At 45.0% G+C, this 68218-nt stretch overlaps 1 protein-coding gene across 4 annotated transcripts; it reads right to left on the reverse strand.

Annotated features, from left to right (window-relative positions):
- Nucleotides 1-492: 492 nt before the first annotated feature.
- On the reverse strand, nt 493-45455 carry trpc6b (transient receptor potential cation channel, subfamily C, member 6b). Of its 4 annotated transcripts, XM_042295011.1 has the most exons (11): nt 44682-45455; nt 32222-32407; nt 31832-31996; nt 30937-31153; nt 22767-22994; nt 18304-18568; nt 10742-10937; nt 5471-5718; nt 5141-5142; nt 4714-4824; nt 493-821 (listed from the first exon to the last, which is right to left on the reverse strand). In XM_042295011.1, the coding sequence occupies exons 1-11, from the start codon at nt 45453-45455 to the stop codon at nt 670-672; spliced, it is 2544 nt and encodes an 847-aa protein (XP_042150945.1). In that variant the 3' UTR covers nt 493-669. The 4 variants fall into 4 exon arrangements, with proteins under 4 accessions (XP_042150945.1, XP_042150946.1, XP_042150947.1 ...); XM_042295012.1 differs by lacking the exon at nt 5141-5142 and having other exon boundaries at nt 5544-5718; XM_042295013.1 differs by lacking the exon at nt 5141-5142 and having other exon boundaries at nt 4714-4789; nt 5515-5718.
- Nucleotides 45456-68218: the final 22763 nt, after the last annotated feature.

Raw genomic sequence — 68218 nt, forward strand, 5'->3', positions numbered from 1 at the left:
TGGGGATAATATTGTTTCTGGAGTCTACTGGGACATTGGTATACTCAGTGTATAAGATGTATATCCAAACATTAAGAACACCATCCTAATATTGAGGTGAAATCCCCCCCCCTTCTTTGCCCTCAATTAGTGAGGGTATGGACTCTACAAGGTGTGGAAGGTGTTCCACAGGGATGCTGGCCCATGTTGACTCCAATACATCCCACAGTTGTGTCAAGTTGTCTGCATGTCCTTTGGGTGGTGGACCATTCTTGATACACACAGGAAACTGTTGAGTGTGAAAAACCCAGCAGCGTTGCAGTTCTTGACAGAAACCGGTGTTCCTGGCACCTACTACCATAACCTGTTTAAAGGCACTTCAATCTTTTGTCCTGTCCATTCACCCTCTGAACGGCACAGACACAATCCATGTCTCAATTGTCTCAAGGCTTAAAAATCCTTCTTTAATCTGTCATCCTTCTCTTCATCTACGCTGATGGAAGTGGATTTAACAAGTGACATCAATAAGGGATGATAACTTTCACCTGGACTCAGTCTACGTCATGGAAATAGGTATGATGTTTTATATGTTCAGCGTATGTGGCTGGTGTTCGGCAGGTGTCCTCTCTCCCAGTCTCCTCCTGATCAGCTCACTCATCATTGATCCTAGACGATGTAGAATACATATACCTATATCTGACCCTGATGCCTCTGCTGCTCGGCAGGTATCTTCTCTCCCAGTCTCCGGATCAGCTCAGCTAACTCCTCCATATTGTGGTTCTTCTGCTCCAGGAGTTCGTAGCGTAAACTAGAGATGTCATGTTTAATCTCCTTCAGCTCTCCTGGGAGACAGAGATGGGGGAAGAGGTCAAAAATGAGGGGTACAGACTGCATTCATACATTTTTGGGGGGTGATATTGAATTTGTCCCTCATTCAGTCAGCTGACAGATGATCTGCAATGAATTTATAGAATGGGAGAACTCAAACTGCAGCCCTTAGGCCCTCTGTTGCTTTATAAACAGGTCATTTGGATGCTGATGGTCTACATCCAGCCTCGTGCCTAAGAACAGCCCTCTGCCGCGCTATATTGGCCACAACCCCTAAGTCCTAATTGCTTATCCACTTCCCCCTGCTACTGAGCTACGGGACTATTTCATTCACTGTGTTGTTTGCCAATTTGTTTATGTTTGGCTCTCCTACTCTCCTCAGCCAATCAGCAGGTGCCCACTCGCCCCACCCTCTGTGCAATGAGCTGATCATGCAACCTCTGATTGGCTAAAAACATCTAGCTGGTTCTGTGCATGCTCTTCTAGCCAGGCCCAATGTATGCTCTTCCATCACTATGGAAGACGAGTCACTTCAATAATCTTTACCCATTTCATATGTACATGCCTTCGGGAAAGTGTTCAGACCCCTTGACTTTTTCCACATTTTGTTACGTTACAGACTTATTCTAAAATGGATGAAATGAAAATAAATCCTCAGCGATCTACACACGATAGACCATAATTGTTAGGGTTTTCGTTGGTAGAAGGAAGAGTGGACCAAAGTACAGCGTAGAAAGTGTTCATGATACTTTATTCAAAAACACTCAAACAAAAATAACAAACTTGAAAATGAAAGCACACAGTTCTGTCAGGTACAGACACTAAACAGAAAACAAGATCCCACAAAAAATGAAAATGACACCTTATATGTGATCCCCAATCAGAGACAACGATAGACAGCTGCCTCTGATTGGGAACCACACACACACACATACACACGGCCATAGACTTTCCCACCCGAGTCACACCCTGACCTAACCAAACATAGAGAATAATAAGGAACTCTAAGGTCAGGGCGTGACAATAATGATGAAGTGACAGCAGGCTTTTAAGAATTTTAGCAAATGTATTAAATATAAAACTGAAACAGTATTCAGACCCTTTACTATGAGACTCAACATTGAGCTCAGGTGCATCCTGTTTCCACCGATCATCCTTGAGATGTTTCTACAACATGATTGGAGTCCACCTGTGGTAAATTCAATTGATTGGACATGATTTGGAAAGGATGTCACCTGTCTATATAAGATCCCACAGTTGACAGTGCATGTCAGAGCAAAAACCAACCCATGAGGTCGAAGGAATTGTCCAGCTCCGAGACAGGGTTGTGTCGAGGCACAGATCTGGGAAAGGTCACAAAAAAAAATTCTGCAGCATTGAAGGTCCCCAAGAGCACAGTGGCCTCCATCATTCTTAAATGGAAGAAGTTTGGAACCACCAAGACTCTTCCTAGAGCTGGTCGACCGGCCATACTGATCAATCTGGGGAGAAGGGCCTTCGTCAGATGACCAAGAACCAGATCGTCACTCTGACAGAGCTCTAGAGTTCCTCTGTGGAGATGGGAGAACCTTCCAGAAGGACAATCATTCCTGCAGCACTCGAGAAATCAGGCCTTTGCAGTAGAGTAGCCAGACAGAAGCCACACCTCAGTAAAAGGCACACAGCCCGCTTGGTTTGCCAAAAGGCACCAAAAGACTTTCAGACCATGAGAAACAAGATTCTCTGGTCTGATGAAACCAAGATGGAACTCTTTGGCCTGAATGCCAAGCGTCACGTCTGGAGGAAACCATGGCACCATCCCTTCGGTGAAGCATGGTGGTGGCAGCATCATGCTGTGGGGATGTTTTTCAGTGGCAGGGACTGGGAGACTAGTCAGGATCAAGGGAAAGATGAACAGAGCAAAGCACAGAGAGATCCTTGATGAAAACCTACTCCAGAACAGTCAAGACCTTAGACTGGGGCAAAGGTTCACCTTCTAACAGGACAATGACCCTAAGCACACAGCCAAGGCAACGCAGGAGTGGCAAGTCTCTGAATGTCCTTGAGTGGCCCAGCCAGAGCCTGGACTTGAACCCGATCGAACATCTCTGGAGAGACCTGAAAATAGCTGTGCAGCGACGCTCCCCATACAACCTAACAGAGCTTGAGAGGATCTGCAGAGAAGAATGGAAAAACGCCCAAATACAGGTGTGCCAAGCTTGTAGTGTCATACCCAATTAGACTCGAGGCAGTAGTCGCTACCAAAGTTGCTTCAACAAAGTACTGAATAAAGGGTCTGAATACTTATGTAAATGTGACATTTTTGTTTTACATTTTTAATAAATTAGCAAACATTTCTACAAACATTTCTATTCTTTGTCATTATGGCGTATTGTATGTAGATTGATTGTAAGGTTCTGTATATATTTTCTTAGTCAACCTTGTGTTCTGTTTCTTTGTGTTCTGGAACGTAGCCCTGTTTCTTTGTGTTCTGGAACGTAGCCCTGTTTCTTTGTGTTCCTGAACGTAGTCCTGTTTCTTTGTGTTCTGTTTCTTTGTGTTTTGTGTTCTGGAACGTAGCCCTGTTTCTTTGTGTTCTTGAACGTAGTCCTGTTTCTTTGTGTTCTGGAACGTAGCCCTGTTTCTTTGTGTTCCTGAACGTAGCCCTGTTTCTTTGTGTTCTGGAACGTAGCCCTGTTTCTTTGTGTTCTTGAACGTAGTCCTGTTTCTTTGTGTTCTGGAACGTAGCCCTGTTTCTTTGTGTTCCTGAACGTAGCCCTGTTTCTTTGTGTTCCTGAACGTAGCCCTGTGTCTTTGTGTTCTGGAACGTAGCCCTGTTTCTTTGTGTTCTGGAACGTAGCCCTGTTTCTTTGTGTTCCTGAACGTAGCCCTGTTTCTTTGTGTTCCTGAACGTAGCCCTGTTTCTTTGTGTTCTGGAACGTAGCCCTGTTTCTTTGTGTTCTGGAACGTGGCCATGTAGCCCTGTTTCTTTGTGTTCTGGAACGTAGCCCTGTTTCTTTGTGTTCTGGAACGTAGCCCTGTTTCTTTGTGTTCTGGAACGTAGCCCTGTTTCTTTGTGTTCTGGAACGTAGCCCTGTTTCTTTGTGTTCTGGAACGTAGCCCTGTTTCTTTGTGTTCTGGAACGTGGCCCTGTTTCTTTGTGTTCTGGAACGTATCCCTGTTTCTTTGTGTTCTGGAACGTAGCCCTGTTTCTTTGTGTTCTTGAACGTAGCCCTGTCTCTCATTGATTTCACCTGTGTTAGTTACTCACCTGGTCTCATCAGCTCCTTATTAAGTTCAGTTCATTCTGTTTGTACCTTTGTGAGGTATTGTTCGTTTTGACTCTACTAAGCCTTTGCCTGCCAGCGCAGATCAGAGATTAGTCTATTTATCAATCCAATCAAGTGTATCTATCCCTTTTTACATCTGCAGATGTCACAAACTGCTAGAGAGAAACTCAGCCTAAAACCCCCAAACAGCAAGCAATGTCTCCTGCCAGATCAGAGATCAGTCTATGTATCACCGTCTCGACTTTTGCTATTGTAATTACTCTATTTCCTTCCTGTTGCCTTTATTCATGTTCATTTCCCTGTATTTATTAATATTATTAATATGCTTCTACACCTGCATTGCTTGCTGTTTGGGGTTTTAGGCTGGGTTTCTGTACAGCACTTTGAGATATCAGCTGATGTACGAAGGGCTATATAAATAAATTTGATTTGAAATTTGATTATTAATATTATTATTAATATTTACTCATGACTCCTTTTTCTTAAATACAGACCATTTCCATGATCATGACTCCTTGCAACAACAACAAAAAAGCCCTGTGTGTTTTAACTATTTGTGAGATTTGCCTTAAATCTCTCTGACCGGGAAAGGTGTTCAGTGGGTCACAAAACAGTCAAATAGGAGGGGACACAATACCTTCATTCACTTCCTCACTGTCTTTATTGATCTGTGCTTTCATCACATATCTCTTGATGAGGCGTTTCATTATCTTCTGTGAAATAGAGGAAAACATGATAGTTGTATAAGCTTGTATAGAAATGAGTAAAGTATGCAATGCCTTGTGGTGATAAAAACCTATGGAACTAAGAAATGTGACATGAAAATACTATCTATATATATCTATAGGTCTACTTACCTGGTGCCGACCTGGACAAGCCAGACCTCCAACAGTTGAATTCTTATGATGATCCAACTGGAGTTTAAGACACAATCAAACAATACTTCATTAAGTGTAAATTGAACACAAAATAAAAAGTAAAGCTGCACTTTTCCAACAGGACACTAGAGGGCTCAGTGCACACAAAATAGTTTCCAATATTGACAATTATATTTAGTCCAGTACAACTTCTAATACGAGTCTAGGAAACCACCGTATAGAGCCAGGACATACATCTATCATAACATCATCTATAGGCTGGATGATTCTGAAAGTTTATCTAAGGAGAGAACTTCGTCCACAGGCGTAATTGCTATGAGAGAGAGAGAGAGAGAGAGAGAAAGAGAGAGAGAACAAGCGAGAGCGAGAGAGCGAGAGAGAGAGAGCAAGCGAGAGCGAGAGAGCGAGAGAGAGAGAGCAAGAGAAAGGGCTAGGAACAAGGTTATAAGGGATAATCTAAACCATATATCAATAATGGCCAGACTAATTCCCCCCAGTACAGTACTACCTACTTACTGTGTGTGTGTGTGTGAGAGAACGCGCATGATTATGAGGTTCACCTTATTGAGCTCTGTATCCTCATTGTGACAGCTCTTGTGTCTGTTGAGAGCCTTCAGCATGAGGTCTCTTAGCCCCAGGACCAGGGCGATGATTGACTTGGGACTAGGAACCAGGTTAAAGGGGACAGGTAATGTCCCACCTTCCTCAAAGTAGGAGAACCATAGCTTAGCCCGGGCAAATTTCCACTCTACATCAGCGTCATCCTGGGGAGAGGAGAGGGGGAGGTGGGGAGTAGAAGGGAGGGGAGAGGAGTTGGGAAGAAGAAAGAAGGGGAGGAGTGGAGGAAGGGTAGGGAGGGGAGGGAGGAAGGGAGGAAGAGGGGTAGGGAGGAGAAGAGAGGGGAGGAGGGGTAGGGAGGAAAAGGTAGGGGAGAGGAGACGAGGGGAGAGGAGATGAGGAGAAGGGAAGGTAAGGGTTAATGCAGAGAACCTACAGTTATGATTATGGCTACTGAATTAATGAATGAATGACTGAATATTATGGCTTCCCTGAAGGAGGGAAACGAGATACAACACAGCAATGGAGACATATAAATCACACACCAAGCCACAACCTCAGTGAACACAAGATGAAATGGCCCACGGCAGACTACCCAGAGTTCCAACTTGACAGGAAAACCTGCGGTACCTGGTGTTTGCTAGCTGCCTAATGACCCTCTCCTGCCCCAGTCGTAAGCACCCTGCGGGTTAAACTGGGAACAGTGACATCCAGGAGATAAAACCTTACAACAGTGTGTGGGGATGCCCAACTCACCTACCTCTCCGTAAACGAGGCCCAAGAAGCCGCCAGATCTCTGGTGGTGTGTGCACATTACCGTCATTCCTGCCTTCTGCTGTCAGATAAATAGCCTCCACAATCCAGTGGGATAGACACTGCTTACAAAACACCAGCCAGATTAGCAAAACAGACAAAAATTTGGTCACATAAACGGACACCCCTGGTCCGCTCATATTACATGGTCGTACCGGAACACAGGGCCTGTAAACCTCCGCTGCTCCCCAGAAGCAAATGGAGGAGGTGAAAAGGGAAAAATCTGGTAAAAGAGAATGTAGGACATAGTTATGATCTTAGGGGCGAAACGTCACCTTAGAGTCACCAACTTCATGGATAACGTGTAGAGATCCCCAACTCGCTGAGCCGAGGCCAAAGACACAAGCAGGGTGGTCTTGTAGAAGAGGATCTTCAGATTCACAGACTCCATTGGTCCAAAAGGGGACTCACACAGCACATCCAAAACCAAAACCAAAACCAAAACCACAGCTAGGTTTAGAAACCGGCCTGACACGGCACACACCTTTTAAAAACCGCACCTCCAGGAGATGAGCCCCTGGAGTAACACCATCAATTCCCACGACACTCTGAAATAGCTCCCATATACACATTCAGAGAATGAACCCCGCTTGAAAAACACCTTTAGGAACATTAAAATGTCCACCAGAGAAAAGGAACAATTCCTTTATTTTGGCACCAAAGCTTGAACACCTGCCTCTTATACAAGCCTCTCATGGAGGGTGCCCTTGCGGACTGTTTAGAGGTAAACCTCTTGCCATCATATCGGATCTTTCAGGGCCCACTGATTCCAAATCTCCGGCCAAAGTTGCGAGAGTTGCGTTGCCATGGGTCCCTGCCAAAAAAGGCAAATGATCTCCACGAACCAAGGTCGTTTGGGCCAACGGGGAGCCACAAGGATCAATGACAACTCGTCTCTGATGGACCGTCTCCAGCGTGGAATGAATCAAGTCTGAGGCCACTGGTTCACGAGAGCATCCGTTCCCAACAGAGATTACATATGGAGAAAAACAGCCCACAATGCTCATTTTCTCAAGATCTGTCAGACATTTCCTATATCTGGGAAACCCCCCTGGGGTGCAGCCGACTCCTCCCCTGGAGATACGTCACCCGGAGCGAGGAAGTGTGTACTGCTCCACAGCAGTAGGGAGTGAGCCAAGGACAAGAGGAGGTGAGACCATACCCCTCCCAGTCTGTTGATATGGAAGCCATCAACCCCAATCGATCTAGTCACTGGAGAAAAACGCAATCCAGACAAAATTGGGCCAAGCAAAGCCAAGAAACCGAGTCTCCCTCTGTGGGGACAAGAATTCTCGACTGAGTCTAACTTGAGACAGAAACAGAATGCGTTGAGATGGAGTCAAACAGCTACAGACACTGAACACGGGAAACCAGCAGAGAGGTGTGCAACGCCACCAGCTCCCTCAACTCCACTTGCCAATCGTCCAGGGAGTCCAATATCCGCATAGGTGCCAAACCCGGCTCCACAACTTTGGTGAAAGTACGAGGGAAAGCCTGAAAAGGAGGACCAAAAACTCGTTGGCTATAGCCTCGAAACGGAACCTCAGCAACTTCTTGTGAGGGGGATATTTGTTCACATTAAAGTATGCATCCTTCAGGTTGATGGAGGTGAACCAATCACCCGGGTGCACTGACTAACAACAGGCTGTTCATGAGCATTCTGAATTTGTAGATCCTGAGGTGTACAGGGCACACAGGTCTAAAAATGGAATCAAAGTCTTGCCCCTTTTGAGAACTTAGAAATATCAGCTGAACCAGCTGTACTTGGCCTCTCACATAGGAACCAATCTGATCACCTGCTTCTGGATAAGGGCAGAAATCTCCCTCATAACAAGAACAGTCAACCTAATGACGCTGTAAAAACATGGGGGACGCACAAGCAATGCCTGTACCCCAACGTCACTGTGTGCAAAATCCAGAGCGACAAAAACAATGTATCTCAACACCGTGGGGTAGAAACAATGTATCTTAACACCGTGGGGTAGAAACAATGTATCTCAACACTGTGGGGTAGAAACAATGTGATTACGTCTACTCTGATGTAACACTGCCACTTTGGGGTACTGTTGTCACAGCGAATTAATTCATGCCTCAGGTTTATCCCCTGTGGAAGGCGGGGCTTCCAGTGAGGCACAGTGTTCATTGGCCCTGTCAAGCGTGATTCTAATGTTCTTCAGTAGAGGGCGCTAGCACAAACTCCACACAGCTGTGTTGCAGTGAGTTGACCAACTGAAAGGGAACTGAGTATTTAGAAACAATCAACTCTAAAACAACAACAGTCAGTTTTATAACATAATTCCAAGCTTCTGGCTTTCATTAAAAAAAAAATGTTTTCCTTTACATCCATAATAATTGTCCAGAGGTAAATACTAAAAGCATTGAGTGGGAGAGCCATAGCAACCTAATTGATATGGATGGCAGCCGATGTTTTCGTCTCAAATGACACATTCTTCCCTATATAGTACACTACATTTGAGCCGGGCCCATATGGCTCTGGTCTAAAGTAGGACACTTTATAGAGAACAGGGTGCCATTTGGTACACGGGCAATACCAGATCCGAACATCCTAATGCGACCCAACCGCGGAGAAGCTGCGGCCTCTAAACTGGATGAGAGAGGATTTCATTTTCTCTTCCAACCCTGTAAGTAGCTGCAATTACCATCGCAACAGACAATAATTCACTGAATTCATTTTTTACTCAGAAGACAGTATGAAACTAAATCATTCTACAATGACCTTATCTATGTGGCTCAAAGCATTTGTAATTACCCAGAAATACTTGGTGTGCATCCCAAATGCTACCCTATTCCCTATATAGTGCACTACTTTAGACCAGAGCCCAATGAACCCTGGTGAAATGTAGTGCACTATAAAGAGAATAGGTTGCCATTTGGAACGTGGCCTTGTCATGCCTCTTGTTAACCCACAGCCTCCACAGTATCAGACACCTTAAAGTAGATTAAACGGAAGCTGCAGTGCTGCATTGGGGCGCTTACATGTTATCTGATGGGAGATGAATTAACACAGCCAAGCGTACAGATGTAGCCTACAACAATACATCTACAAAATGGTGGCTTCACAAGGGAGCCATATTGATTCATTAAAGGAGCATACAGAAGATGTTAAATAACTGTGTCTATTTGTATACCATAGACGTTAGTACACCCCCTAGACAGGACACTAGTCTATCTCCTGTTTCTATAGTGAGGCAGCTTCAAGTACCAGGACACCCCCTAGACAGGACACTAGTCTATCTCCTGTTTCTATAGTGAGGCAGCTTCAAGTACCAGGAAACCCCCTAGACAGGACACTAGTCTATCTCCTGTTTCTATAGTGAGGCAGCTTCAAGTACCAGGAAACCCCTAGACAGGACACTAGTCTATCTCCTGTTTCTATAGTGAGGCAGCTTCAAGTACCAGGACACCCCTAGACAGGACACTAGTCTATCTCCTGTTTCTATAGTGAGGCAGCTTCAAGTACCAGGACACCGCCTAGACAGGACACTGGTCTATCTCCTGTTTCTATAGTGAGGCAGCTTCAAGTACCAGGACACCCCCTAGACAGGACACTAGTCTATCTCCTGTTTCTATAGTGAGGCAGCTTCAAGTACCAGGAAACCCCCTAGACAGGACACTAGTCTATCTCCTGTTTCTATAGTGAGGCAGCTTCAAGTACCAGGACACCCCCTAGACAGGACACTAGTCTATCTCCTGTTTCTATAGTGAGGCAGCTTGAAGTACCAGGACACCCCCTAGACAGGACACTGGTCTATCTCCTGTTTCTATAGTGAGGCAGCTTGAAGTACCAGGACACCCCCTAGACAGGACACTAGTCTATCTCCTGTTTCTATAGTGAGGCAGCTTCAAGTACCAGGACACCCCCTAGACAGGACACTAGTCTATCTCCTGTTTCTATAGTGAGGCAGCTTGAAGTACCAGGACACCCCTAGACAGGACACTAGTCTATCTCCTGTTTCTATAGTGAGGCAGCTTGAAGTACCAGGACACCGCCTAGAAAGGACACTGGTCTATCTCCTGTTTCTATAGTGAGGCAGCTTCAAGTACCAGGACACCCCCTAGACAGGACACTAGTCTATCTCCTGTTTCTATAGTGAGGCAGCTTGAAGTACCAGGACACCCCCTAGACAGGACACTAGTCTATCTCCTGTTTCTATAGTGAGGCAGCTTGAAGTACCAGGACACCGCCTAGAAAGGACACTGGTCTATCTCCTGTTTCTATAGTGAGGCAGCTTGATCTACAAGTACACCCCCTAGACCAGACGTTAGTCTATCGCAGGGCCTTATAGTAAATGGTATACTAACTATATCCTGTAAATTCCTCATACAAGAGCAGTATAACATGTTAACAAGTATCAAGACCAGAGACAATCAATTATTAATTCATTCATTAGTTACCTCTATTTCCTGGAAGGAGTTATTGATCATGGCAATGAGCATGTTGAGCAGGACGATCACCATGGTGACGTTATAAACCCCATAAAGGATATAGCCGATATTCTCGATAAACTTATGGCCATTGTTGATCTTCACTGACTTGACTTCGGACAGGCCAAATATGGCCCAGAATAATGTCTTGAAACTTTCCTCAATCCTGGAAGGAGTGAAAAGAGAAAGAGATCGGAGATCAATGTATTATACCTGGATCAGAATGGGTTAAACCTGGATCAGAATGCATTATACCTGGATCAGAATGGGTTATACCTGGATCAGAATGGGTTATACCTGGATCAGAATGTAATATAAGCTGGATGCATAAGTGAACTGTTATAAATATGATTATGTATCAAACAAAGCAGAATACTTCCAGACTTGGAATCCATCTGAACACAAATACACAGTATATATTGATTAGATAAGTATTCAATCCCCTGAATCAAAACAAATTAGAACTACTTTTAACAGCTGGGAGTTTCTCTGGGTAGGTCTCCAAGAGATTTCCACTCCTGGATTGTGCAACATTTGCCCATTATTCTTTAAAAAAATATTCAAGTTCTGTCAAATTGGTTGTTGATCATTGATAGACAACCATTTTCAGGTCTTGCCATAGATTTTCACGTAGGTTTAGGTCAAAATTGTAACTAGGCCACTCATGAACATTCACTGTCGACATGGTAGGCAGTGTAGATTTGGCCTTGTGTTTTTGGTTATTGTCCTGCTGAATGGTGAATTAATCTCCAAGTGTCTAGTGGAAAGCAGACTGAACCAGGTTTTCCTCTAGGATTTTTCACCACGATCAAGGGGATATGTAATATCTGCTTTTTATTTACCCATCTATCTGCCCTTTTTAATTCCACTTTGGCATTATGGGGTACTGTGTGTAGGTTAGACAAAAATATAAATGTAATACATTTCAAAGGCTGTTAACATAACAAAATGTGGAAAAAGTCCAGGAGTGTGAATACTTTCTGAAGGCACTGTACAGTATGTATCCCATTTCAGTGCTATATATTTATCCCATTTCAGTGCTATATATTTATCCCATTTCAGTGCTATATATTTATCCCATTTCAGTGCTATATATTTATCCCATTTCAGTGCTATATATTTATCCCATTTCAGTGCTATATATGTATCCCATTTCAGTGCTATATATTATATTTATCCCATTTCAGTGCTATATATTTATCCCATTTCAGTGCTATATATGTATCCCATTTCAGTGCTATATATTTATCCCATTTCAGTGCTATATATGTATCCCATTTCAGTGCTATATATTTATCCCATTTCAGTGCTATATATGTATCCCATTTCAGTGCTATATATGTATCCCATTTCAGTGCTATATATTTATCCCATTTCAGTGCTATATATGTATCCCATTTCAGTGCTATATATTTATCCCATTTCAGTGCTGTATATTTATCCCATTTTAGTGCTATATATGTATCCCATTTCAGTGCTATATATTTATCCCATTTCAGTGCTATATATTTATCCCATTTCAGTGCTATATATGTATCCCATTTCAGTGCTATATATTTATCCCATTTCAGTGCTATATATTTATCCCATTTCAGTGCTATATATGTATCCCATTTCAGTGCTGTATATTTATCCCATTTCAGTGCTATATATTTATCCCATTTCAGTGCTATATATGTATCCCATTTCAGTGCTGTATATGTATCCCATTTCAGTGCTATATATTTATCCCATTTCAGTGCTATATATGTATCCCATTTCAGTGCTATATATTTATCCCATTTCAGTGCTATATATGTATCCCATTTCAGTGCTATATATGTATCCCATTTCAGTGCTATATATTTATCCCATTTCAGTGCTATATATTTATCCCATTTCAGTGCTATATATTTATCCCATTTCAGTGCTGTATATTTATCCCATTTTAGTGCTATATATGTATCCCATTTCAGTGCTATATATTTATCCCATTTCAGTGCTATATATTTATCCCATTTCAGTGCTATATATGTATCCCATTTCAGTGCTATATATTTATCCCATTTCAGTGCTATATATTTATCCCATTTCAGTGCTATATATGTATCCCATTTCAGTGCTGTATATTTATCCCATTTCAGTGCTATATATTTATCCCATTTCAGTGCTATATATGTATCCCATTTCAGTGCTGTATATGTATCCCATTTCAGTGCTGTATATGTATCCCATTTCAGTGCTGTATATTTATCCCATTTCAGTGCTATATATTTATCCCATTTCAGTGCTATATATGTATCCCATTTCAGTGCTATATATTTATCCCATTTCAGTGCTATACATTTATCCCATTTCAGTGCTATATATGTATCCCATTTCAGTGCTGTATATTTATCCCATTTCAGTGCTATATATGTATCCCATTTCAGTGCTGTATATATATCCCATTTCAGTGCTATATATAGTGCATTCAGAAAGTACTCACACCCCATTCATTTTCCACGTTCTTATTTTAGAGCCTTATTCTAAAATGTACAATGTGTTTTTTCATCAATCTACACATAATGACAAAGCAAAAACAGTTTTTTCGAAATGTTTCAAATGTATAAAACAACCTGAAATACCTTATTTCTGATGTATTTCTCATTGTTTTACTCTGTTATGGTTGGTTAGACTGATACTAATAATTTTAGTATGGCCAAATTGCTCAACATCTACATTTTGGATAAGAATCTCGCTTGTACATATTTATTTTTATTTTTAAAGCTGTTTTTAAAGCCCCTTTGCACCCTGAACTGGCGCCGGAGAAGAAGGCAGACGTTTTACGTTTTACCACAACCGACTCTTTTACCTTAGTTTATTTGAGGTGTTTGTGACTTATTTTTTGACTTATTTTGTACATGATGTTGCTGCCACCGTCTCTTATGACCCAAAATAACTTCTGGACATTAGGACTGCGATTACTCATCGAATACTGGCAGAATACTTTTTTCCCTTTCACGAGTCTGATGAGCCCGACGCGAATGATATACTGCTTACTCGGAAACAGGCCCAGATCCCCGTGATTTACTTGAAGAGGAGGCGGAGAAAAAGGGGCCAGAGGGCGGGCTGCCTTCTGAGAATTCGTAGGCTGCCTTCTGAGAATTCGTAGGCTGCCTTCTGAGAATTCGTAGGCTGCCTTCTGAGAATTCGTAGGCTGCCTTCTGAGAATTCGTAGGCTGCCTTCTGAGAATTCGTAGGCTGCCTTCTGAGAATTCGTAGGCTGCCTTCTGAGAATTCGTAGGCTGCCTTCTGAGAATTCGTAGGCTGCCTTCTGAGAATTCGTAGGCGATCGAATAAACCCCCACTTCCTTCCATTCTGCTAGCAAACGTGCAATCTGTGTTGAATAAAATAGATTACCTACCTGCAGGATTAAACTACCAACAGGACATTCAAAACTGTAATATCTTATGTTTCACGGAGTCGTGGCTGAACGACGACGAATATCAACATACAGCTGGCTGGTTATACGCTGTACCAGCAGGATAGAACAGCGGCGTCTGGTAATACAAGGGGTGGAGGTCTATGTATTTTTGTAAACAACAGCTGGTGCACGATATCTAAGGAAGTATCTCATGGTAAGCCGTAGACCACACTACCTACCAAGAAAGTTTTCATCTGTATTTTTCGTAGCTGTTTATACATACCACCACAGTCAGAGGCACTAAGACAGCATTGGATGAGCTGTATTCCGCCATAAGCAAACAAGAAAAGGCTCACCCAGAGGCGGCGCTCCTAGTAGCCGGGGACTTTAATGCAGGGAAACATAAATCCGTTTGGCCTCATTTCTATCAACATGTCATCATATGTCAACATATGTCTGAGCGTTGGAGTGTTACCAGCATCTTAAATGATGTCAGCCAGAGTGTTCCCCTGGCTAAAAAAAATATGGTCTGAGTGTTTACTGGCTATCTGTAAATGATGTCTGAGTGTTAAAGTGTGCCCCTGGCCATCTGTAAATGATGTCTGAGTCCTCCTGATTCCTGGCTATCTGTAAATGATGTCTGAGCGTTGGAGTGTACCCCTGGCTATCTGTAAAATATGGTAGTGTTGGAGTGTACCCCTGGCTATCTGTAAATGATGTCTGAGTGTTGGAGTGTGCCCCTGGCTATCTGTAAATGATGTCTGAGTGTTGGAGTGTTCCCTGGCTATCTGTAAATTATGTCTGAGTGTTGGAGTGTACCCCTGGCTATCTGTAATGATGTCTGAGTGTTGTAGTGTACCCCTGGCTATCTGTAAATGATGTCAGACTGGCTAAAATGATGTCTGAGTGTTGGAGTGTTCCCCTGGCTATCTGTAAATTATGGCTGAGCATTGGAGTGTTCCCCTGGCTATCTGTAAATTATGTCTAGCATTGGAGTGTACCCCTGGCTATCTGTAAATTATGTCTGAGTGTTGGAGTGTACCCCTGGCTATCTGTAAATGATGTCTGAGTGTTGAAGTGTTCCCCTGGCTATCTGTAAATGATGTCTGAGTGTACCCTGGCTATCTGTAAATGATGTCTGAGTGTTGGAGTGTGCCCCTGGCTATCTGACAAATGATGTCTGAGTGTTGGAGTGTACCCCTGGCTATCTGTAAATGATGTCTGAGCATTGGAGTGTTCCCCTGGCTATCTGTAAATGATGTCTGAGTGTTGGAGTGTACCCCTGGCTATCTGTAAATGATGTCTGAGTGTTGGAGTGTGCCCCTGGCTATCTGTAAATGATGTCTGAGTGTTGGAGTGTTCCCCTGGCTATCTGTAAATGATGTCTGAGTGTTGGAGTGTTCCCCTGGCTATCTGTAAATTATGTCTGAGTGTTGGAGTGTTCCCCTGGCTATCTGTAATGATGTCTGAGTGTTGTAGTGTACCCCTGGCTATCTGTAAATGATGTCTGAGTGTTGGAGTGTTCCCCTGGCTATCTGTAAATGATGATGTCTGTAAATTATGGCTGAGCATTGGAGTGTTCCCCTGGCTATCTGTAAATTATGTCTGAGCATTGGAGTGTACACCTGGCTATCTGTAAATTATGTCTGAGTGTTGGAGTGTACCCCTGGCTATCTGTAAATGATGTCTGAGTGTTGAAGTGTTCCCCTGGCTATCTGTAAATGATGTCTGAGTGTGCCCCTGGCTATCTGTAAATGATGTCTGAGTGTTGGAGTGTTCCCCTGGCTATCTGTAATGATGTCTGAGTGTTGGAGTGTACCCCTGGCTATCTGTAATGATGTCTGAGTGTTGGAGTGTACCCCTGGCTATCTGTAATGATGTCTGAGTGTTGGAGTGTTCCCTGGCTATCTGTAATGATGTCTGAGTGTTGGAGTGTGCCCCTGGCTATCTGTAAATTATGTCTGAGTGTTGGAGTGTTCCCCTGGCTATCTGTAAATTATGTCTGAGTGTTGGAGTGTACCCCTGGCTATCTGTAAATGATGTCTGAGTGGTGGAGTGTACCCCTGGCTATCTGTAAATGATGTCTGTGTGTTGGAGTGTTCCCCTGGCTATCTGTAAATGATGTCTGAGTGTGTTCCCCTGGCTATCTGTAAATGATGTCTGAGTGTTCCCCTGGCTATCTGTAAATGATGTCTGAGTGTTGGAGTGTTCCCCTGGCTATCTGTAAATGATGTCTGAGTTTGGAGTGTACCCCTGGCTATCTGTAAATGATGTCTGAGTGTTGGAGTGTACCCCTGGCTATCTGTAATGATGTGTGTTGGAGTGTTCCCCTGGCTATCTGTAAAAAAAAGTGCCCCTAAATCTGTAAATGATGTCTGGGCGTTGGAGTTTCCCCTGGCTATCTGTAAATGATGTCTGAGTGTTGGAGTAAAAACCAGCTATCTGTAAATGATGTCTGGGCATTGGAGTGTTCCCCTGGCTATCTGTAAATGATGTCAGTGTTATAGCCCCTGGCTATCTGTAAATGATGTCATTATAGAGTATCTGTAAATGATGTCAGTGTTGCCTGGCTATCTGTGTGATGTCTAGTGTTAGTGTTCCCTGGCTATATGTAAATGATGTCTGAGTGTTGGAGTGTTCGCCTGGCTATCTGTAAATGATGTCTGAGTGTTGGAGTGTTCGCCTGGCTATCTGTAAATGATGTCTGAGTGTTGGAGTGTTCCCCTGGCTATCTGTAAATGATGTCAGTGTTGGAGTGTTCCCCTGGCTATCTGTAAATTATGTCTGAGCGTTGGAGTGTTCCCCTGGCTATCTGTAAATGATGTCTGAGTGTTGGAGTGTTCCCCTGGCTATCTGTAAATGATGTCTGAGTGTTGGAGTGTTCCCCTGGCTATCTGTAAATGATGTCTGAGTGTTGGAGTGTTCCCCTGGCTGTCAAAAAAAGTAATAAAAATGGAAATTGTGCCGCATGGTTTGCTAAATATAAGAAATGTGAACTAAATGTTCTAAAAACCAGTTTTTGCTTCGTCATTATGAGGTATTGTGATGTCATTATGGGGTATTGTGATGTCATTATGGGGTATTGTGATGTCATTATGGGGTATTGTGATGTCATTATGAGGTATTGTGATGTCATTATGAGGTATGGTGATGTCATTATGGGGTATTGTGATTTCATTATGGGGTATTGTGATGTCATTATAGAGTATTGTGATGTCATTATGGGGTATTGTGATGTCATTATGGGGTATTGTGATGTCATTATAGAGTATTGTGATTTCATTATGGGGTATTGTGATGTCATTATGGGGTATTGTGATTTCATTATGGGGTATTGTGATGTCATTATAGAGTATTGTGATTTCATTATGGGGTATTGTGATGTTATTATGAGGTATTGTGATGTCATTATGGGGTATGGTGATGTCATTATGGGGTATTGTGATTTCATTATGGGGTATGGTGATGTCATTATGGGGTATTGTGATGTCATTATAGAGTATTGTGATGTCATTATGGGGTATTGTGATGTTATTATAGAGTATTGTGATGTCATTATAGAGTATTGTGATTTCATTATGGGGTATTGTGATGTCATTATGGGGTATGGTGATGTCATTATGGGGTATTGCGATGTTTTTATGGGGTATTGTGATGTCATTATGGGGTATTGCGATGTTATTATGGGGTATTGTGATGTCATTATGGGGTATTGTGTTATTATGGGGTATTGTGATGTCATTAAGGGGTATTGTGATGTCATTATGGGGTGTTGTGTTATTATGGGGTATTGTGATGTCAATTATTGGGTATTGTGTTATTATGGGGTATTGTGATGTCATTAAGGGGAATTGTGATGTTATTATGGGGTATTGTGATGTTATTATGGGGTATTGTGATGTTATTATGGGGTATTGTGATGTTATTATGGGGTATTGTGATGTCAGTATGGGGTATTGTGATGTCATTAAGGGGTATTGTGATGTTATTATGGGGTATTGTGTGTAGATTGATGAGGGGAAAAAACTATTTAATCCATTTTAGAATAAGGCTGTAACTTAACAAAATGTGGTAAAAGTCAAGGGGTCTGAATACTTTCCGACGGCACTGTAGGTATCCCATTTCCTCCATAATTACATAACTCACGTGGTGAAGGCGTCGTTCTGCTTGGCTCCCAGGTAGTATGAGTAGAGATTGAACATTCCAAACATGAAGGCCACAAAAACCATGATGAAGATCACCATGAACTTGAAGATATCTTTCACCGTGCGTCCCAGAGATATCTGCAGGGGCCCGAAACTCTCATTGGCTGGGAGGATGTAGGCGATGCGAGAGAAGCTCAGTACCACAGCGATGGAATACAGACCCTCTGAGATGATCTGGGGGTCTGAGGGAACCCAGTTATTACGGGCTAGAGAGAGAGAGAGAGAGAAAGAGAGATACAGAGATTGCTGTATCATTCAGAACTTTTCCATGGAGATGAGAAGTATGGCTCAATCGCATGTTCAGGTAGACTGATCCCACTGTGTCCCTCACAGTGGAGGGAGGGAGGTTCCCACACTGTTGTACTAAAATAGCCCTGTAGCAGAGGAGGATCACAGAGGTCAAAGACAGAACACTGACAATCACAGAGGGGCCATAATACTGTAATCACTCTAACATATGTGACACCAGGAAATAGATATTTAACATACAGTTGAAGTCGGAAGTTTACATACACTTAGGTTAGAGTGATTAAAACTCGTTTATTTAACCATTCCACAAATTTCTTGTTAACAAACTATAGTTTCGGCAAGTCGGTTAGGACATGCACATTGTGCATGACACAAGTCATTTTTCCAACAATTGTTTACAGCCAGATTATTTCACTTATAATTCACTGTATCACAATTCCAGTGGGTCAAAAGTTTACATACACTAAGTTGATTGTGCCTTTAAACAGTTTGGAAAATTCCAGAAAAGGATGTCATGGCTTTAGAAGCTTCTGATAGGTTAATTGACATCATTTGAGTCATTTGGAGGTCTACCTGTGGATGTATTTCAAGGCCTACCTTCAAACTTAGTGCCTCTTTGCTTGACATCATTGGAAGAAAAAAAAAATCAGCCAAGACCTCAGAAAAACATTTGTAGACCTCCACAAGTCTGGTTCATCCTTGGGAGCAATTTCCAAACACCTGAAGGCTACCACGTTCATCTGTACAAACAATAGTACGCAAGTATAAACACCATGGAACCACGCAGCCATTATACCGCTCAGGAAGGAGATGCGTTCTGTCTCTTAGAGATGAACATACTTTGGTGCGAAAAGTGCAAATCAATCCCAGAACAACAGCAAAGGACCTTGTGAAGATGCTGGAGGAAACAGGTACAGAAGTATCTATATCCACAGTAAAACAAGTCCTATATCGACATAACCTGAAAGGGAACTCAGCAAGGAAGAAGCCACTGCTACAAAACCGCCATAAAAAAGCCAGACTACGGTTTGCAAATGCACATGGGGACGAAGATCGTATTTTTTGGAGAAATGTCCTCTGGTCTGATGAAACAAAAATAGAACTGTTTGGCCATAATGACCATCGTTATGTTTGGAGGAAAAAGGGGGAGGCTTGCAAGCCGAAGAACACCATCCCAACCATGAAGCACGAGGGTGGCAACATCATGGTGTGGGGGTGCTTTGCTGCAGGAGGGACTGGTGCACTTCACAAAATAGTTGGCATCATGAGGAGGGAAAATTATGCAGATATACTGAAGCAACATCTCAAGACATCAGTCAGGAAGTTAAAGCTTGGTCGCAAATGGTTCTTCCAAATGGACAATGACCCCAAGCACACGTTCAAAGTTGTGGCAAAATGTGATGAAAGAAATAAAAGCTGAAATAAATCAATCATTCTCTCTACTATTATTCTGACATTTCACATTGTTAAAATAAAGTGGTGATCCTAACTGACCTAATTGTTACCAGGATTAAATGTCAGGAATTGTGAAAAACTGAGTTTAAATTTATTTGGCTAAGGTGTATGTAAATTTCCCAACTTCAACTGTATACACTATGTCTACTTGGATGGGGTCTCGGCAAACGGAGCATGAGCAGTAGTGTGCAGCATTTTCCTTTTCATTGGTCATGAAGTGACAGATAACTCCGGCACCTGATATGTTCTGCAGCTTTTGTCTGGGCAAAGGTGCCTTTTGAATTTATTCTACTGTCATGAATAACATGCACTGTGATATGTTTAGCTTGGGTGCCAGTTTCTTTCTGTTTGGCTTGACAATGAGCAATGGAGTTGGCAAGAGCACAATTTGATCAGGGGCCAGGCTAGCTAACAACAAATGGATCAGGGACCAGGCTAGCTAACAACAAATGGATCAGGGACCAGGCTAGCTAACAACAAATGGATCAGGGGCCAGGCTAGCTAACAACAAATGGATCAGGGACCAGGCTAGCTAACAACAAATGGATCAGGGACCAGGCGAGATGGCAACAAACGGATCAGGGGCCAGGCTAGCTAACAACAAATGGATCAGGGACCAGGCTAGATGGCAACAAATGGATCAGGGACCAGGCTAGCTAACAACAAATGGATCAGGGACCAGGCCAGCTGGCAACAAACGGATCAGGGACCAGGCTAGCTAACAACAAACGGATCAGGGACCAGGCTAGCTAACAACAAATGGATCAGGGACCAGGCTAGCTAACAACAAATGGATCAGGGACCAGGCTAGCTAACAACAAATGGATCAGGGACCAGGCTAGCTAACAACAAATGGATCAGGGACCAGGCTAGATGGCAACAAACGGATCAGGGACCAGGCTAGCTGGCAACAAACGGATCAGGGACCAGGCTAGCTGGCAACAAACAGATCAGGGACCAGGCCAGCTGGCAACAAACGGATCAGGGACCAGGCCAGCTGGCAACAAACAGATCAGGGATCAGGCTATGAAATATTACTAATATAAAGCAACCTTGACCAGCCCCCTAGCAGACCCAGACTGTAGTACTCTGTCTCTGGGGCCAGCTTGAGTACTCTGTCTCTGGGGCCAGCTGGAGAACTCTGTCTCTGGGGCCAGCTGGAGAACTCTGATTCTGGGGCCAACTGGAGTACTCTGTCTCTGGGGCCAGCTGGAGTACTCTGTCTCTGGGGCCAGCTGGAGTACTCTGTCTCTGGGGCCAGCTGGAGTACTCTGTCTCTGGGGCCAGCTGGAGTACTCTGTCTCTGGGGCCAGCTGGAGTACTCTGTCTCTGGGGCCAGCTGGAGTACTCTGTCTCTGGGGCCAGCTGGAGAACTCTGTCTCTGGGACCAGGGTAATGTTGGACAGGTTTCTGTCTGCACTCACCCAGTCTGTAGTACTCTATCTCTGGGACCAGGGTAATGTTGGACAGGTTTCTGTCTGCACTCACCCAGTCTGTAGTACTCTATCTCTGGGACCAGGGTAATGTTGGACAGGTTTCTGTCTGCACTCACCCAGTCTGTAGTACTCTATCTCTGGGACCAGGGTAATGTTGGACAGGGTTCTGTCTGCACTCACCCAGTCTGTAGTACTCTATCTCTGGGACCAGGGTAATGTTGGACAGGGTTCTGTCTGCACTCACCCAGTCTGTAGTACTCTATCTCTGGGACCAGGGTAATGTTGGACAGGTTTCTGTCTGCACTCACCCAGTCTGTAGTACTCTATCTCTGGGACCAGGGTAATGTTGGACAGGTTTCTGTCTGCACTCACCCAGTCTGTAGTACTCTATCTCTGGGACCAGGGTAATGTTGGACAGGTTTCTGTCTGCACTCACCCAGTCTGTAGTACTCTATCTCTGGGACCAGGGTAATGTTGGACAGGTTTCTGTCTGCACTCACCCAGTCTGTAGTACTCTATCTCTGGGACCAGGGTAATGTTGGACAGGTTTCTGTCTGCACTCACCCAGTCTGTAGTACTCTATCTCTGGGACCAGGGTAATGTTGGACAGGTTTCTGTCTGCACTCACCCAGTCTGTAGTACTCTATCTCTGGGACCAGGGTAATGTTGGACAGGTTTCTGTCTGCACTCACCCAGTCTGTAGTACTCTATCTCTGGGACCAGGGTAATGTTGGACAGGTTTCTGTCTGCACTCACCCAGTCTGTAGTACTCTATCTCTGGGACCAGGGAAATGTTGGAGGTTTCTGTCTGCACTCACCCAGTCTGTAGTACTCTATCTCTGGGACCAGGGTAATGTTGGACAGGTTTCTGTCTGCACCCCCAGTCTGTAGTACTCTATCTCTGGGACCAGGGTAATGTTGGACAGGTTTCTGTCTGCACTCACCCAGTCTGTAGTACTCTATCACTGGGACCAGGGTAATGTTGGACAGGTTTCTGTCTGCACTCACCCAGTCTGTAGTACTCTATCTCTGGGACCAGGGTAATGTTGGACAGGGTTCTGTCTGCACTCACCCAGTCTGTAGTACTCTATCTCTGGGACCAGGGTAATGTTGGACAGGTTTCTGTCTGCACTCACCCAGTCTGTAGTACTCTATCTCTGGGACCAGGGTAATGTTGGACAGGTTTCTGTCTGCACTCACCCAGTCTGTAGTACTCTATCTCTGGGACCAGGGTAATGTTGGACAGGTTTCTGTCTGCACTCACCCAGTCTGTAGTACTCTATCTCCGGGACCAGGGTAATGTTGGACAGGTCGGTATAGTGCTTGTTGACGTAGCTCTGTGCAGAATACGCATGCCAGAACGCCATAAATCTAGTGATGAAGGATGTTACGAAAAGGCTCAGCATTCCAAAGTCTAGAAGATTCCATGTCTCCGAAAGATATTCCCGAGCTCCCTGGGACCAAATCTCCTTACACTCAGCCCAGACCATTCCTGGAAGAAGAGAGAAAAAACAACCACATGTCAGAAAGACATAATCTGCCTCACCAATGGCACCCTACGTATAGTGCACTACTTTGGACCAGGCCCCATAGAGCTCTCCCTCTCCCATAGGGATCTGGTCCAAAGTAATGCATTTATGTATGGAAGAGGCTACCATGTGGGAGGAAGATATTGACTGAATTTTTCCTCTAATACGAACAGACTAATGTGGTGCCAGTATATAAGGACAGACTAATGTGGTGCCAGTATAATAGATCAGATTAATGTGGTGCCAGTATATAAAAACAGATTAATGTGGTGCCGGTATATACAATCAGATGAATGTGGTGCCAGTATATATGAACAGACTAATGTGGTGCCAGTATATAAGAACATATTAATGTGGTGCCAGTATATATATGAACAGACTAATGTGGTGCCAGTATATATATGAACAGACTAATGTGGTGCCAGTATATAAAATCAGATTAATGTGGTGCCAGTATATAAGAACAGATTAATGTGGTGCCAGTATATAAGAACAGACTAATGTGGTGCCAGTATATATGAAGAGATGTGGTGCCAGTATATTAGAACAGACTAATGTGGTGCCAGTATATAGGAACAGATGTGGTGCCAGTATATAAGAACAGACTAATGTGGTGCCAGTATATAAGAACAGACTAATGTGGTGCCAGTATATTAGAACAAACTAATGTGGTGCCAGTATATAAGATCAGATTAATGTGGTGCCAGTATATAAGAACAGACTAATGTGGTGCCAGTATATAAGAACAGACTCATGTGGTGCCAGTATATAAAATCAGATTAATGTGGTGCCAGTATGTGTATCCCACATTTGGTATATTATATTCACTCTGCCCACAAATGAAATGTATTAGCTGTCATAAAATGTAAAACACTCAAGATTAGCAGCATGGATTGGAATGAGCTGGAGAGAAGAAGAGAGAACAGCATCATGGGTTGGAAGGAGCTGGAGAGAAGAAGAGAGAACAGCAGCATGGGTTGGAATGAGCTGGAGAGAAGAAGAGAGAACAGCAGCATGGGTTGGAATGAGCTGGAGAGAAGAAGAGAGAACAGCAGCATGGGTTGGAATGAGCTGGAGAGAAGAAGAGAGAACAGCAGCATGGGTTGGAATGAGCTAGAGAGAAGAAGAGAGAACAGCAGCATGGGTTGGAATGAGCTGGAGAGAAGAAGAGAGAACAGCAGCATGGATTGGAATGAGCTGGAGAGAAGAATGAGCTGTTCCTAGGCTGTCATTGAAAATAAGAATTTGTTCTTAACTGACTTGCCTGGTTAAATAAAGGTAAAGTATAAAAATGTAAAAAATTCTAACCCCACATCAAATGTAAATGTCTGTGCTTCTCTGCCATATAATGTCACAGAGATATGGCTTTAAGTTCAATGCTTTGTCTAATTTAAAGTCAAATCTTTGCCAAGAACCCATCCAAGTAGACAAAGCGTATATGTTAAATATCTATTTCCTGGTGTCACATATGTTAGAGTGATTACAGTATTTTGGCCCCTCTGTGATAGTCAGTGTTCTGTCTTTGACCTCTGTGATCCTCCTCTGCTACAGGGCTATTTTAGTACAACTGTGTGGGAACCTCCTTCCCTTCACATAATGGGATGTAGACAAGACACATCAAACTGCTGACGGGAAACAGGTAGGTTATTATAGACTGGTGACAGGCTACAGGCTGGTTATTAAAGACTGGTGACAGGCTACAGGCCGGTTATTAAAGACTGGTGACAGGCTACAGGCTGGTTATTATAGACTGATGACAGGCTACAGGCTGGTTATTATAGACTGGTGACAGGCTACAGGCCGGTTATTAAAGACTGGTGACAGGCTACAGGCTGGTTATTATAGACTGATGACAGGCTACAGGCTGGTTATTATAGACTGATGACAGGCTACAGGCTGGTTATTAAAGACTGGTGACAGGCTACAGGCTGGTTATTATAGACTGGTGACAGGCTACAGGCCGGTTATTAAAGACTGGTGACAGGCTACAGGCTGGTTATTATAGACTGATGACAGGCTACAGGCTGGTTATTATAGACTGATGACAGGGAACAGCCAATATAGAGTATAAATTCCATAGAGTCCCTGGTTCCTGTTTTAATAATCCCCTCTAATCATGGACTGATTCAGACCTCGGACAAAAGGCGAGTGCAATTAATGATCAGGTAAAAGAAAAACCAGCAGTACTCCAGACCTGGTAGGATAAGAGTTTAACGGGAAACCCTTAGTACTCTGAACCTGGTAGGGTAAGAGTTTAACAGGAAACCCTTAGTACTCTGAACCTGGTAGGATAAGAGTTTAACAGGAAACCCTTAGTACTCTGAACCTGGTAGGGTAAGAGTTTAACAGGAAACCAGCAGTACTCCAGACCTGGTAGGATAAGAGTTTAACAGGAAACCAGCAGTACTCCAGACCTGGTAGGATAAGAGTTTAACAGGAAACCAGCAGTACTCCAGACCTGGTAGGGTAAGAGTTTAACAGGAAACCCTTAGTACTCTGAACCTGGTAGGGTAAGAGTTTAACAGGAAACCAGCAGTACTCCAGACCTGGTAGGATAAGAGTTTAACAGGAAACCAGCAGTACTCCAGACCTGGTAGGGTAAGAGTTTAACAGGAAACCCTTAGTACTCTGAACCTGGTAGGATAAGAGTTTAACAGGAAACCATCAGTACTCTGAACCTGGTAGGGTAAGAGTTTAACAGGAAACCCTTAGTACTCTGAATCTGGTAGGATAAGAGTTTAACAGGAAACCAGCAGTACTCCAGACCTGGTAGGGTAAGATTTTAACAGGAAACCCTTAGTACTCTGAACCTGGTAGGATAAGAGTTTAACAGGAAACCAGCAGTACTCCAAACCTGGTAGGGTAAGAGTTTAACAGGAAACCCTTAGTACTCTGAACCTGGTAGGGTAAGAGTTTAACACCCCTGCTATAGATGCTACAGTAAGGGTATTGGGAATAGTGATACTACTTTTATATGGGGCAAATAAGACAAGTTCTTTAGAATGGTCCACCTAATTATTTTTATAAAACGGGTTGCTTTCATCCTAGATGCTGATTTGTTGATATGCAGGAGTTGTGTCTCCTAATTCCACTGCCCAGCAACAAAGGCAGGAATTTCATAAACTTCATCTCCCTCGGAAAAAAGCCTCTACACATTATTTTTCCATGCTATTTAATTTGCAACAGTTGGGGGTTGTACATACCTACTTGTCGGCCTCTACGACCTAGGTACATGCTACTATTTAATTTGCAACAGTTGGGGGTTGTACATACCTACTTGTCGGCCTCTACGACCTAGGTACATGCTACTATTTAATTTGCAACAGTTGGGGGTTGTACATACCTACTTGTCGGCCTCTACGACCTAGGTACATGCCAATGATTTGTTTAGCATTTAGTAACGTTGAATGAATAGAATGATTTGAATTAACGACTGGGTCACAACATGCAGGCCTAGAGGCCAGGTCATCTGATGCAGCACTCCATCACTCTCCTTCTTGGTCAAATAGCCCTTACACAGGGCTATTGGAGGTGTTTTGGGTTATTGTCCTCTTGAAAAACAATAGTTCCACTAAGTGTAAACCAGATGGGATGGTGTATCACTGCAGAATGCTGTTGTAGCTATGCTGGTTAAGTGTGCCTTGAATTCTCAATAAATCACTGACAGTGTCATCAGCAAAGCACCCACACACAATCACACCTCCTCCTCCATGCTTCACGGTGGGAACCAGACATGTATAGATCATCCGTTATCCTACTCTGCGTCTCACACGGCGGTTGGAAGCTGAAACTCAAATTTGGACTCATCAGACCAAAGAACAGATTTCCACCAGTCTAATGTCCATTGCTCGTGTTTCTTGGTCCAAGCAAGTCTCTTCTTCTTATTGGTGTCCTTTAATAGTAATGCAGCAATTCAACTATGAAGGCCTGATTCACACAGTCTCCACTCTGATGGACTTTTGTTTCTCTTTGTTTATTTGAGCTGTTCTTTCCCTAATATGGACTTGGTCTATTACCAAATAGGGCCATCTTCTGTATACCACCCCTACCTTGTCACAACACAACTGATTGGCTGAAACACATTAATAAGGAAAGAAATTCCACAAATTAACTTTTAACAAGGCACACCTGTTAGTTGAAATGCATTCCAGGTGACTACCTCATGAGGCTGGTTGACAGAACAGGGACAAAGTGGAGTCGCAATTCAATGGCTCAGACACAAGACGTATGTGGCAGGGTCTACAGGAAATCACGGACTACAAAAAGAAAACCAGCCCCGTCACGGACACCGACGTCACGCTTCCGGACAAACTAAATACCTTCTTTGTCCGCTTTGAGGACAATACAGGACCACCGACGCAGTCCCCTACCAAGGACTGCGCCCCCCCCTCTCCATGGCAGACGTGAGTAAAACATTTAAACGTGTTAACCCTCGCAAGGCTGCTAGCCCAGACGGCATCCCTAGCCACATTCTCAGAGCATGCACAGACCAGCTGGTTGGGGTGTTTACGGACATATTCAATCTCTCCTTATCCCAGTCTGCTGTCCCCACATGCTTCAAGATGGCCACCATTGTTCCTGTTCCCAAGAAAGCTAAGGTAACTGAACTAAACGACTACCGCCTCGTAGCACTCACTTCTGTCATCATGAAGTGCTTTGAGAGACTAGTCAAGGATCATATCACCTCCACTTTATTGGCCACCCTAGACCCACTTCAGTTTGCATACCGCCCCAATAGGTCCACAGACAATGCAACAACCATCACACTGCACACTGCCCTAACCCATCTGGACAAGAGGAATACCTATAGTGGGGAGAACAAGTATTTGATACACTGTCGATTTTGCATGGAGCCCCAGACCGAGGGTGATTGACCGTCATCTTGAACTTCATCCATTTTCTAATAATTGCGCCAACAGTTGTTGCCTTCTCACCAAGCTGCTTGCCTATTGTCCTGTAGCCCATCCCAGCCTTGTGCAGGTCTACATTTATATTCCTGATGTCCTTACACAGCTCTCTGGTCTTGGCCATTGTGGAGAGGTTGGAGTCTGTTTGATTGAGTGTGTGGACAGGTGTCTTTTATACAGGTAACGAGTTCAAACAGGTGCAGTTAATACAGGTAATAAGTGGAGAACAGGAGGGATTCTTAAAGAAAAACTAACAGGTCTGTGAGAGCCGGAATTCTTACTGGTTGGTAGGTGATCAAATACTTATGTCATGCAATAAAATGCTAATTAATTACTTAAAAATCATACAATGTGATTTTCTGGATTTTTGTTTTAGATTTGTTTTAGATTCGGTCTCTCACAGTTGAAGTGTACCTATGATATAAATTACAGACCTCTACATGCTTTGTAAGTAGGAAAACCTGCAAAATCGGCAGTGTATCAAATACTTGTTCTCCCCACTGTATGTAAGAATGCTGTTCATTGACTACAGCTCAGCATTCAACACCATAGTATTCTCCAAGCTCATCATCAAGCTGGAGGCCCTGGGCCTCAACCGAAACCGCCTTGTGCAATTGGGTCCTGGACTTTCAGACGGGACGCCCCCAGGTGGTGAAGGTAGGAAACAACATCTCCACCTCGCTGACCCTCAACACTGGGGCCACAAAAGGGTGTGTACTCAGCCCACTCTTGTACTCTCTCTTCATCCACGACTGCGTGGCCATGCACGCCTTCATCTCAATCATCAATCTTGCAGACAACACAACAGTAGTGGTCATGATTACCAACAACGACGAGACACTCGGAGTGTGGTGTCAGGAAAACAACCTCTCACTCAATGTCAACAAAACAAAGGAGATGATCGTGGACTTCAGGAAACAGCAGAGGGAGCAGTCCCCTTTCCACATCGACGGGACAGTAGTGGAGAAGGTGGAAAGTTTTAAATTCCTCGGCGTACACATCAACAACAAACTGAAATGGTCCACCCACACAGACAGTGTGGTGAACAAGGCGCAACAGTGCCTCTACAACCTCAGGAGGCTGAAGAAATGTGGCTTGTCACCTAAAACCCTCACTAACTTTTACAGGTGCACAATTGAGAGCATCCTGTCGGGCTGTATCACCATCTGGTACGGCAACTGCACCGCCACAACCGTAAGGCTCTCCAGAGGGTGATGCGGTCTGCATGACGCATCACCGATGGCAAACTACCTGCCCTCCATGACACCTACACTACCCGATGTCACAGGAAAGCAAAAAAGATCATCAAGGACAACAACCACCCGAGCCACTGTCTGTTCACCCCGCTATCATCCGGAAGGCGAGGTCAGTACAGGTGCATCAAAGCTGGGACCGAGAGACTGAAAAACAGCTTCTATCTCAAGGCCATCAGACTGCTAAGCAGCAATGACTGACTCAGAGAGGCTGCTGCCTACATGGAGACCCAATCACTGGACACTTTAATAAATGTATCACTAGTCACTTTAAACAATGCCACTTTAATCATGTTTACATATCCTACATTACTCATCTCATATGTATATACTGTATTTTATACCATCTATTGCATCTTGCCTATGCCGTTCGGCCATCGCTCATGCATATATTTTTATGTACATATTTTAATTCACCCCTTTTAGATTTGTGTCTATTAGGTAGTTGTTGGGGAATTGTTCAATTCCTTGTTAGATATTATTGCACTGTCGGAAACCAGAAACACAAGCATTTCGCTACACTTGCATTAACATCTGCTAACCATGTGTATGTGACAAAAAAAAAAGATTTTGAGAATGCCAAGTGTGCAAAGCTGTCATCAAGGCAAAGGGTGGCTACTTTGAGTAATATAAAATGTAAAATATATTTAGATTTGTTTAACAATTTTTTGGTGTTAGAATGACAATCACAGAGAAAGGGATGGTGCAACAAATCTTACAATTCCAATTCCAAATTTGACCTATGACCCAATTGTAAGGTTTATTGAAGTTGTTGTCTCTCATCATCATTGAATCCCTGCTAACTAGGTCCATGGCAATCATTTGTGAACCATTTGCTTCCTGTTATCGAGGTGAACCATTTGCTTCCTGTTATCGAGGTGAACTATTTGCTTCCTGTTATCGAGGTGAACCATTTGCTTCCTGTTATCGAGGTGAACCATTTGCTTCCTGTTATGGAGGTGAACCATTTGCTTCCTGTTATCGAGGTCAACCATTTGCTTCCTGTTATCGAGGTCAACCATTTGCTTCCTGTTATCGAGGTCAACCATTTGCTTCCTGTTAAATTCAATGTTATTTAAGGGTTAGTGCTAGCACCGCAATCTGATTGGCTACATTTTTGCCCTCAGCACAGCCTCAATTCATCAGGTCATGGACTCTACAACGTCTTTAAAGCGTTCCACAGGGATGCTGACCCATGTTGACTCCAATGCTTCCCACAGTTGTGTCAAGCTGTCTGGATGTCCTTTGCGTGGTGGACCGTTCTTGATACGCACAGGAAACTGTTGAGTGTGAAAAACCCAGCAGCGTTGCAGTTCTTAACACACTCTGGTACACCTGGTACCTACTACCATACCCCGTTCAAAGGCACTTAAATATTTGGTCTTGCCCATTCACCCTCTGAATGCCCACATACACAATCCATGTCTCAATGTTCTCAAAGATTAAAAATCCTTCTTTAACGTGACTCCTCCCCTTCATCTACACTGATTGAAGTGGATTTAACAGGTGACATCAATAAGGGATCATAGCTTTCACCTGGATTCACCTGGTCAGTAATGGAAAGAGTGGTTGTTCCTAATGTTTTGTACACTCAGTGTACGTGCGAGCATGCGTCTGTGTGTGTCCGTGTTTGTGTGTGTGCACGCTCGCTCACATGCGTATGTTATGTATGTACTACAGAAAATACACAATCATATTTATTATAATACATATTTTGAACATAGTATATACAGTTTGCATATGACCTATGACCCAGGATATGATGAGTATCTCCATCCAGGTGAAGGGGGTGGTCGTCATCCTGAACAGCTGAGAGGGGTGGTCCTGTACGGTCATGTTAGGGAGCAGTTTGGTACCCTGGAAGCGATCCGCTGCATTCATCACCAGCAGGCCCAGGAAGATGGTGAAGGAAGCTGCATGGGCCACGAACTTCAGGAAGGGACCACGTATTATCTTCCCCAGCTGAGAAGAAGAAAGAAGATGAATAGTACCCCGATGGAATCACTGGGAACCCCAGAGACCAGGAGGACAGCCTTAAGGTAGATGAATAGTACCCCTATGGAACCCCAGAGACCAGGAGGACAGCCTTACGGTGGATGAATAGTACCCCTATGGAACCCCAGAGACCAGAAGGACAGCCTTAAGGTAGATGAATAGTACCCCTATGGAACCCCAGAGACAAGGAGGACAGCCTTAATGTGGATGAATAGTACCCCGATGGAACCACTGGGAACCCCAGAGACCAGGAGGACAGCCTTAAGGTGGATGAATAGTACCCCGATGGAACCACTGGGAACCCCAGAGACCAGGAGGACAGCCTTAAGGTAGATGAATAGTACCCCTATGGAACCCCAGAGACCAGGAGGACAGCCAGAAGGTAGATGAATAGTACCCCTATGGAACCCCAGAGACCAGGAGGACAGCCTTAAGGTAGATGAATAGTACCCCTATGGAACCCCAGAGACCAGGAGGACAGCCTTAAGGTAGATGAATAGTACCCCTATGGAATCCCAGAGACCAGAAGGACAGCCTTACGCTTTCGAGGGCAACATTGCGGCATACAAGTCTCTAGGGTTTCAGCTCATCACAAAAACATGATTCAAATCACTTCCACTACAGGTATAAGCAGTGTAAGCTGACCTTGCAAGCCGGTGCCACCCAGTAGAGCAGAGCCAGGACAGGCAGTCCAACAGCTACACCCAGAACTACCAGAAACTTGACAACGTTGGTCTGCTGTCTCAGTCCAGACAGGTTCTCATACCAGATAGACATGAGCTGCTGCTGACAGTTTGGATGGGCTATGAACTACAATGGAGGGATGAGAAGAGAAAGATAAGTAGAGATTGTGGAGGGATGAAAGTGTGTGTCTCTCAATAACATTAAAAAGTAAAACCTCATATGACCCCCTCCCCTAACTTGGCAATCATTGCTTTTCTGTGTCCTATTGTGGCAGTGAAAAGCATAATTGCTCATCCAGACATTTGCCACAACAACACCAACCGTATGTCTGCTGATAACAATTACCCTCACCTTCTTCAGTTCATATTTTATTGCGAGCTTTAGTCTTATAAAACTTGGTCTTTCATGTGGCTCATTGTTTTCACTGGCATCAATGTCCCCATTCAAGATGGCCTCCACCTCCTCCGTGTTACGGCACAGGTCCAGCAGTCCGACCACAAAGTCTTCACATTGGACGGACAGTTCCTTGTAATCTTTCTGTAACGGAAGAAAGAAACATTTAATGAAAGAAAGTGGTTAAAGGAGAGAACCTTTTCCACAAACGTCTACTTAAAAGTGTACCGAGCTCCAAGTGCAACCACAACTTATGGATTAGTCTGTACCATACGGTTAGTTCTCAAAAGGTCTGAGGGAAATACAATGACCCTACATGAAATGTACTTTCTCACACTTAGCCTCCAGTCACAGCCTATAGGCTATAGCCCTTCCAATCAGAGAACTATAATCATCAGCAAACACATGAGAATAGAAAAGCTTCAAATCCAACCCTCTGCAGGAGTGATTGGCAGAAAATTCCACATAAACAACTAAAACTAACACGATGGTTAAGAATGCTGTCTTAAAGCATTGTGACATGACAAACAGAACTGTCCTTTCAGCCACCATCTGTTGAAGTATGACAGAAATCAGCTAGTTGATGCTTGTAATGAATGTACATTCGGAAAATATTCAGACCCCTTGATCCCCCCCCAACTAGGCAAGTCAGTTAAGAACAGATTCTTATTTACTATGGACGGCCTACCCCGGCCAAACCCGGGCCAAATGTGCACCACCCTATGGGACTACCAATCACGGCTGGATGTGATACAGCCTGGATTTGAACCAGGGACTGTAGTGACGCTTCTTGAACTGATATGCAGTGCCTTAGACCACTGCACCACTCAGGAGTCCAGCCTTATTCTAAAATGTATTGTATAAATACAAATCCTCACCAATCAACACACAATACCCCATAATGACAAAGTGAAAACAGGTTTGTAGAAATTGTTTCAGATTTATATAAAATAAAATAAAAACAGAAATACCTTATTTACATCAGTTTTCAGACCCTTTGTTATGAGACTCAAAATTGATCTCAGGTGCCTCCTGTTTCCATTGATCATCCTTGAGATGTTTCTACAACTTGATTGGAGTCCACCTGTGTAAATTCAATTGATTGGACATGATTTGGAAAGGCACACACCTGTCTATATAAGGTCCCACAGTTGACAGCGCAGGTCAGAGAAAAACGAAGCCATGATGTTGAAGGAATTGTCAGAAGAGGTCCAAGACAGGATTGTGTCGAGGCACAGATCTGGGGAAGGGTACCAAAACATTTCTGCAGAATTGAAGGTCCCCAAGAACACAGTGGCCTCCATCATTCTTAAATGGAAGAAGTTTGGAACCACCAAGAGCTGGCCGCCTGGCGAAACAGAGTAATCTGGGAGAAGGACATTGGTCAGAGAGGTGGCCAAGAACCTGATGGTCACTCTGACATAGCTCCAGAGTTCTTCTGTGGAGATGACAGAATCTTCCAGAAAGACAACCATTCCTGCAGAACACCAATCAGGCCTTTGCAGTAAAGTGGCAGATGGAAGCCACTGCTCAGTAAAAGACACATGACAGCCCGCTTGGAGTTTGCTTGGAATATTTATGTATTGGCAAACATGTCTTAAAACCGGGTTTTGCTATGTCATTATGGGGTATTGTGTGTAGATTGATGAGAGGGGGAAAAAAACAATTTAATCCATTTTAGAATAAGGCTGTAACGTAACAAAAATGTGGAAAAAGTCAAAGGGGTCTGAATACTTTCCGAATGCCCTGTATCTGTACTTTACACCTACGTGTAGTCAGAGGCCACTGCTAAACACAGGCCACGCCAGGTACACCCACATCCTCACAAATATTCATTATGTACAAACACAGCTTAGTTTCCGAAAAAATATTATAATTCATACAGTACTCCAGGCATGTATCCCAAATGACACCCTATTCCCTATATACTGTAGTACACTAAATCCTGATCAAAAGTAGTGCACTATACAGGAAATAGGGTGCCATTTGGGATGTACTCCAGGTTTCTATAGTAACAGCTTAATTACAGTACATTTTCCTGACCACCTTTCTGACACGTTCAACAATCCGGTCACCTTTATTCTGCCCACCTGCCCCATCCATTGCCTTTTTCCCTGTGGAATATCATGCTCCTCAAAATAAACAACACCTTACAGCAAAGATACTGTGTAAAGGGATCCTCAATGATAACGGGTGAATGCATTCACTATCCCATTCTATTCCATGTATTTATTATGGATCCCCATTAGTTCCTGCTAAGGCAGCAGCTACTCTTCCTGGGGTTTATTATGGATCCCCATTAGTTCCTGCCAAGGCAGCAGCTACTCTTCCTGGGGTTTATTATGGATCCCCATTAGTTCCTGCCAATGCAGCAGCTACTCTTCCTGGGGGTTATTATGGATCCCCATTAGTTCCTGTCAAGGCAGCAGCTACTCTTCCTGGGGTTTATTATGGATCCCCATTAGTTGGGGTTTATTATGGATCCCCATTAGTTGGGGTTTATTATGGATCCCCATTAGTTCCTGCCAAGGCAGCAGCTACTCTTCCTGGGGTTTATTATGGATCCCCATTAGTTCCTGCCGAGGCAGCAGCTACTCTTCCTGGGGTTTATTATGGATCCCCATTAGTTCCTGCCAAGGCAGCAGCTACTCTTCCTGGGGTTTATTATGGATCCCCATTAGTTCCTGTTCCTCAAGGCAGCAGCTACTCTTCCTGGGGTTTATTATGGATCCCCATTAGTTCCTGCCAAGGCAGCAGCTACTCTTCCTGGGGTTTATTATGGATCCCCATTAGTTCCTGATCAAGGCAGCAGCTACTCTTCCTGGGGTTTATTATGGATCCCCATTAGTTCCTGCCAAGGCAGCAGCTACTCTTCCTGGGGTTTATTATGGATCCCCATTAGTTCCTGCCAAGGCAGCAGCTACTCTTCCTGGGGTTTATTATGGATCCCCATTAGTTCCTGCCAAGGCAGCAGCTACTCTTCCTGGGGTTTATTATGGATCCCCATTAGTTCCTGTCAAGGCAGCAGCTACTCTTCCTGGGGTTTATTATGGATCCCCATTAGTTCCTGCCAAGGCAGCAGCTACTCTTCCTGGGGTTTATTATGGATCCCCATTAGTTCCTGTCAAGGCAGCAGCTACTCTTCCTGGGGTTTATTATGGATCCCCATTAGTTCCTGCCAAGGCAGCAGCTACTCTTCCTGGGGTTTATTATGGATCCCCATTAGTTTAGTTCCTGATCCCCAAGGCAGCAGCTACTCTTCCTGGGGTTTATTATGGATCCCCATTAGTTCCTGCCAAGGCAGCAGCTACTTCTTCCTGGGGTTTATTATGGATCCCCATTAGTTCCTGCCAAGGCAGCAGCTACTCTTCCTGGGGTTTATTATGGATCCCCATTAGTTCCTGCCAAGGCAGCAGCTACTCTTCCTGGGGTTTATTATGGATCCCCATTAGTTCCTGCCAAGGCAGCAGCTACTCTTCCTGGGGTTTATTATGGATCCCCATTAGTTCCTGTCAAGGCAGCAGCTACTCTTCCTGGGGTTTATTATGGATCCCCATTAGTTCCTGCTACTCTTCCAAGGCAGCAGCTACTCTTCCTGGGGTTTATTATGGATCCCCATTAGTTCCTGCCAAGGCAGCAGCTACTCTTCCTGGGGTTTATTATGGATCCCCATTAGTTCCTGTCAAGGCAGCAGCTACTCTTCCTGGGGTTTATTATGGATCCCCATTAGTTCCTGCCAAGGCAGCAGCTACTCTTCCTGGGGTTTATTATGGATCCCCATTAGTTCCTGCCAAGGCAGCAGCTACTCTTCCTGGGGTTTATTATGGATCCCCATTAGTTCCTGATCCCCAAGGCAGCAGCTACTCTTCCTGGGGTTTATTATGGATCCCCATTAGTTCCTGTCAAGGCAGCAGCTACTCTTCCTGGGGTTTATTATGGATCCCCATTAGTTCCTGATCCCCAAGGCAGCAGCTACTCTTCCTGGGGTTTATTATGGATCCCCATTAGTTCCTGTCAAGGCAGCAGCTACTCTTCCTGGGGTTTATTATGGATCCCCATTAGTTCCTGCTACTCTTCCAAGGCAGCAGCTACTCTTCCTGGGGTTTATTATGGATCCCCATTAGTTCCTGCCAAGGCAGCAGCTACTCTTCCTGGGGTTTATTATGGATCCCCATTAGTTCCTGCCAAGGCAGCAGCTACTCTTCCTGGGGTTTATTATGGATCCCCATTAGTTCCTGCCAAGGCAGCAGCTACTCTTCCTGGGGTTTATTATGGATCCCCATTAGTTCCTGTCAAGGCAGCAGCTACTCTTCCTGGGGTTTATTATGGATCCCCATTAGTTCCTGTCAAGGCAGCAGCTACTCTTCCTGGGGTTTATTATGGATCCCCATTAGTTCCTGTCAAGGCAGCAGCTACTCTTCCTGGGGTTTATTATGGATCCCCATTATCAAGGCAGCAGCTACTCTTCCTGGGGTTTATTATGGATCCATTAGTTCCTGCCAAGGCAGCAGCTACTCTTCCTGGGGTTTATTATGGATCCCCATTAGTTCCTGCCAAGGCAGCAGCTACTCTTCCTGGGGTTTATTATGGATCCCCATTAGTTCCTGCCAAGGCAGCAGCTACTCTTCCTGGGGTTTATTATGGATCCCCATTAGTTCCTGCCAAGGCAGCAGCTACTCTTCCTGGGGTTTTTATTATGGATCCCCAGGTTAGTTCCTGCCAAGACAGCAGCTACTCTTCCTGGGGTTTATTATGGATCCCCATTAGTTCCTGCCAAGGCATCAGCTACTCTTCCTGGGGTTTATTATGGATCCCCATTAGTTCCTGCCAAGGCAGCAGCTACTCTTCCTGGGGTTTATTATGGATCCCCAGGTTGTTCCTGCCAAGACAGCAGCTACTCTTCCTGGGGTTTATTATGGATCCCCATTAGTTCCTGCCAAGGCAGCAGCTACTCTTCCTGGGGTTTATTATGGATCCCCATTAGTTCCTGTCAAGGCAGCAGCAACTCTTCCTGGGGTTTATTATGGATCCCTATTAGTTCCTGCCAAGGCAGCAGCTACTCTTCCTGGGGTTTATTATGGATCCCCATTAGTTCCTGCCAAGGCAGCAGCAACTCTTCCTGGGGTTTATTAGGGATCCCCATTAGTTCCTGTAAAGGCAGCAGTTACTCTTCCTGGGGTTTATTAGGGATCCCCATTAGTTCCTGCCAAGGCAGCAGCTACTCTTCCTGGGGTTTATTATGGATCCCCATTAGTTCCTGCCAAGGCAGCAGCTACTCTTCCTGGGGTTTATTAGGGATCCCCATTAGTTCCTGTCAAGGCAGCAGCTACTCTTCCTGGGGTTTATTATGGATCCCCATTAGTTCCTGCCAAGGCAGCAGCAACTCTTCCTGGGGTTTATTAGGGATCCCCATTAGTTCCTGCCAAGACAGCAGCTACTCTTCCTGGGGTTTATTATGGATCCCCATTAGTTCCTGTCTGGGGTTTATTATGGATCCCCATTAGTTCCTGTCAGGCAGACAGCAGCTACTCTTCCTGGGGTTTATTATGGATCCCCATTAGTTCCTGTCAAGACAGCAGCAACTCTTCCTGGGGTTTATTATGGATCCCCATTAGTTCCTGTCAAGGCAGCAGCTACTCTTCCTGGGGTTTATTAGGGATCCCCATTAGTTCCTGCCAAGACAGAAGCTACTCTTCCTGGGGTTTATTATGGATCCCCATTAGTTCCTGTCAAGGCAGCAGCTACTCTTCCTGGGGTTTATTATGGATCCCCATTAGTTCCTGTCAAGGCAGCAGCTACTCTTCCTGGGGTTTATTATGGATCCCCAGCTACTCTTCCTGGGGTTCAAGGCAGCAGCTACTCTTCCTGGGGTTTATTATGGATCCCCATTAGTTCCTGCCAAGGCAGCAGCTACTCTTCCTGGGGTTTATTATGGATCCCCATTAGTTCCTGCCATGGCAGCAGCTACTCTTCCTGGGGTCCAGCAAAAATTAAGGTAGTTTTTATAATTTAAAAAACATTACAACAGATTTCACAACAGATTTCACAACACACTAAGTGTGTGCCCTCAGGCCCCTACTCCACTACCTACCACATATCTACAACACAAAATCCATGTGTGTATAGTGTGTGTGTGTGTGTGTGTGTGTGTGTGTGTGTGTGTGTGTGTGTGTGTGTGTGTGTGTGTGTGTGTGTGTGTGTGTGTGTGTGTGTGTGTGTGTGTGTGTGTGTGTGTGTGTGTGTGTGTGTGTGTGTGTATGTATAGTGTGTATGTTATCATGTGTCTGTATACATGTGTCTGTGCCTATGTTTGTGTCTCTTCACAGTCCCCGCTGTTCCATAAGGTGTATTTTTTTCTGTGCTGTTTGTTACTGGTAGGTTGATTGATAACCTGAACCAGGTTGCAGACACTGGTTACAGTGTGAAGCTTTCTCTTGAGTGGGCAGCCTGATGAAAGCCAGTCAATATTTAAATCACACAGAAAATATACTTCTCTGTTGACATCACATACATTATCAAGCATTTCACACATTATCCAGACACTGATTGTTAGCAATGCTGGTATAGGAAGGCTTAAATAAACAAGCCCCATTCAAGAAATTTAGAACCAGGAACAGATATAGCCCTTGGTTCTCCCCAGACCTGACTGCCCTTAACCAACACAAAAACATCCTATGGCGTTCTGCATTAGCATCGAACAGCCCCCGTGATATGCAGCTGTTCAGGGAAGCTAGAAACCATTATACACAGGCAGTTAGAAAAGCCAAGGCTAGCTTTTTCAAGCAGAAATTTGCTTCCTGCAACACTAACTCAAAAAAGTTCTGGGACACTGTAAAGTCCATGGAGAATAAGAACACCTCCTCCCAGCTGCCCACTGCACTGAAGATAGGAAACACTGTCACCACTGATAAATCCACCATAATTGAGAATTTCAATAAGCATTTTTCTACGGCTGGCCATGCTTTCCACCTGGCTACTCCTACCCCGGTCAACAGCACTGCACCCCCAACAGCAACTCGCCCAAGCCTTCCCCATTTCTCCTTCTCCCAAATCCATTCAGCTGATGTTCTGAAAGAGCTGCAAAATCTGGACCCCTACAAATCAGCCGGGCTAGACAATCTGGACCCTTTCTTTCTAAAATTATCTGCCGAAATTGTTGCCACCCCTATTACTAGCCTGTTCAACCTCTCTTTCGTGTCTTCTGAGATTCCCAAAGAATGGAAAGCAGCTGCGGTCATCCCCCTCTTCAAATGGGGGGACACTCTTGACCCTAACTGCTACAGACCTATATCTATCCTACCATGCCTTTCTAAGGTCTTCGAAAGCCAAGTCAACAAACGGATTACCGACCATTTCAAATCTCACCATACCTTCTCTGCTATGCAATCTGGTTTCAGAGCTGGTCATGGGTGCACCTCAGCCACGCTCAAGGTCCTAAAAGATATCTTAACCGCCATCGATAAGAAACATTACTGTGCAGCCGTATTCATTGATCTGGCCAAGGCTTTCGACTCTGTCAATCACCACATCCTCATCGGCAGACTCGACAGCCTTGGTTTCTCAAATGATTGCCTCACCTGGTTCACCAACTACTTCTCTGATAGAGTTCAGTGTCAAATCGGAGGGTCTGCTGCCCGGACCTCTGGCAGTCTCTATGGGGGTGCCACAGGGTTCAATTCTTGGACCGACTCTCTTCTCTGTATACATCAATGAGGTCGCTCTTGCTGCTGGTGAGTCTCTGATCCACCTCTACGCAGACGACACCATTCTGTATACTTCTGGCACTTCTTCGGACACTGTGTTAACAACCCTCCAGGCAAGCTTCAATGCCATACAACTCTCCTTCCGTGGCCTCCAATTGTTCTTAAATACAAGTAAAACTAAATGCATGCTCTTCAACCGATCGCTACCTGCACCTGCCTGCCTGTCCAACATCACTACTCTGGACGGCTCTGACTTAGAATACGTGGACAACTACAAATACTTAGGTATCTGGTTAGACTGTAAACTCTCCTTCCAGACCCATATCAAACATCTCCAATCCAAAGTTAAATCTAGATTTGGCTTCCTATTTCGCAACAAAGCATCCTTCACTCATGCTGCCAAACATACCCTTGTAAAACTGACCATCTTACCAATCCTCGACTTTGGCGATGTCATTTACAAAATAGCCTCCAATACCCTACTCAACAAATTGGATGCAGTCTATCACAGTGCAATCCGTTTTGTCACCAAAGCCCCATATACTACCCACCATTGCGACCTGTACGCTCTCGTTGGCTGGCCCTCGCTTCATACTCGTCACCAAACCCACTGGCTCCATGTCATCTACAAGACCCTGCTAGGTAAAGTCCTCCCTTATCTCAGCTCGCTGGTCACCATAGCATCTCCCACCTGTAGCACACGCTCCAGCAGGTATATCTCTCTAGTCACCCCCAAAACCAATTCTTTCTTTGGCTGCCTCTCCTTCCAGTTCTCTGCTGCCAATGACTGGAACGAACGACAAAAATCTCTGAAACTGGAAACACTTATCTCCCTCACTAGCTTTAAGCACCAACTGTCAGAGCAGCTCACAGATTACTGCACCTGTACATAGCCCACCTATAATTTAGCCCAAACAACTACCTCTTTCCCTACTGTATTTAACTTATTTATTTATTTTGCTCCTTTGCACCCCATTACTTTTATTTCTAATTTGCACATTCTTCCACTGCAAATCTACCATTCCAGTGTTTTACTTGCTATATTGTATTTACTTTGCCACCATGGCCTTTTTTTGCCTTTACCTCCCTTATCTCACCACATTGCTCACATCGTATATAGACTTATATAGACTTGTTTATACTGTATTATTGACTGTATGTTTGTTTTAGTCCATGTGTAACTCTGTGTCGTTGTATGTGTCGAACTGCTTTGCTTTATCTTGGCCAGGTCGCAATTGTAAATGAGAACTTGTTCTCAACTTGCCTACCTGGTTAAATAAAGGTGAAATAAAAAATAAAAAAACATTTTTTTACTGAAGAGCTCAGCTCAGTGACTTTCAACGTGGCACCGTCATAGGATGCTACCTTTCCAACAAGTCAGTTCGTCAAATATCTACCCTGCTAGAGCTCCGGTCAACTGTAAGTGCTGTTATTGTGAAGTGGAAACATCTAGGAGCAACAACGGCTCAGCTAAGTGGTAGACCACACAAACTCACAGAATGGGACCTCGGTTGCAACACACACTGCCGACAAGAACTGTTCGTCAACGTTTCTCTGGTGATGAATCACGCTTCACCATCTGGCAGTTCATCGGACAAATCTGGGTTTGTCGGAAGCCAGGAGAACACTACCTGCCCCAATGCATAGTGCCAACTATAAAGTTTGGTGGAGGAGGAATAATGGTCTGGGGCGGTTTTTCATGGTTTGAGCCCCTTAGTTTCAGTGAAGGGGAATCTTAACGCTACGGCATACAATGACGTTCTAGACAATTCTGTGCTACCAACTTTGTGGGAACAGTTTGGAGAAGGCCCTTTCCAGTTCAGCATGACAATGTCATCGTGCACAAAGTGAGGTCCATACAGAAATGTATAGTTGAGATCTGTGTGGAAGAAACTTGACTGGCCTGCTCAAAGCCCTGACCTCAACCCCATCTAACACCTTTGGGATGAATTGGAAAGCCGACTGCGAGCCAGTCCTAATCGCCCAACATCAGTGCCCAAGCTCACTAATGCTCTTGTGTCTGAATGGAAGCAAGTCCCCGCAGCAACGTTCCAACATCTAGTGGAAAGCCTTCCCAGAAGAGTGGAGGCTGTTATAGCAGCAATGTTCCAACATCTAGTGGAAAGCCTTCCCAGAAGAGTGGAGGCTGTTATAGCAGCAATGTTCCTACATCTAGTGGAAAGCCTTCCCAGAAGAGTGGAGGCTGTTATAGCAGCAATGTTCCAACATCTAGTGGAAAGCCTTCCCAGAAGAGTGGAGGCTGTTATAGCAGCAATGTTCCAACATCTAGTGGAAAGCCTTCCCAGAAGAGTGGAGGCTGTTATAGCAGCAATGTTCCAACATCTAGTGGAAAGCCTTCCCAGAAGAGTGGAGGCTGTTATAGCAGCAACGTTCCAACATCTAGTGGAAAGCCTTCCCAGAAGAGTGGAGGCTGTTATAGCAGCAATGTTCCAACATCTAGTGGAAAGCCTTCCCAGAAGAGTGGAGGCTGTTATAGCAGCAACGTTCCAACATCTAGTGGAAAGCCTTCCCAGAAGAGTGGAGGCTGTTATAGCAGCAACGTTCCATCATCTAGTGGAAAGCCTTCCCAGAAGAGTGGAGGCTGTTATAGCAGCAATGTTCCAACATCTAGTGGAAAGCCTTCCCAGAAGAGTGGAGGCTGTTATAGCAGCAATGTTCCTACATCTAGTGGAAAGCCTTCCCAGAAGAGTGGAGGCTGTTATAGCAGCAATGTTCCAACATCTAGTGGAAAGCCTTCCCAGAAGAGTGGAGGCTGTTATAGCAGCAATGTTCCAACATCTAGTGGAAAGCCTTCCCAGAAGAGTGGAGGCTGTTATAGCAGCAATGTTCCAACATCTAGTGGAAAGCCTTCCCAGAAGAGTGGAGGCTGTTATAGCAGCAATGTTCCACATCTAGTGGAAAGCCTTCCCAGAAGAGTGGAGGCTGTTATAGCAGCAATGTTCCAACATCTAGTGGAAAGCCTTCCCAGAAGAGTGGAGGCTGTTATAGCAGCAATGTTCCAACATCTAGTGGAAAGCCTTCCCAGAAGAGTGGAGGCTGTTATAGCAGCAACGTTCCAACATCTAGTGGAAAGCCTTCCCAGAAGAGTGGAGGCTGTTGTAGCAGCAGTGTTCCAACATCTAGTGGAAAGCCTTCCCAGAAGAGTGGAGGCTGTTATAGCAGCAATGTTCCAACATCTAGTGGAAAGCCTTCCCAGAAGAGTGGAGGCTGTTATAGCAGCAACGTTCCAACATCTAGTGGAAAGCCTTCCCAGAAGAGTGGAGGCTGTTATAGCAGCAACGTTCCATCATCTAGTGGAAAGCCTTCCCAGAAGAGTGGAGGCTGTTATAGCAGCAATGTTCCAACATCTAGTGGAAAGCCTTCCCAGAACAGTGGAGGCTGTTATAGCAGCAATGTTCCAACATCTAGTGGAAAGCCTTCCCAGAAGAGTGGAGGCTGTTATAGCAGCAACGTTCCAACATCTAGGGGAAAGCCTTCCCAGAAGAGTGGAGGCTGTTATTACAGCAATGTTCCAACATCTAGTGGAAAGCCTTCCCAGAAGAGTGGAGGCTGTTATAGCAGCAATGTTCCAACATCTAGTGAAAAGCCTTCCCAGAAGAGTGGAGGCTGTTATAGCAGCAATGTTCCAACATCTAGTGGAAAGCCTTCCCAGAAGAGTGGAGGCTGTTATAGCAGCAATGTTCCAACATCTAGTGGAAAGCCTTCCCAGAAGAGTGGAGGCTGTTATAGCAGCAACGTTCCAACATCTAGTGGAAAGCCTTCCCAGAAGAGTGGAGGCTGTTATAGCAGCAACGTTCCAACATCTAGTGGAAAGCCTTCCCAGAAGAGTGGAGGCTGTTATAGCAGCAACGTTCCAACATCTAGTGGAAAGCCTTCCCAGAAGAGTGGAGGCTGTTATAGCAGCAAAGGAGGGACCAACTCTATATTATTGTCCATGATGTTAGACAGGCAGATGTCCATATACTTTTGGTCATGTAGTGTATTACTCTAGACATTCAGGAAAGCTGTTCCCATGGAGATCTTACTCTAAACATACAGGAAAGCTGTTCCCATGGAGATCTTACTCTAAACATACAGGAAAGCTGTTCCCATGGAGATCTTACTCTAAACATTCAGGAAAGCTGTTCCCATGGAGATCTTACTCTAAACATTCAGGAAAGCTGTTCCCATGGAGATCTTACTCTAAACATACAGGGAAGCTGTTCCCTTGGAGATCTTACTCTAAACATACAGGAAAGCTGTTCCCATGGAGATCTTACTCTAAACATACAGGAAAGTTATAGAAGGTTGCATGAAATAGCTGTGAAATTATTTTTGAATATAATGTAATATATATATATATAATAAATGATTCATGATGATCACTCCTCTCTCTCTCTCAGGGGAACAGGTGTGGTTTAAAAGGGGATGCAACCACAGCAAATAGATTAGAAGAACAACAGCCTTATGGGCCAGTTTTGTGGAGCCGAGATTGTGGAGCCCTAGACATTAAAAAACACTTCCAATAGTGTCATTTTTAGGCTAGGATTAGGTTTAACCTGGGTCCGGAAAACCAGCTGTATATATTTTGCCCATCTCTCATGACCAGACTATGCAGTCTGTTAATAAACAACTTCTAATTTCATTAGCAAGGACACAACTTTGACATATATCTGAATTACTTGATGGGGCGAGTCATGCTCCCATTGCAGTACCTTAAACTCCTTCTCGATGTTAGCCAGGACAGCCAGCTCATTGCTCAGCTCCAGGGCAGCCATCACAGGGTCTTTGCTAGAGAGAGACATGTAGGCCGGGCTGGCCAGCCCTTTATAGGCGTTGATACGGGACCGAGAGTGGCTGAATGAGTCATGCTTCTGGTGGTAGCTGCAGGTGCCACACTTACAGAGGTAGTCGTGTGGTCGCTCGATACGGGCGTCCTTCCTCAGGAGGATGTGTACTACCTCATACTCATGGCAGTGAGAGGCCAGGATGATGGGGGTGATGTCATGAGAAAACCGTGTACCATCCTCGTCATAGGAGAAGAAGTCGTCTTGTGTCTCTGCTCGGCCAGGACTGTTGATGAGCCTCTGTGTGTCTGTGAAGGCCCTGTGACTCAATATGGCCTCCACTATCCTAATGTATCCTTTACTGATTGCCAACAGTAGAGCATCCCCTATCCTGGCCAGATTATCCTTATTCAGTAACAGCTCCGTAACCTCTAGATGCTCGTTGGCCACCGCCAGCTGTAATGCATTCTGGCCCATGTAGTCCACACAGTTGACGTTGAGATCAGGAAGTTCCTCCAGCATCTTGCGGACCCCGGGGATGTTGCCGTACTCCGCCGCGTCCAGGAAGCGCTCCTCGGTCAGGGATAGGCTGGCTGAGCGGGCGCTGAACATGTAGGCCGGCCCCCGCATGCCCAGTCTCCGTGTCTTGGCCAGGGTCTGTCGTAGCATGGTGTGACGGTCCTCATTGATCCATCTGAACATCCAAAACATACAGAGACAGTTAGAGACCGGTTAATGGTAGCCTGGACTCTCAGGTCACAGAGAGTCAGAGAGGCTGGTTAATGGTAGCCTGGACTCTCAGGTCACAGAGAGTCAGAGAGGCTGGTTAATGGTAGCCTGGACTCTTAAGTCAGATAGAGTTAGAGAGGCTGGTTAATGGTAGCCTGGACTTTCAGGTCACAGAGAGTCAGAGAGGCTGGTTAATGGTAGCCTGGACTCTCAAGTCAGAGAGAGTTAGAGAGGCTGGTTAATGGTAGCCTGGACTCTCAGGTCAGAGAGGCTGGTTTATGGTAGCCTGGACTCTCAGGTCAGAGAGTTAGAGAGGCTGGTTAATGGTAGCCTGGACTCTCAGGTCACAGAGAGTCAGAGAGGCTGGTTAATGGTAGCCTGGACTCTCAAGTCAGAGAGAGTTAGAGAGGCTGGTTAATGGTAGCCTGGACTCTCAAGTCAGAGAGAGTTAGAGAGGCTGGTTAATGGTAGCCTGGACTCTCAGGTCAGAGAGGCTGGTTTATGGTAGCCTGGACTCTCAGGTCAGAGAGTTAGAGAGGCTGGTTAATGGTAGCCTGGACTCTCAAGTCAGAGAGAGTTAGAGAGGCTGGTTAATGGTAGCCTGGACTCTCAGGTCAGAGAGAGTTAGAGAGGCTGGTTAATGGTAGCCTGGACTCTCAAGTCAGAGAGAGTTAGAGAGGCTGGTTAATGGTAGCCTGGACTCTCAGGTCAGAGAGAGTTAGAGAGGCTGGTTAATGGTAGCCTGGACTCTCAGGTCAAAGAGTTAGAGAGGCTGGTTAATGGTAGCCTGGACTCAGGTCAGGTCAGGAGAGAGTTAGAGAGGCTGGTTAATGGTAGCCTGGACTCTCAGGTCAGAGAGAGTTAGAGAGGCTGGTTAATGGTAGCCTGGACTCTCAGGTCAGAGAGAGTTAGAGAGGCTGGTTTATGGTAGCCTGGACTCTCAGGTCAGAGAGAGTTAGAGAGGCTGGTTAATGGTAGCCTGAACTCTCAGGTCAGAGAGTTAGAGAGGCTGGTTAATGGTAGCCTGGACTCTCAGGTCAGAGAGTTAGAGAGGCTGGTTAATGGTAGCCTGGACTCTCAGGTCAGAGAGAGTTAGAGAGGCTGGTTAATGGTAGCCTGGACTCTCAGGTCAGAGAGGCTGGTTTATGGTAGCCTGGACTCTCAGGTCAGAGAGTTAGAGAGGCTGGTTTATGGTAGCCTGGACTCTCAGGTCAGAGAGAGTTAGAGAGGCTGGTTAATGGTAGCCTGGACTCTCAGGTCAGAGAGAGTTAGAGAGGCTGGTTAATGGTAGCCTGAACTCTCAGGTCAGAGAGTTAGAGAGGCTGGTTTATGGTAGCCTGGACTCTCAGGTCAGAGAGAGTTAGAGAGGCTGGTTAATGGTAGCCTGGACTCTCAGGTCAGAGAGTTAGAGAGGCTGGTTTATGGTAGCCTGGACTCTCAGGTCAGAGAGGCTGGTTTATTGTAGCCTGGACTCTCAGGTCAGAGAGTTAGAGAGGCTGGTTAATGGTACCCGGGACTCTCAGGTCAGAGAGAGTAAGAGAGGCTGGTTAATGGTAGCCTGGACTCTCAGGTCAGAGAGTTAGAGAGGCTGGTTAATGGTAGCCTGGACTCTCAGGTCAGAGAGAGTTAGAGAGGCTGGTTAATGGTAGCCTGAACTCTCGGGTCAGAGAGTTAGAGAGGCTGGTTTATGGTAGCCTGGACTCTCAGGTCAGAGAGAGTTAGAGAGGCTGGTTAATGGTAGCCTGGACTCTCAGGTCAGAGAGAGTTAGAGAGGCTGGTTAATGGTAGCCTGGACTCTCAGGTCAGAGAGGCTGGTTTATTGTAGCCTGGACTCTCAGGTCAGAGAGTTAGAGAGGCTGGTTAATGGTAGCCTGAACTCTCGGGTCAGAGAGTTAGAGAGGCTGGTTAATGGTAGCCTGGACTCTCAGGTCAGAGAGGCTGGTTTATGGTAGCCTGGACTCTCAGGTCAGGGAGGCTGGTTTATGGTAGCCTGGACTCTCAGGTCAGAGAGAGTTAGAGAGGCTGGTTTATGGTAGCCTGGACTTTCAGGTCAGAGAGGCTGGTTAATGGTAGCCTGGACTCTCAGGTCAGAGAGTTGGAGAGGCTGGTTTATGGTAGCCTGGACTCTCAGGTCAGAGAGAGTTTGAGAGTCTGGTTTATGGTAGCCTGGACTCTCAGGTCAGAGAGTAAGAGAGGCTGGTTAATGGTAGCCTGGACTCTCCGGTCAGAGAGTTAGAGAGGCTGGTTAATGGTAGCCTGGACTCTCAGGTCAGAGAGAGTTAGAGAGGCTTGTTAATGGTAGCCTGAACTCTCGGGTCAGAGAGTTAGAGAGGCTGGTTCATGGTAGCCTGGACTCTCAGGTCAGAGAGAGTTAGAGAGGCTGGTTTATGGTAGCCTGGACTCTCAGGTCAGAGAGTTGGAGAGGCTGGTTTATGGTAGCCTGGACTCTCAGGTCAGAGAGAGTTTGAGAGTCTGGTTTATGGTAGCCTGGACTCTCAGGTCAGAGAGGCTGGTTAATGGTAGCCTGGACTCTCAGGTCAGAGAGAGTTAGAGAGGCTAGTTTACGGTAGCCTGGAATCTCAGGTCAGAGAGAGTTTGAGAGGCTGGTTTATGGTAGCCTGGACTCTCAGGTCAGAGAGTAAGAGAGGCTGGTTAATGGTAGCCTGGACTCTCAGGTCAGAGAGTTAGAGAGGCTGGTTAATGGTAGCCTGGACTCTCAGGTCAGAGAGAGTTAGAGAGGCTGGTTAATGGTAGCCTGAACTCTCGGGTCAGAGAGTTAGAGAGGCTGGTTTATGGTAGCCTGGACTCTCAGGTCAGAGAGAGTTAGAGAGGCTGGTTTGGTAGCCTGGACTCTCAGGTCAGAGAGAGTTAGAGAGGCTGGTAGCCTGGACTCTCAGGTCAGAGAGGCTGGTTTATGGTAGCCTGGACTCTCAGGTAGAGAGGCTGGTTAATGGTAGCCTGAACTCTCGGGTCAGAGAGTTAGAGAGGCTGGTTAATGGTAGCCTGGACTCTCAGGTCAGAGAGGCTGGTTTATGGTAGCCTGGACTCTCAGGTCAGGGAGGCTGGTTTATGGTAGCCTGGACTCTCAGGTCAGAGAGTTAGAGAGGCTGGTTTATGGTAGCCTGGACTTTCAGGTAAGAGAGGCTGGTTAATGGTAGCCTGGACTCTCAGGTCAGAGAGAGTTAGAGAGGCTGGTTTATGGTAGCCTGGACTCTCAGGTCAGAGAGTTGGAGAGGCTGGTTTATGGTAGCCTGGACTCTCAGGTCAGAGAGAGTTTGAGAGTCTGGTTTATGGTAGCCTGGACTCTCAGGTCAGAGAGGCTGGTTAATGGTAGCCTGGACTCTCAGGTCAGAGAGAGTTAGAGAGGCTAGTTTACGGTAGCCTGGAATCTCAGGTCAGAGAGAGTTTGAGAGGCTGGTTTATGGTAGCCTGGACTCTCAGGTCAGAGAGTTAGAGAGGCTGGTTAATGCCAGCCTGGACTCTCAGGTCAGAGAGTTAGAGAGGCTGGTTAATGGTAGCCTGGACTCTCAGGTCAGAGAGAGTTAGAGCGGCTGGTTAATGGTAGCCTGGACTCTCAGGTCAGAGAGTTAGAGAGGCTGGTTAATGGTAGCCTGGACTCTCAGGTCAGAGAGTTAGAGAGGCTGGTTTATGGTAGCCTGGACTCTCAGGTCAGAGAGAGTTAGAGAGGCTGGTTAATGGTAGCCTGGACTCTCAGGTCAGAGAGTTAGAGAGGTTGGTTAATGGTAGCCTGGACTCTCGGGTCAGAGAGTTAGAGAGGCTTGTTTATGGTAGCCTGGACTCTCAGGTCAGAGAGAGTTTGAGAGTCTGGTTTATGGTAGCCTGGAATCTCAGGTCAGAGAGGCAGGTTAATGGTACCCTGGACTCTCAGGTCAGAGAGAGTTAGAGAGGCTAGTTTATGGTAGCCTGAAATCTCAGGTCAGAGAGAGTTTGAGAGGCTGGTTTATGGTAGCCTGGACTCTCAGGTCAGGGAGGCTGGTTTATGGTAGCCTGGACTCTCAGGTCAGAGAGAGTTAGAGAGGCTGGTTTATGGTAGCCTGGACTTTCAGGTCAGAGAGGCTGGTTAATGGTAGCCTGGACTCTCAGGTCAGAGAGAGTTAGAGAGGCTGGTTTATGGTAGCCTGGACTCTCAGGTCAGAGAGTTGGAGAGGCTGGTTTATGGTAGCCTGGACTCTCAGGTCAGAGAGAGTTTGAGAGTCTGGTTTATGGTAGCCTGGACTCTCAGGTCAGAGAGGCTGGTTAATGGTAGCCTGGACTCTCAGGTCAGAGAGAGTTAGAGAGGCTAGTTTACGGTAGCCTGGAATCTCAGGTCAGAGAGAGTTTGAGAGGCTGGTTTATGGTAGCCTGGACTCTCAGGTCAGAGAGTTAGAGAGGCTGGTTAATGCTAGCCTGGACTCTCAGGTCAGAGAGTTAGAGAGGCTGGTTAATGGTAGCCTGGACTCTCAGGTCAGAGAGAGTTAGAGAGGCTGGTTAATGGTAGCCTGGACTCTCAGGTCAGAGAGTTAGAGAGGCTGGTTAATGGTAGCCTGGACTCTCAGGTCAGAGAGAGTTAGAGAGGCTGGTTAATGGTAGCCTGGACTCTCAGGTCAGAGAGAGTTAGAGAGGCTGGTTAATGGTAGCCTGGACTCTCGGGTCAGAGAGTTAGAGAGGCTTGTTTATGGTAGCCTGGACTCTCAGGTCAGAGAGAGTTTGAGAGTCTGGTTTATGGTAGCCTGGAATCTCAGGTCAGAGAGGCAGGTTAATGGTACCCTGGACTCTCAGGTCAGAGAGAGTTAGAGAGGCTAGTTTATGGTAGCCTGAAATCTCAGGTCAGAGAGAGTTTGAGAGGCTGGTTTATGGTAGCCTGGACTCAGATATTTTTATTTAACTAGTTTAAGTAAGTTAAAAACAAATTCTTATTTACAATGATGGCCTAACTAACTGTATGTTCATACTGCAGCCTTCTAATTAACTATGTTCATACTACAGCCTTCTAACAGTAACTATGTTCATACTGCAGCCTTCTAACTAACTATGTTCATACTGCAGCCTTCTAACTATGTTCATACTGCAGCCTTCTAACTAACTATGTTCATACTGCAGCCTTCTAACTAGCTATGTTCATACTGCAGCCTTCTAACTAACCATGTTCATACTACGGCCTTGTAACAGTAAATATGTTCATACTGCAGCCTTCTAACTTACTATGTTCATACTGCAGCCTTCTAACTAAATATGTTCATACGGCAGCCTGCTAACGAACTATGTTCATAATGCAGCCTTCTAACTAACCATGTTCATACTACAGCCTTCTAACTAAATATGTTCATACAACAGCCTTCTAACTAAATATGTTCATACTGCAGCCTTCTAACTAACTATGTTCATACTGCAGCCTTCTAACAGTAACTATGTTCATACTGCAGCCTTCTAACAGTAACTATGTTCATACTGCAGCCTTCTAACAGTAACTATGTTCATACTGCAGCCTTCTAACTAAATATGTTCATACTGCAGCCTTCTAACTAAATATGTTCATACTGCAGCCTTCTAACTAACTATGTTCATACTGCAGGCTTCTAACTATGTTCATACTCCAGCCTTCTAACTAACTATGTTCATACTGCAGCCTTCTAACTAACTATGTTCATACTGCAGCCTTCTAACAGTAACTATGTTCATACTGCAGCCTTCTAACTATGTTCATACTGCAGCCTTCTAACAGTAACTATGTTCATACTGCAGCCTTCTAACTAACTATGTTCATACTGCAGCCTTCTAACAGTAACTATGTTCATACTGCAGCCTTCTAACTAACTATGTTCATACTGCAGCCTTCTAACAGTAACTATGTTCATACTGCAGCCTTCTAACTAACTATGTTCATACTGCAGCCTTCTAACTATGTTCATACTGCAGCCTTCTAACTAACTATGTTCATACTGCAGCCTTCTAACTAACTATGTTCATACTGCAGCCTTCTAACAGTAACTATGTTCATACTGCAGCCTTCTAACTATGTTCATACTGCAGCCTTCTAACAGTAACTATGTTCATACTGCAGCCTTCTAACTAACTATGTTCATACTGCAGCCTTCTAACAGTAACTATATGTTCATACTGCAGCCTTCTAACTAACTATGTTCATACTGCAGCCTTCTAACAGTAACTATGTTCATACTGCAGCCTTAACTAACTATGTTCATACTGCAGCCTTCTAACTAACTATGTTCATACTGCAGCCTTCTAACTAACTATGTTCATACTGCAGCCTTCTAACAGTAACTATGTTCATACTGCAGCCTTCTAACTATGTTCATACTGCAGCCTTCTAACAGTAACTATGTTCATACTGAAGTATTCTAACTAACTATGTTCATACTGCAGCCTTCTAACAGTAACTATGTTCATACTGCAGCCTTCTAACTAACTATGTTCATACTGCAGCCTTCTAACTAACCATGTTCATACTACAGCCTTCTAACTAAATATGTTCATACTGCAGCCTTCTAACTAAATATGTTCATACTTCAGCCTTCTAACTAAATATGTTCATAATGCAGCCTTCTAACTATGTTCATACTGCAGCCTTCTAACTAACTATGTTCATACTGCAGCCTTCTAACTAACCATGTTCATACTACAGCCTTCTAACTATGTTCATACTGCAGCCTTCTAACTAAATATGTTCATACTGCAGCCTTCTAACTAAATATGTTCATACTGCATTCTTCGAACAGTAACTATGCTCATACCGCAGCCTACTAACTAACTATGTTCATACTGCAGCCTTCTAACTAGCTATGTTCATACTGCAGCCTTCTAACTAACTATGTTCATACTACGGCCTTGTAACAGTAACTATGTTCATACTGCAGCCTTCTAACTAAATATGTTCATACTGCAGCCTTCTAACTAACTATGTTCATACTGCAGCCTTCTAACTAAATATGTTCATACTGCAGCCTTCTAACTAAATATGTTCATACTGCAGCCTTCTAACTATGTTCATACTGCAGCCTTCTAACTAACTATGTTCATACTACGGCCTTGTAACAGTAAATATGTTCATACTGCAGCCTTCTAACTAACCATGTTCATACTACAGCCTTCTAACTAAATATGTTCATACTGCAGCCTTCTAACTAACTATGTTCATACTGCAGCCTTCTAACTATGTTCATATTGCAGCCTTCTAACTATGTTCATACTGCAGCCTTCTAACTAACTATGTTCATACTGCAGCCTTCTAACTAAATTTGTTCATACTGCAGCCTTCTAACTAAATATGTTCATACTGCAGCCTTCTAACTATGTTCATACTGCAGCCTTCTAACTATGTTCATACTGCAGCCTTCTAACTAGCTATGTTCATACTGCAGCCTTCTAACTAAATATGTTCATACTGCAGCCTTCTAACTATGTTCATACTGCAGCCTTCTAACTAACTATGTTCATACTACGGCCTTGTAACAGTAAATATGTTCATACTGCAGCCTTCTAACTAACTATGTTCATACTGCAGCCTTCTAACTAACTATGTTCATACTGCAGCCTACTAACATTAACTACAGTGCCTTGTGAAAGTATTCGGCCCCCTTGAACTTTGCGACCTTTTGCCACATTTCAGGCTTCAAACATAAAGATATAAAACTGTATTTTTTTGTGAAGAATCAACAACAAGTGGGACACAATCATGAAGTGGAACGACATTTATTGGATATTTCAAACTCTTTTAACAAATCAAAAACTGAAAAATTGGGCGTGCAAAATTATTCAGCCCCTTTACTTTCAGTGCAGCAAACTCTCCAGAAGTTCAGTGAGGATCTCTGAATGATCCAATGTTGACCTAAATGACTAATGATGATAAATACAATCCACCTGTGTGTAATCAAGTCTCCGTATAAATGCACCTGCACTGTGATAGTCTCAGAGGTCCGTTAAAAGCGCAGAGAGCATCATGAAGAACAAGGAACACACCAGGTAGGTCCGAGATACTGTTGTGAAGAAGTTTAAAGCCGGATTTGGATACAAAAAGATTTCCCAAGCTTTAAACATCCCAAGGAGCACTGTGCAAGCGATAATATTGAATGTTCATAATGGAAGGAGTATCAGACCACTGCAAATCTACCAAGACCTGGCCGTCCCTCTAAACTTTCAGCTCATACAAGGAGAAGACTGATCAGATATGCAGCCAAGAGGCCCATGATCACTCTGGATGAACTGCAGAGATCTACAGCTGAGGTGGGAGACTCTGTCCATAGGACAACAATCAGTCGTATATTGCACAAATCTGGCCTTTATGGAAGAGTGGCAAGAAGAAAGCCATTTCTTAAAGATATCCATGAAAAGTGTCGTTTAAAGTTTGCCACGAGCCACCTGGGAGACACACCAAACATGTGGAAGAAGGTGCTCTGGTCAGATGAAACCAAAATTGAACTTTTTGGCAACAATGCAAAATGTTATGTTTGGCGTAAAAGCAACACAGCTCATCACCCTGAACACACCATACCCACTGTCAAACATGGTGGTGGCAGCATCATGGTTTGGGCCTGCTTTTCTTCAGCAGGGACACTGAAGATGGTTAAAATTGATGGGAAGATGGATGGAGCCAAATACCGGACCATTCTGGAAGAAAACCTGATGGAGTCTGCAAAAGACCTTAGACTGGGACGGAGATTTGTCTTCCAACAAGACAATGATCCAAAACATAAAGCAAAATCTACAATGGAATGGTTCAAAAATAAACATATCCAGGTGTTAGAATGGCCAAGTCAAAGTCCAGACCTGAATCCAATCTATGAGAATCTGTGGAAAGAACTGAAAACTGCTGTTCACAAATGCTCTCCATCCAACCTCACTGAGCTCGAGCTGTTTTGCAAGGAGGAATGGGAAAAATGTCAGTCTCTCGATGTGCAAAACTGATAGAGACATACCCCAAGCGACTTACAGCTGTAATCGCAGCAAAAGGTGGCGCTACAAAGTATTAACTTAAGGGGGCTGAATAATTTTGCACGCCCAATTTTTTTAGGTTTTTGATTTGTTAAAAAAGTTTGAAATATCCAATAAATGCCGTTCCACTTCATGATTGTGTCCCACTTGTTGTTGATTCTTCACAAAAAAATTCAGTTTTATATCTTTATGTTTGAAGCTTGAAATGTGGCAAAAGGTCGCAAAGTTCAAGGGGGCCGAATACTTTCGCAAGGCACTGTATGTTCATACTACAGCCTTCTAACAGTAACTATGTTCATACTGCAGTCTTCTAACAGTAACTATGTTCATACTGCAGTCTTCTAACTAACTATGTTCATACTGCACCCTTCTAACAGTAACTATGTTCATACTGCAGCCTTCTAACAGTAACTATGTTCATACTGCAGCTTTCTAACTAACTATGTTCATACTGCAGTCTTCTAACAGTAACTATGTTCATACTGCAGCCTTCTAACAGTAACTATGTTCATACTGCAGCCTTCTAACTAACTATGTTCATACTGCAGCCTTCTAACTATGTTCATACTGCAGCCTTCTAACAGTAACTATGTTCATACTGCAGCTTTCTAACTAACTATGTTCATACTGCAGTCTTCTAACAGTAACTATGTTCATACTGCAGCCTTCTAACTAACTATGTTCATACTGCAGCCTTCTAACTATGTTCATACTGCAGCCTTCTAACAGTAACTATGTTCATACTGCAGCCTTCTAACTAACTATGTTCATACTCCAGCCTTCTAACTAACTATGTTCATACTCCAGCCTTCTAACTAACTATGTTCATACTGCAGCCTTCTAACAGCAACTATGTTCATACTGCAGCCTTCTAACTATGTTCATACTGCATCCTACTAACAGTAACTATGTTCATACTGCAGCCTTCTAACAGTAACTATGTTCATACTGCAGCCTTCTAACAGTAACTATGTTCATACTGCAGCCTTCTAACAGTAACTATGTTCATACTGCAGCCTTCTAACAGTAACTATGTTCATACTGCAGCCTTCTAACAGTAACTATGTTCATACTGCAGCCTTCTAACTATGTTCATACTGCAGCCTTCTAACAGTAACTATGTTCATACTGCAGCCTTCTAACTAACTTTGTTCGTACTGCAGCCTTCTAACTAACTTTGTTCATACTGCATCATACTAACAGTAACTATGTTCATACTGAAGCCTTCTAACTAACTATGTTCATACTGCAGCCTTCTAACTATGTTCATACTGCAGCCTTCTAACTAACTATGTTCATACTGCAGCCTTCTAACAGTAACTATGTTCATACTGCAGCCTTCTAACAAACTATGTTCATACTGCAGCCTTCTAACAGTAACTATGTTCATACTGCAGCCTTCTAACAGTAACTTCTAACAGTAACTATGTTCATACTGCAGCCTTCTAACTATGTTCATACTGCAGCCTTCTAACTAACTTTGTTCATACTGCAGCCTTCTAACAGTAACTATGTTCATACTGCAGCCTTCTAACTAACTATGTTCATACTGCAGCCTTCTAACAGTAACTATGTTCATACTGCAGCCTTCTAACTATGTTCATACTGGAGCCATCTAACAGTAACTATGTTCATACTGCAGCCTTCTAACACTAACTATGTTCATACTGCAGCCTTCTAACTAACTATGTTCATACTGCAGCCTTCTAACTAGCTATGTTCATACTGCAGCCTTCTAACAGTAACTATGTTCATACTGCAGCCTTCTAACGGTAACTATGTTCATACTGCAGCCTTCTAACTATGTTCATACTGCAGCCTTGTAACAGTAACTATGTTCATACTGCAGCCTTCTAACTAACTATGTTCATACTGCAGCCTTCTAACTATGTTCATACTGCAGCCTTCTAACTATGTTCATACTGCAGCCTTCTAACTATGTTCATACTGCAGCCTTCTAACAGTAACTATGTTCATACTGCAGCCTTCTAACTATGTTCATACTGCAGCCTTCTAACAGTAACTATGTTCATACTGCAGCCTTCTAACTATGTTCATACTGCAGCCTTCTAACTAACTTTGTTCATACTGCAGCCTTCTAACTATGTTCATACTGCATCCTACTAACAGTAACTATGTTCATACTGCAGCCTTCTAACTATGTTCATACTGCAGCCTTCTAACTAACTTTGTTCATACTGCAGCCTTCTAACTATGTTCATACTGCATCCTACTAACAGTAACTATGTTCATACTGCAGCCTTCTAACTAACTATGTTCATACTGCAGCCTTCTAACAGTAACTATGTTCATACTGCAGCCTTCTAACTAACTATGTTCATACTGCAGCCTTCTAACAGTAACTATGTTCATACTGCAAACCTTCTAACAGTAACTATGTTCATACTGCAGCCTTCTAACTATGTTCATACTGCAGCCTTCTAACTATGTTCATACTGCAGCCTTCTAACAGTAACTATGTTCATACTGCAGCCTTCTAACAGTAACTATGTTCATACTGCAGCCTTCTAACAGTAACTATGTTCATACTGCAGCCTTCTAACTAAGTATGTTCATACTCCAGCCTTCTAACTAATTATGTTCATACTGCAGCCTTCTAACAGTAACTGTGTTCATACTGCATCCTTCTAACTATGTTCATACTGCAGCCTTCTAACAGTAACTATGTTCATACTGCAGCCTTCTAACTATGTTCATACTGCAGCCTTCTAACAGTAACTATGTTCATACTGCAGCCTTCTAACTAACTATGTTCATACTGCAGCCTTCTAACTATGTTCATACTGCAGCCTTCTAACAGTAACTATGTTCATACTGCAGCCTTCTAACTAACTATGTTCATACTGCAGCCTTCTAACTAACTATGTTCATACTGCAGCCTTCTAACAGTAACTATGTTCATACTGCAGCCTTCTAACAGTAACTATGTTCATACTGCAGCCTTCTAACTAACTATGTTCATACTGCAGCCTTCTAAAACTAACTATGTTCATACTGCAGCCTTCTAACAGTAACTATGTTCATACTGCAGCCTTCTAACAGTAACTATGTTCATACTGCAGCCTTCTAACTATGTTCATACTGCAGCCTTCTAACTAACTTTGTTCATACTGCAGCCTTCTAACTATGTTCATACTGCAGCCTTCTAACAGTAACTATGTTCATACTGCAGCCTTCTAACTAACTATGTTCATACTGCAGCCTTCTAACTATGTTCATACTGCAGCCTTCTAACTAACTATGTTCATACTGCAGCCTTCTAACTAACTATGTTCATACTGCAGCCTTCTAACTAACCATGTTCATACTGCAGCCTTCTAACAGTAACTATGTTCATACTGCAGCCTTCTAACAGTAACTATGTTCATACTGCAGCCTTCTAACTAACTATGTTCATACTGCAGCCTTCTAACTAACTATGTTCATACTGCAGCCTTCTAAAAGTAACTATGTTCATACTGCAGCCTTCTAACAGTAACTATGTTCATACTGCAGCCTTCTAACTATGTTCATACTGCAGCCTTCTAACTAACTATGTTCATACTGCAGCCTTCTAACTAACTATGTTCATACTGCAGCCTTCTAACTAACTATGTTCATACTGCAGCCTTCTAACTATGTTCATACTGCAGCCTTCTAACTAACTATGTTCATACTGCAGCCTTCTAACTATGTTCATACTGCAGCCTTCTAACAGTAACTATGTTCATACTGCAGCCTTCTAACTATGTTCATACTGCAGCCTTCTAACAGTAACTATGTTCATACTGCAGCCTTCTAACAGTAACTATGTTCATACTGCAGCCTTCTAACTAACTATGTTCATACTGCAGCCTTCTAACTATGTTCATACTGCAGCCTTCTAACTAACTATGTTCATACTGCAGCCTTCTAACTATGTTCATACTGCAGCCTTCTAACTATGTTCATACTGCAGCCTTCTAACTATGTTCATACTGCAGCCTTCTAACAGTAACTATGTTCATACTGCAGCCTTCTAACAGTAACTATGTTCATACTGCAGTCTTCTAACAGTAACTATGTTCATACTGCAGCCTTCTAACTATGTTCATACTGCAGCCTTCTAACTAACTATGTTCATACTGCAGCCTTTTAACAGTAACTATGTTCATACTGCAGCCTTCTAACTAACTATGTTCATACTGCAGCCATCTAAATACACTGGTACAGATAGACAGGAAACACAGGGATGAATACACTGGTACAGGGAGACAGGAAACACAGGGATGAATACACTGGTACAGGGAGACAGGAAACACAGGGATGAATACACTGGTACAGAGAGACAGGAAATACAGCGATAAATACACTGGCACAGAGAGACAGGAAACACAGGGATAAATACACTGGTACAGAGAGACAGGAAACACAGGGATAAATACACTGGTACAGAGAGACAGGAAACACAGGGATAAATACACTGGTACAGAGAGACAGGAAACACAGGGATAAATACACTGGTACAGAGAGACAGGAAACACAGGGATAAATACACTGGTACAGAGAGACAGGAAACACAGGGATGAATACACTGGTACAGAGAGACAGGAAACACAGGGATAAATACACTGGCACAGAGAGACAGGAAACACAGGGATAAATACACTGGCACAGAGAGACAGGAAACACAGGGATATATACACTGGTACAGAGAGACAGGAAACACAGGGATAAATACACTGGCACAGAGAGACAGGAAACACAGGGATAAATACACTGGCACAGAGAGACAGGAAACACAGGGATAAATACACTGGCACAGAGAGACAGGAAACACATGGGATAAATACACTGGTACAGATAGACAGGAAACACAGGGATAAATACACTGGGGAAATCTGGTCAGGGTCGAGACAGTAACGAGGACAGGTGAGATAGATCAGGGCGTGACAACCTATTCCCTATAGTGAACTACTTTTGACAAATAGGGTGCCATTTGGGACACAGTCTAAGTCTGCCAGTACCCTATATAATGGGGGTTGACCAGAGGACTTTTTACTGCAGATGGACAGATCTGGTGATCAGAAACTGAATCAGGACTCCCCACCCACAGTATTGGAAGGTTATGGATTCACATTCACTACTATCAGTATGTGTATGAGCAATATTGTCTCTTGTCCTTTCCCCTCCCCCCTCCTTTCTCCTCTCCCCTCTACTCCTCTCCACTTCTCTCCCCTCCTCTCTATTCTCTCCTCTCCTCCTTTCTCCTCTCCTCTCTACTCCCTCTCCCTCCTCTCCCCTCCTCTCTATTCTTTCCTCTCCTCCTTCTCCCCTCCTCCCCTCCTCCTTTCTCCTCTCTCCTCTCTCCTCTCCACTCCCCTCCTCTCCCCTCCTCCCCTCCTCCCCTCCCCTCCTCTATTCTCTCCTCTCCTCCTTTCCCCTCCCCTCCTCCTTTCTCCTCTCCCCTCTACTCCTCTCCACTTCTCTCCCCTCCTCCCCTCTCTATTCTCTCCTCTCCTCCTTTCTCCTCTCCTCTCTCCCTCCTCTCCTCTCCACTCCTCTCCCCTCCTCTCTATTCTCTCCTCTCCTCCTTTCCCCTCCCCTCCTCCTTTCTCCTCTCCCCTCTCTCCTCTCCACTCCTCTCCCCTCTCCTCTCCTCTCTATTCTCTCCTCTCCTCCTTTTCCCTCCCCTCCTCCTTTCTCCTCTCCTCTCTACTCCTCTCCACTCCTCTCCCCTCCTCTCTATTCTCTCCTCCTTTTCCCTCTCCCCTCTCCTCTTATTTACTCTTCTCTTCTCTCTTTTGTTCTCACACCAAATATGCTTTGAAATAAATTGTTCAAACCCCCAGGAGTTCTGGTACCCAGGATACTGGAAAGCTGTGGTCCAATACATGTAATTACTGCAAGGTACGTCACAATGAGTATATCAATCATCAACCCCCATTATATAGGGTACGTACGTCACAATGAGTATATCAAACATCAACCCCTATTATATAGGGTGCGTACGTCACACTGAGTATATCAATCATCAACCCCCATTATATAGGGTACGTACGTCACAATGAGTATATCAATCATCAACCCCCATTATATAGGGTACGTACGTCACAATGAGTATATCAAACATCAACCCCCATTATATAGGGTATGTACGTCACAAAGAGTATATCAATCATCAACCCCCATTATATAGGGTACATACGTCACAACAAAGCAGTAGGAACATACGTTGAATTATTTACTGCACTTTGGGAAGGTTAAAGACAGACCAACAGATAGACCATCTCTCTGAGATAATTGCATTTAGAAATTACATAATTGACATAATTGTGTTTGAGGTCGCGAGGTAAGACTACTGCTTCCGTATGGAGGAAGACAGCTGGACGGATGGTGGTTAGGCCAGGATGGATGGTTCTACCTCCCACTCAGAATACATTGGAGTTCAACACCCAGGACTTCACTGGTCTGATCCAGTCTGTTTGTGCAACTGCTCTGTTTGTTCATTGTCATGCGGAACAGGTTGGAGAGCTCCGTTCGAGAACTGTAATATCCTATGTTTGTTTTTTAAATCTGGGTCTTATCTCATTTCTACCAGTAGGAAATGCATACAAAGCTCTCCCTCACTCTCCATTTGACAAATCTGACCATAACTCTATCCTCCTGATTCCTGCTCACAAGCAAAACCTCAAACAGGAAGTACCAATGACACGCTCAATACAGAAGTGGTCCAACGAAGCGGATGCTAAGCCACAGGACTGTTTCGCTAGCACAGAGTGGAATATGTTCCAGGATTCATCCGATGGCATTGTAGAGTATACCACCTCAGTCAACGGCTTCATTAATAAGTGCATCACCGACGTTGACTCTACAGAGACAGTATGTACATATCCCTACCAGAAGCCATGGATTACAGGAAACATCCGCACCGAGCTAAAGGGTAGAGCTGCCGCTTTCGAGGAGTGGGACACTAATCCAGACACTTAAAAGAAATCTCACTACGACCAACAACAAGCCATCAAACAGTCAGAATGTCAATACAGGACTAAGATTGACAAGCAACAGTGAACCGTGCATGAGAGCACCAGTTGTTCCGGCCAACTGTGTGATCTCTCTCTCTGTAGCAGATGGGAGTAAGACATTTAAACAGCTTAAAATTCACAAGGCCGCAGGGCGAAACAAATTACCAGGACACGTGTTCAGAAGGTGCGCTGACCAGCTGGCAAGTGTCTTCACTAACATGTTCAACCTCTCCCTGACAGAGTCTGTAATACCTACATGTTTCAAGCAGATGCCCAAGAATGCCAAGGTAACTTGTCTAAATGACTATCGCCCCATAGCACTCACATCTGTATACTTTGACTGTCTGGTCAGGGCTCACATCAGCACCATCATCCCAGACACTCTGGACACCCACTCCAGTTCTCATACCGCACCAACAGATCCACAGATGAAGCCATCCTATTGCTCTCAACAATGCCCTCTCCCACCTGGACAAGAGGAACACCTATGTGAGAGTGCTGTTCATTTGAAAACAGCTCAGCGTTCAACCCCATAGTACCCTCCAAGCTCATCACTAAGCTCAGGACCCTGGTACTGAACACCTCCCTCTGCAACTGGATCCTTGACGTCCTGATGGGCCACCCCCAGGTGGTAAGGGTAGATAACAACACATCTACATCTGCCACGCTGATCCTCAACACAGGAGCCCCTCAGGGGTGTGTTCTTAGTCCCCTCCTGTACTTTCTGTGACCGTACATGACTCCAACAGCATTATTAAGTTTGCTGACGACACAACAGTGGTTAGCCTGATCACTGACGACAATGAGACAGCCTATAGGGAGGAGATCAGTGACCTGGGAGTGTGGTGTGAGGACAACAATCTCTCCCTTAAGATCAGCAACACAAAAAGAGCTGATCATGGACTTCGGGAAACAGAGGGCCGAATACGCCCTCATTCACACCGACAGGGCTGTAGGGGAGTGGGTCTTCAGCTCCAAGTTCCTCCACATCACTAAGGAATTATCATGTTTCCGACACACCAACAAGTCGTGAAGATGGCATGACAACACCTCTTCCGCCTCAGGAGGCTGAAAAAATTTGGCATGGGTCCTCATACCCTCAAAGTTCAACAGCTGAACCATTAAGAGCATCTTGACTGGCTGCATCACCGCCTGGTACGGCCACTGCTTGGCATCCGACCGCAAGAGGCTACAGAGGGTAGTGCGAACAACGCAGTACATCACTTGGGCCGAGCTTCCTGCCATCCAGGACCTCTATACCAGGCGGTGTCAGAGGAAGGCCCTAAACATTTTTCAAATATTCCAGCCACCCAAGTCATAGACTGTTCTCTCTGCTACCACACAGAAAGCGGTACTGATGCATCAAGTCTGGAACCAACAGGACCCTGAACAGCTTCTACCCCCCAAGCCATAAGACTGATAAGTAGTTAGTCCAGGTTAACTACCTGCATTAACCCTTTATGCACTAAGTCTTTTGACTCATCACGTTGCTGCTACAGTTGTTATTATCTGGCCTGCTGCCTAGTCACTTTATCCCCACCTATATGTACATATCTACCTCAACTACCTCGTACCCATCGACTCAGTACTGGTACCCATCGACCTGGTACTGGTACCCATCGACTCAGTCCTGGTACCCATCGACTCAGTCCTGGTACCTACTGGTACCCATCGACTCAGTACTGGTACCCATCGACTCGGTACTGGTACCCATCGACTCGGTACTGGTACCCATCGACCTGGTACTGGTACCCATCGACTCAGTACTGGTACCTACTGGTACCCATCGACTCGGTACTGGTACCCATCGACTCGGTAGTGGTACCCATCGACTCAGTACTGGTACCCATCAACTCGGTACTGGTAACCATCGACCTGGTACTGGTACCCATCGACTCGGTACTAGTACCTATCGACCTGGTACTGGTACCCATCGACCTGGTACTGGTACCCATCGACCTGGTACTGGTACCCATTGACCTGGTACTGGTACCCATCGACTCAGTACTAGTACCTATCGACCTGGTACTGGTACCCATCGACCTGGTACTGGTACCCATCGACCTGGTACTGGTACCCATCGACCTGGTACTGGTACCATCGACTCAGTACTGGTACCTATCGACCTGGTACTGGTACCCATCGACCTGGTACTGGTACCCATCGACCTGGTACTGGTACCCATCGACCTGGTACTGGTACCCATCAACTCGGTACTAGTACCTATCGACCTGGTACTGGTACCCATCGACTCGGTACTAGTACCTATCGACCTGGTACTGGTACCCATCGACCTGGTACTGGTACCCATCGACCTGGTACTGGTACCCATCAACTCGGTACTAGTACCTATCGACCTGGTACTGGTACCCATCCTGGGCCCCATCGACACGGTACTGGTACCCATCGACCTGGTACTGGTACCCATCGACCTGGTACTGGTACCCATCGACCTGTTACTGGTACCTATCGACCTGGTACTGGTACCCATCAACTCGGTACTGGTACCCCTCGACTCTGTACTGGGCCCCATCGACCTGGTACTGGTACCCATCGACCCTGTACTGGTACCTACTGGTACCCATCGACTCGGTACTGGTTCCTACTGGTACCCATCGACTCGGTACTGGTACCCATCGACCCTGTACTGGTACCTACTGGTACCCATCGACTCGGTACTGGTTCCCATCGACCCGGTACTGCTACCTATCGACGTGGTACTGGTACCCATTGACCTGGTACTGGTACCCATCGACCCTGTACTGGTACCTACTGGTACCCATCGACTCGGGATGGGTACCCATCGACCCTGTACTGGTACCTACTGGTACCCATCGACTCGGGATGGGTACCCATCGACTCGGTACTGGTACCTACTGGTACCCATCGACTCGGTACTGGAACCTACTGGTACCCATCGACTCGGGATAGGTACCCATCGACTCGGTACTGGTACCTACTGGTACCCATCGACTCGGGATGGGTACCCATCGACTCGGTACTGGTACCTACTGGTACCCATCGACTCGGTACTGGTACCTACTGGTACCCATCGACTCGGGATGGGTACCCATCGACTCGGTACTGGTACCTACTGGTACCCATCAACCCTGTACTGGTACCTACTGGTACCTATCGACTCGGGATGGGTACCCATCGACCCTGTACTGGTACCTACTGGTACCCATCGACTCGGTACCTGTACCTACTGGTACCCATCGACTCGGGATGGGTACCCATCGACCCTGTACTGGTACCTACTGGTACCCATCGACTCGGGATGGGTACCCATCGATCCTGTACTGGTACCTACTGGTACCCATCGACTCGGGATGGGTACCCATCGACTCGGTACTGGTACCTACTGGTACCCATCGACTCGGGATGGGTACCCATCGACTCGGTACTGGTACCTACTGGTACCCATCAACCCTGTACTGGTACCTACTGGTACCCATCGACTCGGGATGGGTACCCATCGACCCTGTACTGGTACCTACTGGTACCCATCGACTCGGGATGGGTACCCATCGACCCTGTACTGGTACCTACTGGTACCCATCGACTCGGCATGGGTACCCATCGACCCTGTACTGGTACCTACTGGTACCCATCGACTCGGCATGGGTACCCATCGACCCTGTACTGGTACCTACTGGTACCCATCGACTCGGGATGGGTACCCATCGACCCTGTACTGGTACCTACTGGTACCCATCGACTCGGGATGGGTACCCATCGACCCTGTACTGGTACCTACTGGTACCCATCGACTCGGGATGGGTACCCATCGACCCTGTACTGGTACCTACTGGTACCCATCGACTCGGGATGGGTACCCATCGACTCGGTACTGGTACCTACTGGTACCCATCGACTCGGGATGGGTACCCATCGACTCGGTACTGGTACCTACTGGTACCCATCGACTCGGGATGGGTACCCATCGACTCGGTACTGGTACCTACTGGTACCCATCGACTCGGGATGGGTACCCATCGACTCGGTACTGGTACCTACTGGTACCCATCGACTCGGGATGGGTACCCATCGACTTGGTACTGGTACCTACTGGTACCCATCGACTCGGGATGGGTACCCATCGACTCGGTACTGGTACCTACTGGTACCCATCGACTCGGGATGGGTACCCATCGACTCGGTACTGGTACCTACTGGTACCCATCGACTCGGGATGGGTACCCTGTGTATATTAGCATTGTGAACGTATTCCTTATGTTGTTACTGTGGTTATTTCTATATGTTTCTCTCTGCATTGTTGGGAAGAGCCCATAAGTCAGCATTTCACTGTTAGTCTACACCTGTTGTTTACGAAAGACCCTTCAGTCAGCATTTCACTATTAGTCTACACCTGTTGTTTACGAGGGACCCTTCAGTCAGCATTTCACTGTTAGTCTACACCTGTTGTTTACGAAGGACCCTTCAGTCAGCATTTCACTGTTAGTCTACACCTGAAGTTTACGAAGGACCCTTCAGTCAGCATTACACTGTTAGTCTACACCTGATGTTTACGAGGGACACTTCAGTCAGCATTTCACTGTTAGTCTACACCTGAAGTTTACGAAGGACCCTTCAGTCAGCATTACACTGTTAGTCTACACCTGTTGTTTACGAAGCATTCGACAAATACTACTTGTCAATTATTAAATTTTTTCAAGTTGGCTGTTCAGCGGTATTGGGGAATGGGATAGGACTGGAAATGTGTAGGCAACAACAATACCACACTGCTAACAATATATAGGACCAGGCTAAAATACAAGGTTGATATCTGATATTGTAACTGAATATATAGATCTCTCTCACACACACACACACACACACACACACAGGAAGTCAGTGATTTAAAAATGACAGACACAGTCTGGTGGTTGAGAGAGGGGACCCTATTCCTTTCATTGGGCACTAAGTTTGACCAGAGCCCTGTGAAACCTATTTCCTACATAGCACACTGCCAGAGCCCTGTGAAACCTATTTCCTACATAGCACACTGCCAGAGCCCTGTGGATCCTGTTCAAAAGTACTACTATATAGAAAAGAAGCTGTAATTTGGGACAGAACCAGAGTCTGGGGGCGGAGCAGAGAAGGGGCCCTAATTGGGCAGGTCAGATACCAGACCAGACATGATTTTAAAAAGCCAGAGAGAAGAGAGAGACTACCTATATCAGAATGATCAAAGTGCAGCGGATGGTGGAAGGACCCATCTCAATTTAAAGCAGCTCACTGATATAGCCTGGCCCTGTGCTGTCTAGTCCCTGTATTACTGATATAGCCTGGCCCTGTACTGTCTAGTCCCTGTATCACTGATATAGCCTGGCCCTGTACTGTCTAGTCCCTGTATCACTGATATAGCCTGGCCCTGTACTGTCTAGTCCCTGTATCACTGATATAGCCTGGCCCTGTACTGTCTAGTCCCTGTATCACTGATATAGCCTGGCCCTGTACTGTCTAGTCCCTGTATCACTGATATAGCCTGGCCCTGTACTGTCTAGTCCCTGTATCACATATATAGTCTGGCCCTGTACTGTCTAGTCCCTGTACTAGTGATATAGCCTGTGCTGTCTAGTCTCTGTATTAGTGATATAGTCTGGCCCTGTACTGTCTAGTCCCTGTATCACATATATAGTCTGGCCCTGTACTGTCTAGTCCCTGTATCACTGATATAGCCTGGCCCTGTACTGGCTAGTCCCTGTATCAGTGATATAGCCTGTGCTGTCTAGTCTCTGTATCACATATATAGCCTGGCCCTGTACTGTCTAGTCCCAGTATTAGTGATATAGTCTGGCCCTGTACTGTCTAGTCCCTGTATCACATATATAGCCTGGCCCTGTACTGTCTAGTCCCTGTATCACTGATATAGCCTGGCCCTGTACTGTCTAGTCCCTGTATCACTGATATAGCCTGGCCCTGTACTGTCTAGTCCCTGTATCACTGATATAGCCTGGCCCTGTACTGTCTAGTCCCCTGTATCACTGATATAGTCTGGCCCTGTACTGTCTAGTCCCTGTATCACTGATATAGCCTGGCCCTGTACTGTCTAGTCCCTGTATCACTGATATAGTCTGGCCCTGTACTGTCTAGTCCCTGTATCACTGATATAGCCTGGCCCTGTACTGTCTAGTCCCTGTATTAGTGATATAGTCTGGCCCTGTACTGTCTAGTCCCTGTATCACTGATATAGCCTGGCCCTGTACTGTCTAGTCCCTGTATCACTGATATAGTCTGGCCCTGTACTGTCTAGTCCCTGTATCACATATATAGCCTGGACCTGTGCTGTCTAGTCCCTGTATTACTTAAGATAAGCATTTTCTTTAATTAGATTTTTGGGCTGATTTCTCCCTTTTGAGCAGCCGGTAAAACACACATTTTGTTCATCATGCGTCATAATTATGGATTTTAGTTTTTCCTGATCAAGTGACCTCAACAGGAATTAGTTTATGACTCTAATCAGAAGCCCAGTCCATTAGACATGACCAGAATTAACTCAGGACTCTAATAGGGGATTGGTCAAGTCCTGTGGTAGCTGATTGCTCCCTGATCTGTGCCTGCTCCCAGACCTGAGCCTGCTCCCAGACCCGAGCCTGCTCCCAGACCCGAGCCTGCTCCCAGACCCGAGCCTGCTCCCAGACCCGAGCCTGCTCCCAGACCCGAGCCTGCTCCCAGACCTGAGCCTGCTCCCAGACCCTAGCCTGCTCCCAGACCCGAGCCTGCTCCCAGACCCGAGCCTGCTCCCCTGAGCCTGCTCCCAGACAAGAGCCTGCTCCC

This window comes from Oncorhynchus tshawytscha, linkage group LG13, assembly GCF_018296145.1.
Source record: "Oncorhynchus tshawytscha isolate Ot180627B linkage group LG13, Otsh_v2.0, whole genome shotgun sequence".
NCBI lineage: Eukaryota > Metazoa > Chordata > Actinopteri > Salmoniformes > Salmonidae > Oncorhynchus > Oncorhynchus tshawytscha.

Excerpts from the sequence above, each read along its gene's own strand:
- trpc6b (XM_042295010.1), bottom strand. The coding sequence starts at position 45,455 with ATGTTCAGATGGATCAATGAGGACCGTCACACCATGCTACGACAGACC. Across the intron at positions 31,997-32,221 it reads TAAAATATGAACTGAAGAAG|TTCATAGCCCATCCAAACTG; the intron begins GTGAGGGTAATT and ends CCTCCATTGTAG. Across the intron at positions 31,154-31,831 it reads GGGTGGCACCGGCTTGCAAG|CTGGGGAAGATAATACGTGG; the intron begins GTCAGCTTACAC and ends TCTTCTTCTCAG.